The sequence below is a fragment of the Lactuca saligna genome, chromosome 4, assembly GCF_052625555.1.
Source record: "Lactuca saligna cultivar CGN05327 chromosome 4, ASM5262555v1, whole genome shotgun sequence".
In the NCBI taxonomy this organism is placed as follows: Eukaryota; Viridiplantae; Streptophyta; class Magnoliopsida; order Asterales; family Asteraceae; genus Lactuca; species Lactuca saligna.
The window spans coordinates 116906162-116978250 of record NC_136420.1 but is presented as its reverse complement, the minus strand read 5'-3'; the positions used below and the strand labels follow the sequence as shown (position 1 = coordinate 116978250).

The 72089-nt window shown below is 36.0% G+C and overlaps 1 protein-coding gene across 2 annotated transcripts; it reads left to right on the top strand.

Moving 5' to 3' along the window:
- Nucleotides 1-55326: 55326 nt before the first annotated feature.
- Nucleotides 55327-57091, top strand: WRKY40 (WRKY DNA-binding protein 40). Of its 2 annotated transcripts, none has more exons than XM_078991132.1 (5): nucleotides 55327-55506; nucleotides 55670-55735; nucleotides 55839-56177; nucleotides 56274-56390; nucleotides 56508-57091. In XM_078991132.1, exons 1-5 carry the CDS (start codon nucleotides 55432-55434, stop codon nucleotides 56886-56888), a joined length of 978 nt encoding a protein of 325 aa, XP_078847258.1. In that variant the 5' UTR covers nucleotides 55327-55431; the 3' UTR covers nucleotides 56889-57091. The 2 variants fall into 2 exon arrangements, with proteins under 2 accessions (XP_078847258.1, XP_078847257.1); XM_078991131.1 differs by having other exon boundaries at nucleotides 55836-56177.
- Nucleotides 57092-72089: the final 14998 nt, after the last annotated feature.

Below are 72089 nucleotides of genomic sequence, written 5' to 3'. Positions count from 1 at the left end.
GGACCCAACACAATTATTCACAACTTAGAAAAGGGATGTCGTAATCTAGAATGCAAATAATATGAAGGTAAGTGAATGACGGTTCACTAATTTCCACCATGAAAAATGAAAAGATTTTTAAGCTTTAAATGAATTTAAATTCCTAGATTCTTTTGAGATTTATTTAACTTTTCAATGGCATGTTTAAATATTGATATTCCCTTCAAGTTTGTGACTGGGATACCGAGGATCACAAACAAGGTGTGAATAACCATGCCAATGTACATGGTACTCTCGATGTTACAAATCACCTAATCAATGAGTCAGTTAACCACACATGCTCTATTGATATATGATAAACATCAAGCTTCCACATTTGAAAGTCTCAAATTAGTGTGTCGATTATCCACGCATGCTCCACTAACGACTTGGCAAGGGTGCAAAGTGTAATTTCATGGAATAGCATCATTTTCACATTTTTCCTAAAGTAACTGAGATTGAGAATTTTATAAAAACATTTAGTTACTTTATACAATCATTATACTTTTAATGAGGAATTAGTTTCCCTATCCTACCCGTTTGGCTAACGACCCTCCACCAATCAAGGAAGTGGTGGGTGAGAGTGGACACCCATTAAACTGCTATTTTATAGGCAGCAACCTTATACCCCCCTCCCCCCTTATCGATCGGCTTCGTGAGTGAGGCCTACTAACAGTAAGACTAGCTTAATCTTATACATATATAATTATTAATCTTATAATACTATAATAGTATAAGGTTGAATTTTAAACTTGTAACATGCTAGTGCTTTGAATTTAAATATTTGAAAATTAAACTTTTAATCAAAATTTTAAATTCCAAAACTTGAGGGCATGTTTTGAAAGTTTTCAAAACTTTCTAGAGAAAATTACAAATAATTTAATTAAACAATTAATTAGTGATTATCTAAATTTGACCTAATTCAATTTCATGGCAGGCTAATTCAGTCAAATAATTTAAATAATTAAAATTATCATATAAGGAAATAATTATCTAATCAATTGACAATTATCTTCTATTTTGATAAGGATAGTCATATGAATTTAATAAAAATCGGATTTTATTAATCCAAAAACGTTTTTGGTAATTATACCAATCAAAAATAGGCCAAAATCCCTAAAGACTTGCTCTCTGACTCTCCGACTCGCCGAGTCACTGACTGGACTCGCTGAGTTCATCTGACACGTTAAGTTCATCTTGCCACTCGACGAGTTTAGCTGTCAGAGGGCACAAACCTCAATTTTGCAAGCAGTGAATGATCAAGCAATGCATCAAATAGAATAGAAAAATAGCTTAGGCTCGATACTTGTGATGGGGTTCGAGCATTACATCAATCTGATGGTGCATATGCAAGCTCTAAAGCTTTGGATCTAGGTTTCTCTAATTGTACATGCAAATCATCTAAAGCTTATAAACCCTAATACTAGCATACAAAAACCAAAATTAATAACTAAAACAAGTTTAGATGATTACCTTTCAATTGTAGCAAGAATCTTCAACGTTTGAGAGCTTTAGTATCACAAATGTAATACCTCTAATTGATCACAAACACCAATGCAAGTTGGATGATCTTTGGAGAGAAGGGAAGGGGCACAAAATCGGCTCTAGATCTCTAGGGTTCAAGGTCTAGCCGATTTATGAAGCCCTAGGGTCCTTTATATAGGTGAACTACTAGGGTTTCAGTTAAACCCTAATTGGATTACTTAGGCCTTAAGTAGTCCAAAGAACCTTCCAAAATGAGGCCTTAGACGAATTCAAGGTGGGCTTCCGCTCCTTAATTTCATCCATCCCATTCCTTAGGGATCCTCAGCCCAAATCCAGTTATCTTATAATTGCAATTCTAGTCCCCTAGTTTCAATTAATATCTTTTGACCACAAAAATAACTTCTTAATTCATTCTTGACCAATATTAATTAACAAATAAGATTTCGCTTTTACTATATTATTCATATAATATATTAATAACCCATAATAACCTCTTCTCCATTAATCATCTAGTCATGTTGCTCTGGTGAAGGTAACCCAAAAGGACCATGCTACAACTGGGTCAAGTACATACCAAATATAGTTATGGGCATTAGACACCTAATCCAACAAAACATGGGTCGGCATTGAAGCCTTAGACCCACTATACCCGGTGAGGAAACTCACCTCGAATTGTTCAAGTCCAGCGGATAAAATTCCAGTTGTTGGCTGATAGATCCCCCAACTTTCAACATCAAAACAACACCCAATTAATAATTAAGTTCCAATGCATAATCATAAATTCATACTTGGGGAAAATACTACTTTAACCCAACCTAGCTTGATCCAAGCCCAATGCCCAAACTCACACTCTGAAGGCCCAAAAGCCAAATAGTTAACAAAGGCCCAACATATGGCCTAATTTTCCAAATTAGGCCCAAACCTCTTAAATGGGCCTTACCCTAAAACCCATCCAGTTTTCCAAATCCCTATACTTGTTCTCAAATTCCCCAACAAGAACCCAAACACCTAATCCCAAAAGCAAGTCCCGACTCGAAGCTCAAACATGATTAGGGTTAAGTAAGAACACTTAACCCATTGAGCCCAAAATTACAATAAGTTAATTGTAGGGCATTAGTAAGTATTATTTAAAATTCAATTAATAGCTTTAATGTGGGACCAATCAACTCCAAAACTAGAGTTTCTCGACATTAGGGTTTTCTAAACCCTAATTAGGGTTTCCAACCCAAATACATGATATCTAGGTTTTGGGTTAGGATATTAGGATAATTAGCGTTTAATAAGCCAGTCACAACCCACTACCACCTCGGGCGGTGGTGGTCAACAGCGGTCCGTGGTGGTGCTTTCCGAGTCAAAATCCGACAACATGCGCCTAATATATTGTTATGTAGAAAGCATTTTGACACACATTAATTTATGGACACAGCCACCTAACTCGGCGGCTGGTGGCGGTAGAAGGTGGCAGCCACCACCTCATAGTGGTAGTAGTAGTGGGTTTCTTCAGTTTTCCGGCCAAAAAAACATACGATAACATACACTGCAACACTCACACGTACACACACGACACATCCACTCTTGTGGTGGTAGATGGTGGTCGGAGAAGATAGCCACTACCTCACGGTGGTGGTGGTGGCTTCTCTTCTGATTCACGATCAAGCAACACACCAGCACACCCACAAACGCGACACACACACACACCAAAACACACCCTATGGCCTCCCTTTGAGTGGTGATGTTGACCGGAGAAATGGAAGGAGAGTCGCCGAGTGGCGGCGGCGGCGGCTATTATGAGACAGAAAGAAGGCGAGGGGTCAACTGAGGTAGTAGTAACAGCTGCCGTGTTGCAGTTGCAGATGGCAAAGGAAAAGGAGAAGTAGCAGAGGAAGGGTGGCGACAGTCGTTCACAGTCATCATTGTCTTGAAACCTCCCCTAACAATGTTAGTCATTGTCGGCAGTAGGATAGTTGCGGAGGTTTCTGGCTTCAACAGGCAAGGAGGCGGCTGCCAAATGTAGGGGATATAAAGGTGGCAGTTGTTGCATGAGATTAGGGCGAGGGTTTATGTTGCCTTATAAATGGTGGCTAACAAGAGGGTGATGGGTTTATTCCCACTCCATAATCAAACTTAACCCATTATTACACTTCCAGCCCCTCCCTTTCAGTTTCTTTTCAACTTAAATCCATATTTTACCAAACTGCCCTCAGCTTTCATAATTCCTTAAAATCCAAGTCCAAGAGTTACAATTTAACCCTCAATATTCACAAATATAACTTTTAACACCCTAATGCATACACCGCGTTAAAAATACGACTTAGAATAAAAATAAAATATAAAAATTACATCCTGATGTTTTTAAGTATCATTATTTATTTATTTATTTATTTATTTATTTACTTACTTATTCTGCAGTTAAACGTACTCGGGAGAAAACAATCCAGGGATGGGTGAACCCATAGGAAGTTTTCGCATTAAGAGTTCAAATAGAATAATATTGTGATACGTGCTAGAGGGGGATGTTACAAATGGTATCAGAGTTGGGGCACGGGTCGATGTGTTCAACAAGGATGTTGAACCCTATAATGGGGGTGAAGGTGGGTTGCACCTGATCCCACATCATCTTGGAATGAGAAAGAAACATTTTCGTATAAGGGGTGTGGATACCTTGCCATAAAGGCAGCACATCACATAAGAACTTTGCAGTTACGCATGCTCGAGCGAGAACAATCCATGGATGGGTGACCCCTAGGGAAGTTTTCGTGTCGAGAGTCCAAAGCGGACAATATTATGATACATGTCAAAGAGGTATGTTACATATATGGGACTCGACTCATTATTACAAGGGTCTAATATATATATATATATATATATATATATATATATATATTTAACTTCTTCCTATAATATATTCCATATATTGAATCTCCAATGTTGAAACATTTCAACATGTTATTCACATATGTCTTTGACTAAGTTTTATATAATCAAAACCTTTAGATTCAAAATGAAGTATGAGTGCCCGCTCCCTCAAGTCCATTATAATGAAATACTTCTGGAACTTTGTAATTTGCAAAAACAGAGACATTGTTTCCTACAAAAAATACAGTCAACATGCAATACTAGCATAAAAACTATGCTCCCACTAGCTTTGACATGTACCCAGAAATCAACTAGACTTCTAGAAATCAATACTTTTAACTTTTTTACAAAACTGCATAGTTTTGTTATGTGATGCTTTGATAAGTATCTAACTAGACTTCTTATGCATATACACCATAGTTTGATAGTGTATATGTGTGTGTGTTTGGATCCTTAAACACTGGATAGATATAACTCTGGAAAATTTAAACAATTCCTTGCCATTTCTAAAAATTTGAAATATGAAGAGGAACGATCTAATAATATTATAAATTCGAGAATGCAATTACCACATCAAATATCCATATTGATCAGATCTTTAAAATCTACCAACAAAAGTATTTCCTCATAAACATTTTCATGTATTAGACCGAAACCTTTTGCTACCTTGATTCGATGGTGCATATGTTCCCATCCATATAATCAATCATTGCCAGCCTATAGTCATGAGATAAGGTTTAGGACAAACCAAATTCAAATTCATTTTTCCTTCATGGAATAAACTTTGCTAATCTAAATTACTTGTCTTATGGCGGCGCAAGGGCCCACCAGTGCTTCCATATTGTTAGTATCTCTCCCATATTGATCATTACACTTTCACATATAATACTGCTTTGCTTTTTTAGGTAAATGAATAACATAGAACTCATAAGTATTTACAAATCAACTAGAAGTACACATAAATAAAAATATGTCATTTAAAACACAACAGGTTGTCTACCACAGCTTGTATGTTAGTGATAACTAAAAAGATCGTTTTTGTTTGACTCTTGAAACACTTAAGATCAACACAACTCCTATGAATTTTTGACATATAAGTTTTATCTCAAGAAACATTCCTTGATGAGCTAAAAAACAAATATTCAAAAGTTCGTGCAGGATTCTAATAAGAGAACACTTCATAGAATATAACTCAGTTTATCTTTTGTTTCTCGATCAATGAAAACATCACAACTCCAAATATAAATGTGCTAGAGTAAGAAAACATTATTACTCCACATAATACGAGGTGTTATCATCATTCTTTGTTTTAAATGAGTTTCAAGATACAATTTATAGTTACTATAGCATGGCCCTAAAACCAGATTCCGAACAAAGTATGACTCATCTTTGAGTGAACTGTTTTCTACAATGTTCAATTCCTCTTCGTAGTCATATAGCTGCAATATGTTCTTTGAAGATAAAGTGTGATACAATTCAACAATTACTTAGATGATCATAAAACATGATACTAAAGAACTTTCCTTTCTTTCTAGATTGAAAAATCTTTTATCTTTCTACCTAATAGATTCTTCTATTCGTTCTACTACTCACAAACTTTTTAAGAGCATCATAACTATGCTTAATCTTATAAACATAATCATATATCCTAAAGCATTAGTAAATTATGATGAATAGAGTAATCGTTCCTTGTGGTGGATTTGAATACTCCATATCAGCATGTAGTAGATTCATTAGTCCATCGCTTGCGTCTCATAAACACGTGAACGATGATTTAAGTCATAAATTACAGTGAACAAGATTCTTATATATTATAGAATTTGAAATGTACGAAACCAAGTATGCGTTCAGTTAGCGATGAGATTTCTTTTCACTTACTCAATTATGAAAGTACCACAAGCGACATCATAAGAATCAAATCCAAAATTAATATTGCTAAACACAACCCGTACTTTCATTAATTCCTTTGCGTGGAAATAAGATAAGGCAACCACATAAACCAAAACTTCTCTTTTATAATATGAAAAATTGGAACTTGTCCTTACAATGCATGAAATGAAAAATCATATTTCTAAATATCTCTAAAGAGTAATAGGAGCCGATTAAATTATCCTAACTTCCTAATAGTAGATCCAAATTCTGACCATCGAAGTATGTGACCAAAGTCCATCTCTCATGGTTAGATTTAACTCACTTCGCTTAAGCTTCCTTCTTTATTTTAGATTTTGCAATACCATCAAAATGTGATCATATGTATCAAGATACTTAAGAATAGGAACTCATCGGGTTAGATAATGTTTATACCTGAAGTACAGTCACAGGTCTTGAATTTACCATCTCTAAGATCATTCAGGTATCTTGGACAGCTTCTTTTCCAATGCCTCTTCAATTGGTAGTAGAAACAAATAGACTCATTGGGGTCAACATGTGGAGTGATGTTAGAATAAGCCTCTCTTTTAGCATATGATCAAACGGTTTGATCTTGGTCGATCCCTTTCCATTGGGAGGAGAAATCTTTTCTAGATCATCAACATTTTCTCAATCAATGTCCATGGAATTCTTGCGATTCGACACTATAAGTATTTATACTTCAGTTGTGTTCTTAACAATTTCTACTTCAGAAACCATCAACATATGGGTCAGATCAACTAGGATCACATCAAGATTCCTCAAATGAAAGTTCTGAATGAATTGACCATATGACTATGGAAGCAAAAGAATAACCAAATCATTGGATTGCTCCTTTGGTAATTTGAAACCAATTCTTTCAAACTTGTCAATGTACGACTTCATTTTTAGAATGTATGCACACACAAGATATCCATATTCATGTTTACATGCCAACAGGGCTTGAGTAGTTTCATATCTTTCAACTTGAGGAAAACATGAAATTGGAAGAGTCATGGGAGGATGAGATGGAAGAGTTGAACATACACGATGTCCAGTTCCCCTAATTCCTAGGAAGGGAATACATTTTCACCTTAACTTGAAAGTGGAAGACCATCTCTAGAAGAACAAGGAAGACCATTTTTATCTTCATAAGACATCTAAAGTAGGAAAAAAGAGAATTCAATTTAGATGATATTAATCCTTAATTATTAACCCGTAAATTAAATAAAGGATAGGATCCATATTTTCATTTTGTAATATATAGAGGGATGTCATATTCATATCACGATGCTATTTTAGGTAGTTAAATCATTTAACCATTTTCATTTACATGAAATTCCTAGATCTTTTGAAATTCATAGAATCTTATCAATGACATGTTTAACCTCGATTATGCTCTTACCAGTGATGACTATGATGTTGAGGATCACAATTAAAATGTGAATAACCATGTAAACCCGCTCAAACACCTTGATCGAGTTATAATCTCCCATTAATGTGTTGGTTAACCATACACACTCTATTCGTAATTATAAAAACGAGATGTTCCATCATTTCATCTTTATAGTCCCAAATTAAGTTGACAATTAACCACACACACTCCATTAACGACTCATAAAGAAATGATGTGCGTTTTTAAAGAAATAGCATACATTTTCACATTTTTTTTCTAAAGTAACTAGAGTGGGATTTTAAAAGAATGTTGTAGTACTTTATATCATTATACATTTAAGGAGATTATGTCCTATCGAACTCATTCGGCTAACAACCCTCCACCATCTAAGGGAGTGGTGGGTGAAAACGAAACCCATTCAACGATCATTTTATACGCGATTTTCTTATACCCTCTTTATAGCATGTCTTCGTAAACAAGGCATACTATTGATTCAACTGACTTTCCTTTTATATATATATATATATATATATATATATATATATATATATATATATATATATATATATATATATATGGTATTATTCTTATAATACATATATAAATGTGTATTTTAAAAGTTTTAAATATTAATTATCTAAATTAATCTTATAATTAATTAATCAATCTAAACCTATCATGGATCTATAATTATCTTTTAATTAAATTTATTATTAAATTCATAAGGATAAAACATTTAATTAATCGTATAATTAAATATTATATTTCCACGACTATCTCCTAATATTTGTGGTTTTATTTTATTCATATAAGGTATTAAAATATGGGTTTCGACAAATATAAAAACAGATAACTACCAAAATTAACCATATAAGTCAGATTAGGCAGAAAATACCAAAAATCTACATTTGAGTTGTGTTCACATCATGATAGAACTTGTGTCACATCGTGATGACAATATAATCAGGACAAAAAATTGTTCGTTTTAGCAAATGTGCTTAGGAGTATTCGTTTTAGCAAATATGCTTTTAATGGTAGACACACCAACTTGGCTCTAATACCATTGATGGGTTTATTATGTTACAACAAAATGCTCAATACGAGAAATCACTTAACAATTAATAACAAAAACTCTAGTAATTTCAAAAACTAGAAAGTAAAGTTAAGAGTTTACATACCTCAAACTTGTTATTACAAATAGCTTTACTTGATTCCTTCCTTTTTTTAATTGAGAAGCAAACACCAAAAGTTTAGTGCCTCTAATGGTTTATACCCAAACCATAGAAACAAGAACACAAGAAGAAAGAGAGGGAGAGAGAGGGAGAGGGAGAGAGAGAGAGAGAGAGAGAGAGAGAGGAGCATGGAATTTCATTCTTAATCCTGATAAGAAGAGCATGAACGAAATTTGATGCACAAAGGTCCTACTTATGATTCAGGTAACATAGAAATGAAACAAGATTTGAATAATTACATAATGGATTTAATTCCAATTCAAATCATTTCCTTATTATCATCCCGGAGGCTTCTGAAAACCCAAGAAAGGCTCGCAAAACCGTCCACCCTTGGATGGTTCTAGAATTGCCTCTTTTTTTCAACTACTGAACAATTACAAATCATCCCTTTCACATTTAATTAATTCCAAATTTATTTTTGTTGCTAATTAACTAATTCTAATTAACGTCATATTAATTTATTAACCATATAAATTAAGAATCAGTTATTTAACAATTAATCTCATATTTATTTATTAATCACATCATAAATTAATAAACCAACTAACTATTTCCAGTTAATATATTAATCATATAGTATATTAAGAAATTATTATCTTATAATTTTCAATTAGTTTATTAATCATATAATAATCGAATAAATCATCCACTCTTTCCAAATGTTATTCTATTCAGTTACTTGTTTTGAGGGCATCAAAAAAGGATTTTGCTTCTAATTATAAGCCATATCAATTTAGTTATGGTCTTAGACACCTTAATCCAATAGAAATGATGAAAAGAGTCTTAAATTTTATAAACTATTATGTGACTATGAAGATGGAATCGTGATAAAGGGTGGATGTTTTTAACATCCAAAATATTTCAACCTTGTAATGGAGCGACACATTGTATGGTTATTGGAGGTTTAAAATATATATGTAGTAAAACATAATTATAATACTAACCTTGTGAAGAATATAATAAGAAATGTTAACTAGCGGATGGAATATAACAAGTGTAAGGCATGTTAACAACATAAAGGATCTTACCAAGTGTAATGAATATTAACAAAATATTAACATGTCTAAAGAATATTAACACGGAAATAAAATTAGTGTGGATAAGAATGTTAATAGATTGTAAATAATGCTAACAACATAAATTTTTTTACAAATGTATGTATTGTTAACAACATAAGATATATTAATAGGTGTGTAGAAAATAGGTATATTAATAGGTGTGTAGAAAATTAACATGGTAAACCATGTTAACAAATAAAAATAATGTTAATAACATAAAGAATGTTAACATTGAAGAAAACATTAACAAGTTTAAATAATGTTAACATTGTATAGAATATTAACTAATGTTGTGTGACCTACTTTTAAAATATGCAAACTAAGCTTAAAAGTGTCAAATTTTATAGTTTAAGACTAAATGTGTACTTAGGATTACAAACAAAACAATCCAAACATAATCAAATTATTTACATTTGTAATGAAGAAGTTATGATATTTTAAAAATGGAAAGTTATTTAAATGAAATGATAAAAGTGTGAAATGCCCTATTTATATTACCAAAAAAAATTATTAGCCAAATATGAGTTTATGTAAGGAAGTTATTGATGTTTGAAGATAGTGAAAAGTTTACACGAATTAAGAAAACGAGGAAGCCTACTTTGGAGCTCTAAAAGTTTGACTTCCAAACATTCAAATTTCACTTGTAATATATCAATGGAATGATATTAAAATAAAGAAAAAAATGTAAAATTAATTAGGCGAAGTGGAGTTTTTATGCGAAAGTTATGAGTATTTAAAATTAACTACATACACAGTTGTTTAAATGGTTTCTAAAGAATTCCTTTTATATAGTTTTAATGTAGTAATATTTTAGGAAAATATCCCTTTTGTGTTATTATCTTCGATGAAAAGTTTTTATACTAGAGTTTTAATTTTCCATTACATATAGGTTTGTGAATGATTGAACTTGCTTTAAACAAAGGGTGCTTGTTGTGTGCTCATGTATATACAGATTGTTAATTGTATTTGTTGGTTATCAACAATGTATAAACGAAACCTTTTAGTTGAATTTTGACACTACTCGAATGGTGCCTCTTGTCATGAAGCGTTGGCCGATAGAATCCTGGTAGTCTTATCTACCTTACCGAATTATTTATCAGAAATTAGTATCTGTGTAAGCTGATAGATGGAAAATGTTTACGCCTAAGTCTACTGAGGGGATATTCATGGTAATAACCATGAGCCACAAAAAGATAACAATTTTAGCTGAGAACTCAATTGATAGTTTGGAACCTAGTTATGAGTATAGCATGGATTTACTAAAGAGTTTAATGATTATCTTAGAGTAGTGTGCTTAGAATCATACATTGCATTATATTGTATAAATGCATGAAAGTACATTTATAGTTTAAGAAAGCTTTTATATGGAATAAATGTTACAAATTATTTGAATTACACAAATCTTTTGAAAGGACATTTCATTGAATCCAGATTCTTCTGAAAACAAAATTGTTTAATAGTGAAACCTTTTTTTTCAAACCCCTATGTACCTCACAAAATGAATGACTTACATATTTCTTCTTATGTGAAGTGTATTCCATGTCAAAAAAGGATACATCATATGCCTTAGTTTCCTATGCTAGATTTTAATGAAGATTATAAGACTTAAAATCTTGAGAATTATTATGAGAAAATAATAAGTCACCCATTATGTTTTGTATTACGACTAATGATACTTGCATAACTCCTCTATGGTTTGATATTGGTTTTCAACCTTGTATTGACAGAATTTCCATAATTTTTCATTGGGAAGAATTTTTTGTTTAAGCAAAAACCACATGATTGCTATGGATGTCTTATTTTATGATTTAAAAATGTATAAAAATTATTGTGTTACATTTCATGCACTAGTAAGATCTAATCCAATATTCATGGTTCCAATATGGACAATTTAACATGGTTCAGATAAGACATAAGCATGAAGCAAGGATGTAAATAAACATCAAAGCTATAAATCTAGTGTCATGAGTCCCATAAAATATGTTAGAATTGAACTTGTAATGAAAATGATATTTTTTACACACAAATTAAGCTTATTCATGTGTATAATTAACAAATCATGATAATAAGCTATAATGCAGATCTTAGACTTTATTGAATTACCTTCTTCACAAATACAAGGTTGATTAATATATAATGAAATAAATATCAAAATGCTTAACTGAAATTTATTTTTATCGATGTCAACCAAATTCTTAAAGAAATCGTCACTCCATATTTGCTGGCAAACAAGAGAAGGGTGTTAAATTTACTGAATGGTATCATATATTAAGGGACATATTCAAGCATGAAAACAAGTTTCACATACTTGAAAAACCATTTCTTTTACTACCACTGACAGAGTATAATATTCTATTTATAAAACTTATATTCAAATATATGAAGAGCAACAAGAAGTTCTAATCATTTTTCTTTCTAGCATGGCTCCTAACCACCAAAAGGATATGAAACCTTACAAACCGTTTGGAATTATCAAATAGATGTATTAAATGATTCAAGAGGAACATGAACAAGAGCATTAAAAATAGTAGGAAAATTCAGACTTAGCTTCACCTATTGTAGTTTGATGCAAATAATCCTTTCACCTAGACCTATTTTAGTATCTAGACATACGATTAAGATATTAGTAAAACAATATGTTTAAAGGGAAAAAAATTTGTTTCTCTTCAACTTAGAAAGAAGAATTAAATCTTTGACAATGATGTTGGCTATTAACAATATAGCTAAAATGGCTATTGGATGAAGAAATGTTTGTTTCACCTTGTTGAGTTGAAAGAAAGAAATGTTGGGGTGTCTAATATGTTATATGTATATTAATTGCTCCATGTGAATGAACTATTGCCTTTTTATATACTTTATGTGTATTCAATAGGGGTTTTAGAAAACATTTTTATAACAATGTTGAAGGATTCAGAAGATGTAGTAAACAAATAGACTTATTCTTTAGCAAGGAAACACATATAATTAATAATACATATTAATTATATGGAAAATTGTGAGTTGATGTTCATCAATATTGTAGATATGGAAAATCATATAATTAATGATACATATTACTATTTGGTTTCACCATAATGCACAATCCAAAATAGGCACAAAAAAAAAAAAAAAAAAAAAAAAAAAAAAAAAAAAAAACTAAAGATGTGGATTAGCTTGTTATATATCAACAGTTTCTTGGTTTAATTAGAAACCAATATATATATATATATATATATATATATATATTTGAAATTAGGCATATTTGAATCATATCTAGATAATTTTTGTAAATAGTTAATAGATAATCATGTCATTATTTAAAGTTAATTGTTCGGCGATTATATAAGATTAGTGATAATCTTTTTAAGACTTCCTTTAGGAAACCCTCTCTATTCTTCCCACATATAAACTCTATATTATCCCTCCCTCTCACCTTTATTTGAAATCTATCAACCCTAGCTAGGGTTTTATATTTGTTGGTGATCAAGAAATTAACACATTGATCTCCTTTCTTATTAGTCGATATTATCAAGGAAATTGAAAGCAGATTGTCAAGCTATTGATATAGACGGCTAAAATAGGGTGTAAAATGAAAGAGTTATTCTATTTTGTATTGTCGAGAATATCTAAGAAAAGTTTAAAAATTTTAATATCATATTGTACTTTTCGTTGCAATTAATTAGTTAAGATATGTCCTTGTTTCCATAATGACGTTTTGATTATACTATGCTTATGTTTATATAATTATTAGGTATGAGATCCATGTACTACACGGGTTTATTAAAAATAAAAATTTAATATCAATATTTAAACTTTAAATTTAAAATCAATATTTAATATCAATATCAATTTTAGAGCTCTCATTAATTATGGCATTTATTACATTATAAATATATTAATTCTTTTTCAAGGAAGCATTTATTTCTCTTAATATTGTAACCGAAATAAGTTGTTATACGTGAACAAATCAGAAAATTACATGTGGAAATAAGTAAATTTTAAAAATCTATTAAAATGTCATATATCCAAATCAATGAAGAAATGACATGTGGTAGAAAATGAGTTTTATTTATTAGTATAGATGTATTGAAATCCATCATGAATTACAATCAAAATCAATCAATGCTTATTGACCATCACTTTTATTTCATTAACATAGTCACAAACAATTTCATGCTCTAAAATAAAATTCATTTGCGTAGAAACATACAAAGCATTTACAATTTAAAACATTAAACATAGTTTATATGACACATACTCTTTTCATAATAATCTAAAACTAATATGTTTTCTAGTATTATGGTAATTTATAAGAATATAGTTTTTCCCATCAATAATTAATCATTTTCTACTTTGACTAATAGCATTGTGGAATTTTCAGAGAAGTTGACAACAATCCATATTTGGAATGTAATATCCATTTTTTGTTGTTTGAGTTTTTTTGGCTTCAGTAAAACTTTTTTTTATTCCTTTTTTACTTACATGACGATATTGTCCTGGTGTGTAATAATTTCTAGCCATTTTTTGAAGTCCTCCTATTTAAATTTTCCATACTTCTCAATAATAGCCTTCATCCAGATAGACGCCAAAAGAGGTAACTGTCTAGCATGATGAAAGTGCTCATATTCTTGACAAATTTCGGGATGCAGGTTAGTCATCAAAGAAAAAGTAATAATATTTGTAATGTGTTGGGATATTAATCCTAATGATCGATTAGATTCAAACTAATTTAAATAAGAACACAACGATGATTCAAAATATGTTGAATGATTCAAAAGTCACACCTCAGAAAAAGTCGATGAAGAATTGTTGTTGTAGATGCGTGATTAGGGTTACAAGAAATAATATCAGAGTTACCAAAATACGATGCATGCATGCACCTTAAATACTCTAACCCTAGTAAATAAATACGGGAGGAAAGACCCAACCCATTTACAATATAACAAACAAAATGGCCCATTGACACCAGGGGTGGCAAATCGGGCCATCATGTCGTGTTTTTGTCTAATACGACACGACACGACACGATACGATCTCATGTTTTTTTAACTAACACGAAAACGAACCGATTAAAAAACGACAAACACGACACGACACGACGAAGATAACATGAAATAAAAATAATGTATTTAATTAATATTTATTCGTACATAACACGAAAAACACGACAAAAAATGTTAGATCGTGCCAAATTTGTGTCAAATTTTGAACACGACACGACACAACATCGTGTTTTTACACTTGATACGAACACGAATTCGAATTTCAATTTCGTTTCGTGTCGTGTATTTTTGTCGCGTCGTGTCATCAATTGTCACCCCTAATTGACGCAACATAATAATAGTAACAATCTCCCCCTTTGCATCAATAGAGCGAGTGTCCATCAGGGCAAGATTCTCTTTTTCACTTCAAATACTTTTGGAATAACCCTTAAGAGTGCCTTGTGAACCTAGACATACCGCCAAATAATGTTCGAGAAGCACTTTTTCACCTTTGTTGTTGGCATTGCATTTTTTGACCAGATCCATGATAAATTCAAGACAGGTAGTATACAAATGTTTTTCCAGGATAAAGAAACATGTTTTACAAAAATCAGCTTCATTTCGTTCCTTAGCTTGAAATACCGCATGCTAACTTTCTTTGCAAAATTTTCTGAGCTTTAACTTCTCAAACCCTTCTGGAGCTTCTTTAGGAACAGCAGAAGGCTTCCTTCGTAACATGGTAGCAATTTCCACGTCCATATTACCCATCTCTTGAATATACGAAATGATCATGAGTTTGAGGTAAAGGATAACAGGCTCATACTTCTACTCATATGTTAACAACAAGTTGTAGAGCATGATCCAATCATATGGGTTGATACACAGCAGGTCTGCGAGAGTGAATTCATGAACTTCGCTCGCAGAACCTCTAAAAACTTGGAATTTTGCATTTGGGAAACTTTCAGTCTCAATTGGTCCAGTGACCTTCACTGCCGTCATCTTGCTTACACTCCATGTCTCATACTGTGGCCTTATGTGTTTGAGATAAAATGAGAAGAGTAATTGATCAATGTCATTTTCGGTAGAGGGTACATTCGCAATTTTGACAAGAGAGCAAAACTTGAATGCCTTCGGAGTTATTGGAAGATCCAGTTATGAGTCTTGAGTATTCTTAATTTTGAACGACACAACCGATTCTAACCAATATTGATTTAGAGAGTCAATAACTTCACTCTGAATTCGTTGCAGTGTCCACACAGGAAACAAGAGTTTTCAGCTTTCAAGTGTGACCTGAGCTTCTCTTTCTGCCTTCTCCATGGCTTCATCCTTTGGAACGATTCTCTGATTTTCATCTAACTCAGCTTCACGAGCCTTTCGCCTTTTGAGTTCTTTTTCATCTAGCTCTTCTTCTTTACTATTATCAATGATTGGCTCTTCAGAGAAAAACTTTTCTTTGCCTTTAGGCTAAGATTCTCTTTTAATAGTTGGCTTGACTGAAGTAGTTGCCTTGGCTAATGACTTCTTTGGTAGATCTCCCCCTTGTTTCGGAATACTAGAGGATTCCTAAACACCCTCCAAGAGGTGAAGCATTGTGAACACAAGCCTTAGCTTTTCGGCAAGATGTTTTCTAAAAGAAATGGTGATCATTGAGTCCCTAGTCTCATTGATATTTGAAAGTAGGCCAGTAATATCGGTGAGACAGCTTTTCATTATTGCCCTCTCAGTTACCAAATCCTAGACTTATTTCTCAGCCTGTTCTAGCCTGACAGTTAAAACTTTAACTCTTTCAGTCTTGATAGCTAAAAAGTCTATTATTTTACTTTCCATTGCAAGGTCTTCTTGAAGCTTGGAATTTTGAGAAGAAATGGAGGCTTTGAACTCTTCATGATCAAAAGTGATGCCAGTCCGAACTTCTTGAAGTTTTGCCCTTTCCGCTTTAAGAGTGGAACCAAGAATAGCAATGGCTTCATTAGATTTCGTTTGTTGGGTTATGAGCATTCTAACACTCCTAAGTGTACATGCAACCCTAAATACCTTGGATCTATGTTTTCTCAATTATACATGCAAATATGAACATCCAAGGTATTATCCTAATCTAGCATACAAAACTATCAATATAACAAGATAGAATACATACCTCTTTGATGTAGAATGTCTTCATGAAGCTTGAGTGCCTAGTTCCCCAAGTGTGACACCTCAAATGGTTCACACAACACCAAATAAACTTGGAATAACTTGATAGAATTCTACACTTCATGAAAATCGGCTAGCCTTCTCTAGAATAATACTAGTGCCGATTTTGTCAAGAATAATATCTTTATATAGTGTTACAATTAGGGCAAACCCTAATTGTCATGACTTTCCATTTCCTTGGATCCATGGGTTCAAATACACCATGGAGCATCCATGGACCATCCTATGGGTTTTAGCCCAACTTGATTATCCATGGAGTATTAGCCCACTATACAAGTATGGATGATTTGTACAATCAACCCATATATTTAATTAGTCTTCTTTTGATCACTTAATTAATCCTAGATTAATTCTTGATCAATACTAATTAAATAATCTTATTATTCTTATTATTAATATACTAGAACTTATAATATATTAATAACCATAAGTGTCTTATTTCTCTCATTATAGTCTATCTAAGTGCATGATGCCATGCAACCCAAATGGACCATGCCGGGTCGGGTCAAGTCTTACCAATTATAGTTATGGACTTAGACATTAATCCAACAGTCTCCCACTTGGATAAGTCTAAAACTATTATTGCGTATAACTTCAGGAACCAACTGGCAATCGTAGCTCTCAAAAGCTTCTGTCGAACTCTGACCTTGTCAATAAATGCTGACCTTTGTCAATGACTTGTCCATTAGATAAGGGATCATATATTCCTCCATTCTAGATATCATATGGACTGAGACATGGATTATAATCATTCTATCTGTCCATTTGTTGTTTCCCGATTTCCGATTTATGACGACTGACTAATTGAACAAACCAAATCAGTCCTGGCCCGGCCGAGCACTTCCATTTGTCATCATCAAATCATTGAGGGGCCCACAGATATCACTTTTATCCCGAAGGTAAAAGGAATGGATAAACTTCGACTCATATGGCTTGTTCTACTACTTGTTGAATCATACACAAAGGCACGTTTTATAGCACCGAGTTACCAAATGCGGTTTCGTGCAATCAATGTACAACCAACTCATAGTAATAACTCATATCTCTAGGTTTGAAGAATATAAGATATTATCGTCTCATGATCACTCATGATAAAATCCATGAAGTGATTCCAATGAGCGCGGGTTGAATCCAATACTCAGAACTTATGAGCACTCATGAGTGTTGTAGCCATTTGTCCAACACCTTAGACCTCTACAAGCCATCCCATGACAGTCTTAATTCATATCTACTTCCAACATATGACTGACTGTGGATGGTTTGAATAACTTAGTTATTCCGGAAGAATAACCTAGTTTATCCGGGAAGTCAAAACATGCAAAGTGAAACACAATAATAATTGAATCAAATATGGTATCAAAACCTATGAACATAAATAAAACACCTTTTATTTATCACCATATGATTACACATTATTCATTGTATACTGTTTCAGCTATCAATTTTATTCTTGAATTTAAAACAATAGTTGTCCCATGCTCCAAGCATGTACACTATGTTTTCTAAACACTAGTCATGCCATACACCAAGTATGCATACTATGTTTGTCTATGATCTTTACTTTGTGAACTAGATCAATTGAACATAACTTCAATGATTCTCTTTTCAGACTCCCAAATCCTTACTGTAAATACAAGAATTCCAAATTCATGTTATTTACTAAAATCTGTTAGATTCTAAACTTATATGCATTGATCTTCTTGTAACGATTATGCACAAATTCACAAAGACTTGGCAACAATCATTACAAAGCATTCCAAAGGAGATCAACTCCTTGGAAACATCCTTCTTGCATTAAGTTTCCTTAATCTTACACAGATTGAAATTTCTGACTTTGAAACATTTCCAGATTCATTTTGACTATCACTTCTGAACAAGAGTTGCCTCCTTACAGATTATGTCAATATGGTCCTTCCAGAATTATCACTATACTTCCAACTGTCCTTGAGCAACCAATCTTTGGTAAAACTTAGATTGTCCTCGACAATTGTTTAATCCTTTTAGTCATATCCAGTTCTAAACCTTTTCCCTTCTTAATGCCCCAGGCATTTGGAAACTTTTAGAAAGGATGAATATAGCACATGTAATCGGTCCTATATCCGAAGCATATGGGACACGATTCATGATGTCTCACAGAAAGACTAAACCGGTCTTTTGCTATAACATTTCCATTTCTATTTGCCAAGTTCTCATAATTCAGATTATGAAAAGGGATGCCGTAATCATAATCGAATTTAAGAACGCAAATAATGGACCTATATACAGAATTTCCTTATGTTGAGCCATTCCAACATGAAATTCATATATATCCTTGACTAAATGATTAAAACCTCATGATCTAAGCTTATAGATTTGAGATGAAGTATAATTTCCTCTCCCTTAATTATAGCAAAACAACCTTTTTCCCAATTGAAACCTTTTGTTTTCTATAATTAACATTGCTAACTTGCAATCTTTATCATAATTATCATGCTCCCACTAACATGATGATTATTAGCATAACACTTATGCTCCCACTAGCTTTGACATGTACTCAGAAATCAGCTGGACTTCTAGAAATCAATACTTTATTGACTTTCTTACCAAAGTTCAGATTTCTGATACTAGATTTCCTTGATAAGACCTTATCAATATCATACACCTCTCTTAGATAGCTCACATGTGTGTCTAAACAATTATGAAGAGGGATGTCGTAATCATAATGGTTAGACCTTTTTGCCACTTCTCACAAGTCCAGGTTAGTGTGCCGGTAAACCACACACGCTCCACTAACGACTTTGAGAATGCAAACATCACCATTGCTATCTAGCTAAAATCTACTTAGTGAAAGTGTTTCCTCACCATCATTTTCATGAATCAGAGAGAAACCTTATGACACTTAGATTTAATGGTGTATGTGTTCTTATCCATGTGAATTGTCAAAACCATAGTCACAAGACAAGGGTAATGACAAATCCAAACTCATATGGACTGAACTCAATCTTAACTTCTTGCCACCTGGCAGCTCAAGGGCCTGCCATTGCTTCCAAGTTGTTGTGCAACACATTGAGAACTCTAAGAACTCATATGCAAAGCCAACTTTAACTGGAATGGGCACAGAATATGTCAACACGATAGGTTATAAACCTCGAGTCGTGTGCTAGTGAAGAACCTTAGGTTCTATTCTTGATTAGTTCTTGAGACTTTCAAGACCTTTAGGACTCCCACTGTCCTCTTGACCTATAAGACTTCCTTGTCAAACATCCAAGAGATAGTGTGGATTCTAACCAAGACAAACACTTCACACAGTTGGCCTAAGTTGGTCTTTGTTTTATCCAAAACATCACAACTTACCAACTTCAAATGAACAAGAGTAGGACACTTTTACTCTTACATTTGACACGTGTTTTAAACCTTCTTAAAGACATGTCACTCAGATTACAATCTTGGAGTATGACTCTAAGACTTGTATTGGATCGAAGTATGACTCATCTTCTTGATTTAACCATTTCAACAATTCAAGATCCCTTCTTCTTAGTCATAAGAATGCACTAAGATTTTCCTTAGAGAACTAATTTTGATATGGTTTCTTAATCATTAAGATGATCACAAAGCTGATACTAAAGTACTCTCCCATCTTTTCAGATTTGAGAAACTTTTATCCTTCTGCCTAATTGGATTCTTCTTATTCGCTCTGCCATGCATTGAAACCTTTTCCAATGTCTCAGAGTTACACTTAAGCTTGTAAGTATAATCATATTTACTGAGCTTTAGTAAACTATGACGAATAGCCTTATATCTTTTGTGGTGGACTTAATCAGTGCACATGACTATGTACTCGATCCCTTAGTCCATTACTTGACTCACACATCCATGTGAACAAGTAATTAGTCTTAATTTTTCCAATACTTGAAAGTTCTCATTCATCATGCTATACAACTTGCATGATTCCAAGTCCCGGTCCAATTGAGACTTTGGATGATGAGAATCTTTCCTTATTTGGTAAATTTAGACATTACCACAAATGAAAGAATCAATTTCATATTTCCACTCTTGCTATTAATGGAATCATATAAGCAACAATTTTTCCTCAAATTCCATTGTAAGGATATTTTAAAATAAATAAAATCAAAAATTTTCTGTTATTTTAAAAACTATGCGGAAAAACTTATCCTTACAATCCATATGAAAACTTGTTGTTATCTATTCCTAAGCAATACCTCATAACTCCTAAGAAGTAGCTCAAGAATCCGATCTTCAGACTACGCGATAGAAATCCATCTATGCGATCAGATTCAGCATATTCTTTCTTTAAGTTCCTTCACTTTTTCTTTGATTCTTAAAACATCAACATGTGACCCAGTCACATCATGTAATAAGAATCTCAGAATAGAAACTTAGTAGAGTTAGATAGTGGACTTTACGTGAAGTAGAGTCAAACTTATTGACTTTAACATCCTTAGGTAAATTTGATAGTCTTCGCAACTAATAACCCTTCCTTTGGCAATATAAACATATGGACCCTTTGATAATGGTACACAGGACTATTACAGACTTAGCCTTTTCTCTTTACCATTTGGTCAACCTGGTTGACTATGGCCGATCCCTTTCCATTGGGAAGAGAATGCTTTTCTGGATTTCCTGTGTCACTATTGTCAATGTCCATCAAGTTTTAGGAAGTTGATCTTAGCAGGTAGATAAGATCATTAAGGGTCTTGTCATAGTCTGTTTCATAGGTGTTCCAAAAAGAACTCACTATGTGACTTAGAAAGTAGTTGAACCACCAACTTTCTCAAGACTTTGACACCCAACTCTCCCGGTGTGTCAATATGTGACTACATCTCCAAGATGTGATCACACCTAGACCTTGCCTTGCCAATAGGGCTTGAGTGACCTTAAAATTTTCAGGAACTTGTGGGTTAGGGAGAATAATTGGAGGAGGTGAAAGAAGTATGATTTCCATGGGACATCATCTTCATTTAGGAAAGCTTGTTTCCAGAGATTTGGGAAGATCATAAATGTCTAAACCAGACATCTTTTGAAGATATTCAAGATAGTTGATCTTAAAGTCCTTAATATGACACCCAATATGAAATATTAAGGCTAGGACCCAACAAACTATTTTATAACTTAGAAGAGGTATGTCGTAATCCAAGCTATAAAACAATTTTAAGGTAGGTGAATGACGATTCACCAATTTCCACCAAGATAAATGAAATGTATTATTATGTTTTAATTGGTTTTGAAACTCCTAGATCTTTTGAGATTCATTGAACTGTTCAATGGCATGTTTCAATCTCGAGTGTGCCCTTCAGGTTTTGTGACTGGGATGCCGAGGATCACAAAACAAGGTGTGAAGTAACCATGCAAATTACTTGGTACCCTTAATAAATTACCCCTCAATCGATGTGCCGGTTAACCACACACGCTCCATCGATACTATGATAAACATTAAGTTACCCTTTGCCTACCTTGTTAAATACGAGTTAGTGTGCCGGTTAACCACACACGCTCCACTAACCGACTTAAACAAAGTGCAAAGTGTAATTTCATGGATTAGCACCTTATTCACATTTTCCTAAGTAACTAATATTGGGAATTATTAAGAGTTTAGTTACTTAGTATTTATCATTAATACTTTTAATGAAGGGAGAATTATAGTCCTGTCAAACCCGTTTGGCTAACGACCCTCTACCAGTCAAGCAAGCGGTGGGTGAGAGTGGACACCCATTAAGTTGCCATTTTATAAGCAACAACCTTATACCCACCTTATAGACCGGCTTCGTGAATGAGGCGTACTAGCGGTAAGACCGACTTTACTCTTATACATATATATATTATTAACTTATAATATTATAAAGTATAAGGGTTGAATTTTAACTTTTAAAATTCTAAGGGCTAACTTGGAATTAAAGTATTCATATGAGAAAACTTTACAAATTCCAAAACTTGAGGGCAAGTTTTGAAACTATTCAAAACTAATTAATTCCATAACTTATGTGTTTAAAGTAGTTTTAATCCAAAAACTCTTCAAGTTCCATAACTTATGGAAGACTTTAAACTAATAAAAGAATTAACTTTTCTTTATTTTTATAACTTATGGAATTAATTAAGGTTACATTATTTTTTTTAATTTATTTAATGAAGAGACTCTTGGTCCTCCATAACTTGAGGACAAATTATGGAGTCATAACTCTAATTAATTAGAACTAGACTCTTCATTTTTTGGTAACCTTTGCTAATTTTATGAGTTTTATGAGTCTTTAATGTGACTCTTCATGTAACTTGAGGACAAGTTACACAAACACATTTTATACTCAACTCTTAGATTAAAATGGATTGAAAACAACTATTTCAATTAACTTTTCTATTAATCTAAACAACTCATAAGAACAAGATAATTCAAATCAAACTTTTTCATGTAATTAGTCTAACCTTTAAGCTAATACAAACCATGAATCTATTGACAATTATCTTTGAAAATGGATTAGCATGAACATTACCACATTAAAAAACAAGTTTATAAGTTCAAAAACAACTTAGGGTAATGTTCCTAGTCTATTTCTAGCCAAAAACCTCGAAAATATGTTGTCTGGGGTCCAACTCGTCGAGTGCATGAACAAAACTCGGCGAGTTGGATGCATTTTGCCTTCGACTCGTCGAGTCCCTTCATGGACTCGGCGAGTCTTTTGGGCTGACAGCATCAAAACTCAATTTTTCAGCTTCTATTGCAGGTATAACAAGAAAACAAGCCTAGGCTCTGATACCACTGTTGGATTATGAGCATTCTAACACTCCTAAGTGTACATGCAACCCTAAATACCTTGGATCTATGTTTTTTCAATTATACATGCAAATATGAACATCCAACGTATTATCCTAATCTAGCATACAAAACTATCAATATAACAAGATAGAATACATACCTCTTTGATGTAGAATGTCTTCATGAAGCTTGAGTGCCTAGTGCCCCAAGTGTGATACCTCAAATGGTTCACACAACACCAAATACACTTGGAATAACTTGAGAGAATTCTACACTTCATGAAAATCGGCTAGCCCTCTCTAGAATAATACTAGTGCCGATTTTGTCAAGAATAATATCTTTATATAGTGTTACAATTAGGGCAAACCCTAATTGTCATGACTTTCCATTTCCTTGGATCCATGGGTTCAAATACACCATGGAGCATCCATGGACCATCCTATGGGTTTTAGCCCAACTTGATTATCCATGGAGCATTAGCCCACTATACAAGTATGGATGATTTGTACAATCAACCCATATATTTAATTAGTCTTCTTTTGATCACTTAATTAATCCTAGATTAATTCTTGATCAATACTAATTAAATAATCTTATTATTCTTATTATTAATATACTAGAACTTATAATATATTAATAACCATAAGTGTCTTATTTCTCTCATTATAGTCTATCCAAGTGCATGATGCCATGCAACCCAAATGGACCATGCCGGGTCGGGTCAAGTCTTACCAGTTTTAGTTATGGACTTAGACATTAATCCAACAGTATTAGACTCAAAGGATGTCTAGAAGTTGTTCATGAAAGTTGTAGCATCATAAATTAGTTTATTTACTTTTTCGGTTTTTTCATTGCAGACATTAGCAACGGCATTCACTGCCTTATTCATCCTTTCAAGATTTAAGGAGTGCTCTTTGGTGAGAGTCTCAAGGATAGACTTAACTTAAGCTTGGGAGTATTCATCAGTTGAGGAAGGCTTTGAAGCCTTAAGCAACGAGTCAAGCTTTTCATGGATGGCTTTAAGTTGCACCTTCATTACTAGAGCTTCATCATCACTCCCAGTCCTAATGGTGAATGGACAAAAAGTGAATCCTGCCATGTCGTTTTCACCATCCCCATAGATCATATTCGGATCGTCTTGGCGAAGAGGGGAAATAGGAGGTGAAATATTAGACGTTGTAAAACCTGAAGTGTCAGCCCCTGCATCATATGCATTGACCGAAACAGGAGGTTCTACAGACGTTGTCGGTGGAGTAATAGAATCAGAGAAGAGTGGAGTAGAATTATCCTTGGAGGATAATCAGCAAATTGGGAAATTGCTAATTCAAGATAATATTATTATATTAGTATTAAGGTTATCCAGGGTTTCCAAGTTGCACTATATAAGGACCCTAAAGCCTTGCATTTTTGGGTCACTCATTCTTCTAAGGAGATAGCCGAAATTCTACCATTTCCTCTCCTCTCTTTATAGTCTTCCTTCTTGCTAGCTTGGGTGTGAACCATTAGAGGCACGACAATTGTGGTGCTTGCTTCTAATAGATTTAAAAGTAAAGGATTATTATTATTTACTATAATAACAACAAGGTATGTAAACCTAAACCCTTTTATAATTTTCGAAATATATCTAGGGTGTCTAGGGTTTCTTATTTGATGTTCTTAGTTATAGGTTTAATAGCGAAATCATAGATCATTTAGGTTGCATGTGAACTTAAGGGCTTTAAGTTTTTTTTTTTTTACCTAAATCCTATCAGCTGGTTCATGAAAGAATTGTTCTGATACTTGTCATGGAGTTTCTCCCAAAGCCAAGCAGCAGACGTTTTATCCACAACATTCCTCGGTACTTCTTCTATTAAGCTTAATAGAATTACACTATGCACTTTTGCAAGAATTTCCTTCTTTAGCGTTTTAGCCATGTATTATGGTAACTTTGCTTCTCCTTCTAATATTGTGGTGCAACCTTGTTTAATGAGAATACCCCCCATCTTCACCTTCCACAAAGTTAAATCGTTCGGGTTATTCAACTTCTCTAATCGAACTTATTGGAAGACGTCTCTTTAATCAGTAGAACAAAATACAAGTCTAATACCATGTCCAAAATCAGATATCACTTATTAAGAATTTAAAGGCTATGATACCATTTGTCAATCTCGCATACCACTTGTTATGAAATAAACAAGAAAACATGTGGAATCATATAATCACATAGACATGATATTAAGCATAGTTCGGTCAATAGTGAGTGCTTACCCGTCGACAATTTATGTGAATCTTACAATTGAAGAAAGTTCATTTGAATGCAACCAAGTTTTTTTTTTTTTTTTTTTTTTTTTTTTTTTTTTTTTTTTTTTTTTTTTAACGACAGATCTAAGTTACTCCTAAACTACACCTTAAATCCACCTATATTCACAACGGGGCTTGAACCATCAACCTCAGGGAAAGAGGACAATACCAGATACCGCTAAGTTATACGGGCTTTGGTGAATGCAACCAAGCTAATTCATAAGGCCAATCACTATCTGTTCTAAATAAAACGTATAAAATGCTTAAATATATTTATTTCCTTTTTTTTCATTTATGAACAATACTTGAATTGATTCGGAAACGTTTTTTTTCAAGTTGTACATTATCAAATATGATATGACGAGACTTTTTTATTAGAGTTTTAATGGATGGATATGATTTAGACACATGGGGTGTCAAAATGTGATGCACAAATCTTGAAAATTAATAAAAATAAAATAAAATAGAAGCATTACGCGCATGAGGCACGTACAGTACACAACAAAAGTTATTAAAGTTTCATCCCCACCCCACTTTCATATATTAAAAAACAAACAAATAATAACGTGTAAAATGTTGTCAAAATACATGACACCAAATCCATCTTATCCCTTTCTTTTGTTTATTAAAAATATTATAAAAAGTTAGACTCTTTTGATTCCTTTTAAATCATATGTTCTTGAGTATGTACATAACCAAACATGTAATTATGTTGATATTGACTTTTTAATTTAATTCTTAAAAAGAAGGATGAAATGAAAAGAATTTATTAGAAGAATTGTATAATAAGTCAAAATAGATTATTTTTTATTTAATTTTTGTTTTAAAGTTTTTCTAAATAAATAATATAATGGACATTATCACAAAAGTATAGTATAAACACAAGTAATTCTAGTATATTAATAATTAATAATAATATAAAATTATAAAATTATAATATATTAGTAATCTTTTTATTCATAAAACAATTTAATAATTTTGTTTAATTACTATCAACATTCAATTTCCCCAATCTATTTATTTAACTATTTTTTTAACAGGTAAATATAAGTATATAATTTACTCATAAACTAACATCTAATTTTACCTCTGTTCAACACGGGACTTGAACCTTCGACCTCAAAAAGAAAAACCCCCACCTGATACTGTTGGGATAGAAGCCCTTTGATTTTTTATTTTGAAAAATAACTCTTGAAGGTAACTAACTGTTGCGTTTTTTATTCTTTCATTTGGTCATTTTTTGTACTCAATATATCATCAAACTTGTTGTTTGTCTTCAGCATAACTCTTTTGACCTGCTTTTGACCTGTGATAGTCGGTCAAAAGGTTAAGGTAAACACAAACAACAAGTTCGATGGTATATTGAGTAGAAAAAAGAAAATGGACCAAATGAGAACAAACTCAACAGTTGGTTACCCTCCTGAGTCATTTTTCCCGAAAAGTAAAATGAAATTAAAGTTGCAAAATTATCAAAATTTGCAACCTTCTTTGGCCATAATGTATATGAAGAGCATTTCGGACGGGTAGATTCGTTAAAATATGGTCTATGTTATTTTTATTGTGGTTAGTTGTCACCTCTCTGTAAAAGGATATGATTGTATATGAGAGGTATATTTATCAGCATAAAAGTTTGCCTCAATGTATATTATCATAATGTGTCTGCAAAAGCTTAATGATATTGTGCATATTGATATTGTATCATCCCATGATTTCGATCTTAAAGTTAAGTAAACTCAAAAATCACAGCAAATGTGATTCCACTCGTTTGTAGACTTATCTAGAATTCATGATACGATAAATAATTTGATTGGAAATGTAAATGTAGTCATGAAATGCATCTGCTTAGTCAAGATTCCCCTGATAAATATTCAAGTGCATTACAAAGTTGTACATATATAAATAATGTTCTTTCGTGGGTTATGTTTTGAAAAAAAACAAGAATGAATCTCATAAAGTCATTAATATCAGCAGGAGATGACGTGGGATTTATTGTAATGAGTAAAAGAAAAATGAATCAAAAGGGTAACCAACTGTTGCATTTGTTCTCATTTGGTCCCTTTCCTTTTTTTTGTATTCAATATATAATCAAACTTCTTTTGTGTTCGCCATAACTCTTTGATCGGCTATCACATATCAAAAGTCGGTCAAAATGGTTATGGTGAACATAAACGACAAGTTCGATTGTATATTGAGTAAAAAGTTGAACCAAATGAAAACAAACGCAACAGTTAGTTACCTTCGATAGTCATTTTCCATTTTTATTTTTCTAGTTGAGGCATTCAAGATATAACATTTAATACACTCACCTTTTAAGTAAATAAACATAAACCCTCTCACTCTTCCATTTAAAAAATAGTAGTTTTAACACAATGTGCTTAAATCTCTTGTTATCATTCTTATTTTGGTCAAGATAAAGAAAGAGAGAAACTTGAAAGTACAAAAATACCCTTGTATTATATTGTATAAAGAAAAAGTGCGAAATTGAATGTCGGCCCATGAGAACGGTGGATAAAGAAATAGTTAAAAAGAAAAGGAGATACAGGAAACAGGAAAGGGTTAGTAGGTCAATGTATAAGACCAATAGACCTATTTTGGCTCCTTCCATTTCCATTTCTATTTTCCATGTGTACACAATAGAATCTAGAGTAAATTACAGTTTTGGTCCCTGTGGTTTGGTCAAATTCAAAAATTCAGTCCAATCTTTAAAAATTTAACAAGCATCCCTATGGTTTAAAGAAAATTACACTAAACATCCTTGATACACTTAAAAAAACCATTTTACCCTTACCTTTTATATATATATATATATATATATATATAATTGTTTAATTTTTTAAAATTTTGCCGCATACACTTTTTTATTTATATTTCTTTAAAATTTTATTCAAATATATTTTTAATGTTTTTTTTATATTTTTTTTGACATATCATTTGAATAGTTTTTCTAGATTTTTTTTGTTTTTGATGTTTTGCTCGAATATATCTTTTAATGTTTTTTTATCGTTTGTTTTTTATATATTTGTAAAACATTTTATAAATTTTTTTGTATAAAAAATATAAAAAGGTTAGTTAACTGAGAATATGATTAACACATATTAGGTATATAATTATTTATTTTAATAGGGATATTGTATAGGCTAACTGAAATTCAAAACAAATATCAATGGCTATGAATTCAATCTTTTTTGTTTTATAATTTTTTTTTTTTACATTTTGTTTCTAGTCGAAAATGCTAATTAGAATTTATATAACTCAAAAACATATGCTAATGTTTTCGAGTTCAATTTTTTTAGAAATTTTTGTTCGTTTTCGAGTTATATGGTTTTTCAATAAGCTTTTTTATAAACTGAAATCTTTTTTCGTAATTCAATGAGCTATCTATTAATTTTATTAAATATATAATTTTATACCTAAACTAAGTTAATATATTCACATTTAATGAACTTTTTTTACATTTTTTACAAAAACTATAAACAAAAAAACGTCAAAAAAATTTAAAATGTATTCAAACAACACACCAAAAAACTAAAAAAAATTATTCAAAAAAAACATTATAAAAACATAAACGAAAAAATATAAAATAACATTAAACAGTATATTCAAACAACACACCAAAAAAAATGTTTTTTACATTTTTATTGTTTATATTTTTATGATAATTTTTTTGAAATTTTTTTTAGTTCATTGGCATGTTGTTTAAATACATTTTAATTTTTTAACGTTTTATTTGTTTATACTTTTTGTAGGAAATGTAATAAAAAGTTTGTTAAATGTGAATATTATTAAATTAGATTAGGTATAAAATTATATTTTTAATAAAATTAATAGATATACTCACTGAAATACAAAAAAGTGTTTTAGATTATATAAAAGGTAATTTGAAAACCATATAACTCGAAAACGAATAAAATTAAAAAAAATGAACTCAAAAACATTGGCATATGTGTTTAAGTTATATGAATTCTGATTAGCATTTTCCATTTGTAACGAAATGTAAAAAAATTATAAAATAAAAAAATTGAATTCGAAGCCATTTACACTTGTTTTGAATTTCGATTAGGCTATACAATAACCTTATTAAAATAAATAATTATATATCTAATATGTGTTAATCATATTCTTATTTAAGTAACCTTTTTAGAAAGGATCGGAAATCCTTCTCAAGCTTTGAACTGTAAGGGATTACCAAGACCAAAGTGGGGGAGAACCCTTCAAGTATCCAGGGTCGGTAGCATGCTAAACTTAGAAAGGGTTAGTAATCTTCAAGTAGGAACGGAAAGCAGCCCGAATGGTTGTATGGGTGAAGAAGTACAGGAATTAGGAATTTGGGAAAACTTCCCAACATCGGGTTCCTGTATGTGGGGTTAATAGACGATGGTTTAGGGAAACCAAGTTAAGGATTTCCCGACAGGACACGAGTATAGCAGGGATGTAAGACTACAAGGTGGTTGTAGTATTTGATGACTAAGGGCGGGTTTTGGAAATCGGGTTGGAGGATCGCTAGCAGGACTCGGGTGAGTCAGGATGCCCTCGGAATAGTAGTTAGTTGTAGAGACAGCATGGAGAGTGTAGTAGGACTGCGAGATAGCCGCAGCTTTCCCCAGCAGCGAGTTAGTAAGGGAAGCGATGTAAGACTGCGGGTAAGTTGTAGCATTCATTAGCAGTTTGGTGAGCGGAGTGTGGGCGGGGGGTCGTATCTCCTAGATAACGGAGTTTGGGTGAGGCCCGTATCTCCTAGTTGGCAAGGTAGAAATCATGAAAGGGTAGTTCGTCGAGATTAGAATGGAATTAGCCAATGTAGCCCTAGAGAGGTGAGACCTTAGGAGAGGCCGCTCCAGGAATTCTGTTGGTGAGACTCGTGGGCGAGGCACGTGCGACGGTAGCTAGACAAGTGACACTAGAGGGATAGACCGCTCTAGGTTATATTCGAGAGAGACCCGTGGGCGAGGCTGGTGAGATTATAGCAGTACAGGTGGGACCTAGTAGGGACCTTAGGGTCAGGATGAGGATTGATGATCCTAAGACTTACGGCGCCAAAGTGGTAGAGTTGATAGAGCAGCTTAGATAGCCGAAGTTTCTTCAGGAGTCGATGGGAGCGACAAAGAGATTGTGCTGGGTGTAGTAACCGGTGGGAGTCTTGTAACCCAGATATTAACAGATTCGTACGGACCAGGGTGGTCTCAGTTCATCCGGAAGGCGGATAAGGGATAACAGAATTTTCAGTTAGTTGTGGTAATGATAAGAGAAGTATGGTATGAGGCAGCTGGTTGACCGAGGAGTGTTACGCCTCTCACAGCCGGGTCGAATAATCTCAGAAGGAAGGATTTGACTATGTTGCGCAGCTCTCATCTGATTCTAACCATTACAGGAATGAATCTTTTACTCAAAGGATTATTTGATCCATTCGATGGGATGGGTGCTCAGCACTACATTATAGTAGTAAGAAGTATTCAGTGAGTACCGGTAGTAGTGACCAGCACTGGGAGTGGCTGGAGTAATGGATACCATGAGGGGTATGTCCTTCACGGCAATAGATGAGGTGGTTAGTTATAGAAAGTTGCCTTGGGAAGGCCAGTAAGCACGCAAGGAAAAGGGGTGAACCCTTAGGATGTACAACATAAGTACTCGGGGAGTACCGAAAGGATTGTCAGTTGAGTAAGTAGTGTTCTCAAGATTAACGGGATCAGAGTGCACTTGAGGATTGTTATTTGCAAGGACTAGTGTTAATCTGAATGACCGTACAAAAGGTCAATGGAAGTGGTCAGCAGAAGTTAGATTCATCAGGCAAGAAGGTTGAAAGCAGATCGCAGGACAGTTGACCGTAGTGGACTTCGAGGACGAAGTCTAGTTTAAGTGGGGGAGAGTCGTAACATTCAGTATCAGAAAGGCTAAGAAAGGAAAGGAAAACTCTAAGTCACTGGGGGTCAACTCGTCGAGTCCAAGGAAGAACTTGATGAGTCAGAGTGGGATCCCTGTGCAAGATTAAGTGACCGACTCGACGAGTCGGAGAGTGGACTCGGTGAGTCATGTCTGGGTTAGGAAGCCCTAATTCAGATACTTAGTACCCTACTTAAGCATCTTATTCTCTTCCCTAAGGTTCATTTGCAGCCTCTCTCGTCCAGAACCCAAAACCCTAGCCACCCAACTCCATTGTTTGAGCTTTTGAGAAGATTAAGAGCCTTTAGAGTGCATCTTGGAAGCTTGGAGCGAAAGGAGCAAGAAAGAAAGAGTAGATCCAACCTCCATATCGACTTGGCAGTTGTTAGGAGGTAAAAAGCCTGAAACTTGAGCTTTCAACTGATAGATCCCCTTTCCATCTTGCCTTTTGTCACAATTGGATCATTTCCAAGTAGAATCCGAGTATTAAGCCTTTGAGGATGGATTAGACAACAAATCTGGACACTCTTGAGCTTTAGAAGCTCAAAGTTGTTGGCTTTATCCAGCTACGGTCTCATTTCATGACCTAGGTCTTCTTTGAATCTTGGATTAAGTGTTCTTAGCCTCAAGACACCTTGCATGCACGTAAAGTTAGCAACTTTACGTGCAATGCTAGCATTAGAAGTCCAGATCTATGGATTGAAGGTGTTGGAATGGACTATAATCGACAGAGTAGAGATGTCACAAGGTGGACTCGGCGAGTCGGGTCGCAAACCCAAACCCTTATGTTTATGATTCGGATCGGTGAGTGGAGTTAGTAAGGATTCAGCCAGACTGGGTCCGTAATAGACATGAAGATCATAGTACTCGATGAGTTCGAGGAGGAACTCGATGATTCCAAGACAATCTCCTTAGTTATGAAGATGAAGCTGACGAGTTGTTCATACAACTCGGCGAGTCAAGCTCTAGACATTCATGCGATGATGATGAACTCGATGAGTTCAAGGATGAACTTGGCGAGTCGGTGGAAGATGGTCCCGAAGTGTTAGTAAAGGAGAACCCATCGAGTTCTTGCTAGACTCGATGAGTAGAGTCAGGGTTGTTTGGGATTTAAGGAGCATGGACTCGAAGAGTTGGTAGAACAACTCGGCGAGTCGAGTCAACTAGAAGTTGACTCCGACTGTTGATTTTTACCTTGAGAAGGACCTTGACCAGAGTTGACCTAGTTGACTTCTGGAGGATAGTTAGGCTAAATGTTGCTTTGGTATTGGAAGCTCAGGGAGCTGGAGGAGCAGCAGTTTGGGGAGTTGTTGGATAGCAGCCAGAGGGTTATCAGCAGAATTCAGCAGTGTAGGTGAGTTTCCCTTTGTGTGAATGGGTCTACGACCACAATGCTGGCCCATGTAGTTATGAGTAGGAAGACCCGGGGGTTAGCCCTAGGCACTGTTTGCTAGTATGATATTCAGAACCAAGGTCCAACGTTGGGCGGGTGCCCAAGGAATGGTTTGCATGATAGAGTATACTTGTTGTCAGTGTGATGCGTGTATATGCTTGGTAGGGGGAAGATTGAGTGTGGGCGAGCTCTGGTATCTCACCATTAGCATAATATGGATGGGGTTCCATATCTCATCAATAGTCGAGCAGGGGCGAAGCCCAGGTTAGGAAAGGAGTGAGTGTGGGCTGGGCCCGTATCTCACTATCAGCATGAGTGTGGACGGGGTTCCATGACTCATCAGTAGCAGGATAGGGATGGGGCCCAAGACAGGCGAGGACTTAGTGCAGGAATGCAGTAGAGTAGTCATGGTTTATGAATTATGCGATATGTTATATGTTTGTATATGTTTAGCGGGTGGGGCCTAGAGACAGGCGGGGCCTAAGAGAAACAGATATGTACACCATCCAGGGCTCGAAGCCAGGCGGGGCCTGTTGTAGCGGGTGAGGCCCAATATTTGCATTATGCAATTATGTGTATGGTATGTGGTAGGTTTAGGAACTCACTAAGCTTCGTGCTTACAGTTTGCAGTTTTGGTTTCAGGTACTTCCAATGGCGGAGGGAAGAGCTCGGGGTGATCGCATGACACACACCATAGTTAGTTAGCATGGGATGTTCTCTCTGATAACGAGAACATGTTTTGAATTGATACTCCAAATTTATGATATGACTTATGTTATGGTTTTATAAATATGGTTTTAGTAATGTTTAAAGGAAATTTTTAGTTGTGATTTTTGGGGCGTTGTTGGTACCCCAGTATGCGGGGGATGAGGAGATGCGGAAGACCCGCTACCATGATATGTTGAGGGCTGATATCCGGGAGCATGTCAGCTATTTAGCCTGCCCGACCCTCGAGTCCATGATTACTAGGGAGCAGGAGAGGGAGCTCGATTTGGAGCACGTCAGGAAGAGGAAAGAAGAGACCGAGTAGGTGATAGGGGTTTTGGGGAGGAAACCCAAGGGATCCGATGTTAGGTCGATGGGCCAGCCGGGCCAGAGCCGCTGTAGGAAATGCGGCAGGCCACATGAAGGAGCTTGTAGAGCGAGATCATCGGGTTGCTACAAGTACGACAGGACAGGGCATTTTGGCAGGGATTGTACTGTCCCCGCCCCCACAGTACATATGTCAGATCTAATTTGCTACCATTGTAATCAGAGGGGCTATAAGAAGGCCAAGTGCCCTAGATTAACAGCAATGACAGCAGCAACACCAGCAACGACACCGACCCCAGCATCAGCACGAGTTATGGATGGTCAGAAGGCCAAGGTAGGGGCTCCAGTGGTGCGGAGCTGATCATTTTAGTTGACATCCGAGGAGGCACGCGCTGCACCCGATGTGGTGACGGGTATGATTTCTTTCTTATGCTTTTATGTTATGTTATGTCGTTGTGATTTTCATATGATATCTATGTGCTCTGTTTAGGATCGTTCCATGTGAACGGAATCCCATTTCAGTTATTGTTTGATTCGGGTGCTACCTAATTGTTTGTCTCTCTTGCACTTAGCAAGAAGTTTCCTAAGTCTTCGGGCATGTTGGATTTCCCTCTAGAGGTCGAGATTGCGGACGACCGGTCAGCGCAACCAGCAGAGGTCTACCGAAATTGTGTTTTAAGGTTGTTCGAGGAGTGTTACTTGGTAGATCTGGTTCCCATACCTTTGCGGGGGAACAATGTTATTATTGGTATGGATTGTCTAAGCCCCAATGTGGCAGTGATCGACTACACACAGTAGTTGGTACGGATCAGGACCCCAACTGGGGGAGAGCTGGTGATTAAGGGCGAGAGGCCACAGTGAGGACCAGCTTTATGTTCGGTAGCGAGAGCTAGGTGCTATCTTCAGCAGGGTTGCGCAGGATTTGTCGCCTATGTTATGGATACCCAGGAGGCGGGTAAGGCGATGGTGGGTGATGTGCCCGTGGTACCGGAATTTGTGGATGTATTCCTCGAGGAGTTGCTTGGGATACCTCCGGAGAGGCAGGTAGAGTTCAGGATCGACTTAGTCCTTGGTGCGGCTCCAATAGCCAATGCAACATATCGGTTGGCTCTTCTTGAGATGCAGGAGTTGTCTACACAGCTACAGGAGTTGTTAGACAAGGGATTCATTAAACCGAGCAGTTCACCCTGGGGAGCCACGATTTTGTTTGTGAGGAAGAAGGACGTGTCGCATCGGATGTGTATAGATTACCGGGAGATGAATAAGGTAACGGTGAAGAACCGTTAACCAGTTTCGAGGATTGATGACCTCTATGACCAGCTACATGGAGCATCTTGGTTCTCCAAGATTGATCTACGTTCAGGATATCATCAGATAAGGGTCAGACAGGAGGATGTGCAGAAGACTGAGTTTCAAATGTGCTATGGTCACTATGAGTTCGTGTGATGCCTTTCGGGCTCACCAATGCTCCTGCCGCGTTCATGGATCTCATAAACCGCATGTGCAGATCGATGTTGGATTGGCCTGTGATAGTTTTCATCGATGACATCTTGGTTTATTCCAAGACACGAGAACATCATGGGGAGCACTTGCGAGAGGTTTTGGATACTTTGAGGAGGGAGAGCTTAAGTTCTCCAAGTGTGAGTTCTGGTTGCGCGAGTGCAGTTTCTTGGGCACCTTGTAAACCAGGACGGGATTTCGGTTGATCCGGCCAAGGTGGAGGCCATGATGAGGTGAGAGGTTCCGAGGTCTGCATCTGAGATTCGGAGCTTCCTAGGACTGACAGGCTACTATCGGAGGTTCATTTAGGACTTCTCCAAGATAGTTGTGCCCCTGACCCGATTGACGAGGAAAGTCATGGTCTTTCACTGGGGGCCTGAGTAGCAGGCCACATTTGAGACGTTGAGATAGAGATTGTGCGAGGTGCCAATCTTAGCCCTACCAGAGGGCATGGAGGACTTTGTGGTATACTATGCTGCATCCATCTCGGGTTTGAGCACGGTATTGATGCAGAGAGGGCATGTTATAGCTTACGTATTGAGGCAGATGAAGCCTCATGAGGCGAATTATCCGACACATGATTTGGAGCTGGGGGCTGGTGTTTTCGCCCTCAAGATTTGGCACCATTACCTCTATGGGGTTTGTTATACCATTTACACGGACCACAAGAGCCCGAGGCATCTCATGGACCAGCCAAATCTGAATATGAGGAAGCATCGGTGGCTTGATGTGGTGAATGATTATGATTACAAGATCCTCTACCACCCGGGGAAGGCTAACGTCGTGGCTAATGCGCTTAGCCGTAAGACAGCACCGATCAGGGACATATATATGAGGATGACAGTTGTGACTCCGTTGTTGGAGTAGATTCGGGAGGCCCAATAGGAGGCTATGAAGGAGGAATATCGGAAGAGTAAGCGGATTGTGGGTCAGTTTTCCTTATTCGACTATGACAGCCGGAGATTCTTGACTCTTCACCGTAGGGTGTAGGCCCCTTATCATGCGGGTGTGCGCCAGGTATTGATGGTAGAGGCGCACAAATCGAGGTTCTCTATCCATCCCGGGGTGACGAAGATGTACAGGGATCTTCGTGTCGATTATTGGTGGCCCTGTATGAAGAGGGACATAACTTCATTTGTGGAAAGGTGCCTGACCTGCAGGAAGGTCAAGGCTAAGCACCAGAGAGCTCACGACAAGGTCTAGTCTTTGGATATCCCGTTGTGGAAGTTGGAGGATATTACCATGGACTTCATTACGAAGCTTCCCAGGACCACACGAGGGGTGGATTCGATTTGGGTCAATGTAGATTGATTAACCAAGAGCACTGATTTTATTCCAATTCAAGAGAGCATTTCGGCTGAAAAGTTAGCCGACATCTACATCCGGGAGGTAGTGGTGTGGCACGGGGTTTCATTTTCACTGATTTCAGACAGGGACGTGTGGTTCACTTCCAGGTTTTGGAAGAAGTTTCATGATGAGCTGGGTACTTGACTGCATTTTAGTACCGCCTTTCACCTGCAGACGGATGGTCATAGCGAATGGACCATCTAGACTCTGTAAAATATATTGCGGGCATGTGTTTTAGACTTCGGAGGTAGTTGGGATACTTACCTTCCGTTGGCGTACTTAGTTTCCGTTGGCAGACTTCTCCTATAACAATAGTTATCATGCGAGTATCGACTGTCCTCCCATCGAGGTGTTGTATGGGAGGAAATGCAGGACCCCGATATGCAGGGGAGAGGTTGGGCAGAGAGTCATGGGGAGTACCGAAGTGGTACTCAAGACCACGGAGAGGAAACAGCAGGTTCGGAGCAGGCTTTAGACTGCTCGGAGTCAGTAGAAGAGCAATGCCAACAAGCGATGGTCGGGCCTGGAGTTCCAAGTCAGGGATATGGTACTCCTGAAGGTGTCGCGATGGAAGGGCGTCATTCGATTCAGGAAGCGGGGCAAACTGGGCCCTAGGTATATTGGACCCATTAGGATTATGGCTCGGGTGGGCAAGGTGGCATATAAGCTGGATCTGCCAGTCGAACTCAGTCTGATTCATAGCACTCTTGACGTCTCCCAATTGCGGAAATGTCTGGTGGACGATTCGGCAGTAGTGCCTCTAGAGGATATTCAGGTTGATGACAGCCTGAACTACATCGAGCGACCAGTGGCAATCCTTGACAGGAAGTCAAGAGATTTGAGGAACAAGAGGGTGGAGTTGGTAAAGGTGAAGTGGCAGCACCGAAAGGGCTTGGAATGGACCTGGGAGCCGGAGGTCGACATGAGGGAGCATTACCCCAAGCTTTTTCAAGATCGAGCAGCAGACTTTGAGGACGAAGTCTAAGATAAGTGGGGGAGATTTGTAACACCTGATTCATGGTATGCTTATTATTCAAGTATCTTTGTGTTTTTCTATGGGACTCGATGAGTTGGAGGCTCAACTCGTCGAGTAGAGTCGTGACCCGCGGACCATTTAAGTAGCCTACTCGACGAGTCGGGGGACTGATTCGGCGAGTAGGTGCTAGTTGAGTGAAACCCTAAATCTGAGGGTTTGAACGATATTTTAACACCTTATCTGAGCCTTCATTGCCCTTATCACTCCCAGAAAGTTGTGTATCGTAACCCTAGACATTTTTGAGTGTTATAAGGCCATTTTGGTGCACTTGGTGGTTTATGAAGCTTGAAGAAGAAGAAGGAAGCTTGAGAGTTCTAGTTGGGGCTTAAAGATTCAGAGATCTAGTTCCATTTTCAGCACAATCAAGGTAAAATGCCCCAGTTTTGGTCTTCTATGTGTCTTATCATCTTTAGACTTGGGTTTTGGTCACATTTAGGGCTTTCCAAGCCATATTCGGATTTGTGGAGTGTTATTTGGGGTCTAGACTTCAGATATGAGTCATTGGAAGGGTCTCATTGCATAAAGGTGCCAACTTTATAGCCATGAGAGCCCCATGCATCTTGTAGAGAACTTTTTATGGCTTGTTGAGCCAAAACTCCCATGCATGTACACCAAGTTTGGAGCTTTACGTATGAAATGGACATTAGGGGGCCAGATCTATGGTTTTGAGGTGTTAAGGCTCATCAAAATCAACTGTATAGTGTTGTTCAAGGATGCACTCGCCGAGTTGTTCTTGGGACTCGGTGAGTCGCTATGTAATGATCACCAAATCCTTTATGTGGATGGACCAATTGTTAGGAAGGAAAGTCACGTAGATGTTTAGACGCGAAAAGGGACCAGGGAATCATGGGACTCGACGAGTGTATGAGCAGACTCGGCGAGTCCAAGGCAATCTCCCAACCTTTGAAGATGGACTCAATGATTTGTTCATACAACTCGGCGAGTCGTAGACTGGACATGTTCTTATGAAGGAGATGAACTCGCCGATTTCAAGGAAGAACTTGGCGAGTCGTATGTGTTGGATTAATGGCTATGTCCATAACTATAATTGGTAAGACTTGACCCGACCCGACATGGTCCATTTGGGTTGCATAAAATCATGCATTTGGATAGACTAAAATGAGATAAAGAAAACTTAAGGTTGGTTAATATATTATAAGTTCTAATATATTAATAAGATTATTTAACTAGTATTGATCAAGAATTAAATTAGCATTAATTAAGTGATCAAAAGAAGACTAATTAAATATATGGGTTGATTGTGTAAATCATCCATACTTTTATAGTAAGTTAAGACTTCATGGATTATCAAGTTGGACCAAAACCTATAGGATGCTCCATGGTTGTATTTGAACCCATGGATCTAAGGAAATGGAAAGCCTTGACAATTAGGGTTTACTCTAATTGTGACACTATATAAAGATCATATTCTTGGGAAAAATCGGCCACTATGTGTGATAGAAAGGGCTAGCCAATTTTCATGAAGTGTATTATTTCTCTCTAAGTTATTCCATGTGTATTGGTGTTGTGTGAACCATTTGAGGTGTCACACTTGGGGCACTAGGCACTCAAGCTTCGTTAAGACATTCTACATCAAAGAGGTATGCAATTCTAACTTGAGATATTCATATGAATCAATGTTATTATGCTAGTTATGATGAATACCTTGGAAAGTTCATATTTTCATGTATAATAGTGAAAACATAGATCCAAGGTATTTAGGGTTGCATGTACACTTAGGAGTATTAGAATTCTCAAAACCAAACAGTGGTATTAGATCCTAGACTTGTTTTCTTATTATACTTGCTTAAACTGCTTAAAAATCGAATTTTGGTGCTGTCTGCACAGCAGAATCACCGAGTCCACTGATGGACTCGCCGAGTCCCAGGCAAAAAGCATCCAACTCGTCAATTTTGTTCATGCACTTGACAAGTTGGACCACCAGACAGCATATATTCGACTGTTTTGGTTGGAATTGGACTAGCAACATTACCCTAAGCTGTTTTGGACTTATAAACTTATTTTTGACATGGTAATGTTCATACTAATCCAATTTCAAAGATAATTGTCAATAGATTTATGTTTTGTATTAGTTTAAGTGTTGTGCTAATTACATGAAAAAGTTTGATTCCAATTATCTTGTTCATATGAGTTGCTTAGATTAATAGAAAATGTTGATTGATTATGTGTCATTGATCCATTTTAATCTAAGAATTGATTCTAAAATGTGTTTGTGTAACTTGTCCTCAAGTTACATGAAAATTCACATTAAAGTTTCTTAAAACTCATAAAAGTTGGTAATGGTTACAAAATGAAGAGTCTTGTCATCATTAAATGGTTTTATGACTCCATAACTTGTCCTCAAGTTATGGAGGTTCAAGAGTCACTTCATTAAATTATTAAAATGTGTAACCTTAATTAGTTCCATAAGTTACAAAGAAGAAGAGTTACATTCTTTAATAGTTTAAAGTCTTCCATAACTTGTCCTCAAGTTATGGAACTTGAAGAGTTTTTTTAATTAAAACTACTTTAAACATATAAGTTATGGAATTAATTAGTTATGAATATTTTCAAAACTTGCCTCAAGTTTTGGTATTTGAAAAGTTTTTCTTATGAATACTTTAATTCCAAGTTAAGCCCTTTGAATTTTAAAAGTTAAAATTCAACATTTATACTTTATAATACTATAAGTTAATATATATATATATATATATATATATATATATATATGTATAAGAGAAATTAAGTCTTACCATTAGTAGGCCTCATTCACGAAGTAGGTCTATAAGGGGGGTATAAGGTTACTACCTATAAAATGGCAGTTTAATGGGTGTCCACTCTCACCCACCGCTTCCTTGACTGGTGGAGGGTCATTAGCCGAACAGGTAGGACAAGGACTATAATTCTCCTTTCATTAAAAGTATTAATGATAAATACTAAGTAACTAAACCTTTATAAATACCCTATCTTAGTTACTTAGGAAAATGTGAATTTGGTGCTAATCCATAACATTACACTTTGCACTTTGTTTAAGTCGGTTAGTGGAGCGTGTGTGGTTAACCGGCACACTAACTCGTATTTAACAAGGTAGGAAAAGGGTAACTTAATGTTTATCATAGTATCGGTGGAGTGTGTGTGGTTAACCAACACATCGATTGAGGGGTAAATATTAAGGGTACCAAGTATATTTGTATGGTTATTCACACCTTGTTTTGTGATCCTCGGCATCCCGGTCAAAAAACCTGAAGGGCACACTCGAGATTGAAACACGGCATTGAGAAGTTCAATGAATCTCAGAAGAATCTAAGAGTTTCAAAACCAATTAAAACCTAATAATACATTTCGTTTATCTTGGTGGAAATTGGTGAATCGTCATTCACCTACCTTCAAATATTTTTATAGCTAGGATTACGGCATCCCTCTTCCAAGTTATAAAAGTATTGTGTTGGGTCCTAGCCTTAATATTTCATATTGGGTGTTATATTAAGGACTTTAAATCAACTATCTTGAATATCTCCTAAAAGATGCCTGGTTTACACATTTATTATCTTCCTAAATCTCTTGAAACAAACTTTCCTAAATGGATATGATGTCCCATGGAAATCATACTTCTTTCACCTCCTCCGTTTATTCCCCCTAACCCACAAGTTCTTGAAAAATTTTAGGCCACTCAAACCCTATTGGCAAGCAAAGGTCTATGTGTGATCACATCTTGGAGATGAATTCGCATATTGACAAGCCGGGAGAGTTGGGTGTCAAAGTATTGAGAAAGTTGGTGGTTCAATCACTTTCTACGTCACATAGTGAGTTCCTTTGGGACTCCTATGAAACAGACTATGACAAGACCCTTAATGATCCTATCTATTTTCTTGGTACTGTTGAATCAACAATGATTGGGAAGTCTAGTAAAGCAAATTTGATTAGAAGATCAACTTCACAAAACTTTATGGACATTGATAATGATGACATTGTAAATCCAGGAAAAAAAAACATTCTCTTCCCAATGGAAAGGGATCGGCCATAGTCAACTTGGTTGACCAAATGGTAAAGAGAAAGGCAAGTCTGTGATAGTCCAGTACACCATTCCTAAAGAGTCAACATGTTTCTCTTTCCAAAGGAAAGGGCACTGGTTGTGAAGCTGCCTATTTACCTGAAAGATCAAAAGCTTGATCAAGTCAAGAAGTTTGACTCTTCTTCAGGTAAAAATCCACTACCTAACTCTATGAAGTTTCTATTATGAGAATCTTATTTCATGATATGACTGGGTCACATGTTGATGTTTTAAGAATCAAAGAAAAGTGAATAAACTTAAAGGAAGTATATGTTGATTCTGATCGTGAAGATGGATTTCGATCGCATGGTTCAGTGATCAGAAGTTTGAGCTATTGCATAGGAGTTATGATATATTGCTTAGGAATAGATAACAACAAAGTTTTTCCATATGCTTTTGCACTGTAAGGATAAGTTTTTTCGCGAAGTTTTAAAATTAAAGAATTTTTGATTTTATTTATTCTAAATATCCTTACAATGGCATTTGTGGAAAATTGTTCCTTATATGATTCCATTGATAGCAATATTGGAAAAAATGAATTTATTTCTTTTATTTGTGGTAATGTCTAATTTACCAAATAAGGAAAGATTCTCATCACCTAAGGTTTCAGTTTGATAGAAGCTTGGAATCATGCAAGTTGTATAGTATGATGAATGAGAACTTTCAAGCATTGGAAAATTAAGACTAATTAATTGTTCACATGGATGTGTGAGTCAAGTAAAGGACTAAGGAATCGAGTACACATTTTTGTGCACTGATTAAGTCCACCACAAAAGATCGATAAGACTATTCATCATGATTTACTAAAGTTTAGTAAATATGGTTATACTTACAGGCTTAAGTATAATTCTGAAGCATTGGAAAATTTCAGTGTATAACAGAATGAATAAAAAAATCAAATTAGGCAGAAGGATAAAAGTTTCTCAAATATGAAAAGATAGGAGAGTACTTTAGTCTCATGTTTTAAGATCATCTGAATGATTTTGAGACCTTATCACAATTCATCCTCTAAGTGCATTCTGATAGTTAAGAAGAGGAACTATGAATTGTTGAAGTGGTCAAATTAAGAAGATGAGTCATATTTTGTTCCAAAACAAGTCTTAGAGTCATACTCCAAGACTGTAAGTTGAGTGACATATCTTAAAGAAAGGTTTAAAACACTTGGTAAATGTAAGAGTAATAGTGTCCTATTCTTGTACATTTGAAATTGATAAGTTGTGATGTTTTGGATAAAACAAAGACCAACTTAGGCCAATTGTGTGAAATGTTTGTCTTGATAAAGAATCCAAACTATCTCTTGAATATTTGGCAAGATAGTCTTATATGTCAAGAGGACAATAGGAGTCTTAAATATTCTAAAAGAATTTCAAGATCTAATCAAGAATAAAAAAACTTGTAGTTTAACACTAGCACACGACATGAGGTTTATAACCTATCGTGTTGACATATTTCTATTTCTATGCCCATTCCAATTAAAGTTGGCTTTGCATATGAGTTCTTAGAGTTCTCATTTGATTGCATATCAACTTGGAAGCAATGGCAGGCCCATGAGCTGCCAGGTGGCAAGAATTTAAGACTGCACAAGTTCAGTCCATATGAATTTGGAATTGTCACTAATCTCGTCTTGTGATTATGGTTTTGACAAAAATTCAAATGGAAAGGAACACATATACCATAAAATCTAAGGGTCATAAGGTTTCTATCCGATTCATGAAAATGATGGTGAGGAAACACTTCCACCAAGTAGATTTGAAGCAGATAGCAAAGGTCTAAACAATTGAGACTATGATTACTACATCCCTTTTCATAGTTCTAAAATTGTATAGATACACCTGTGAGTTATCTAAGATAAGGTGTATGATTTTGATAAAGTCTTATCAAAGCAATCTAGTATCAGAAATCTAAACTTTGGTAAGAAAGTCAGTAAAGTATTGACTTCTAGAAGTCCAGATAATTTCTGAGCACATGTCAAAGCTAGTGGGAGCATAAGTGTTATGCTAAAAATCATCATGTTAGTGGGAGAATGATAATTATGATAAGTATTGCAAGTTAGCAATGTTAATTATAGAAAACAAAAGTTTCAATTCGTGAGGTTGCAGCGGTTGAAAAAGTTGTTCTGATATAATTAAGGGAGAGGAAATTATACTTCATTTCAAGGCTTAGATTGAGATTTTAATCATCTTAGTCAAGTATATATATATATATATATATATATATATATATATATATATATATATATATATATATATGAATTTTATGTTGGTTTGGTTCAACTTAAGAAAATTCTATATCTTGCGTTCTCAAAATTCGATTATGATTACGACGTCCCTCTTTATAGTTAAATCTTGAGAACATGGCAAATAAAAAAATAAAAAAATATATTGTAGCAAAAGACTGGTCTAGAATCATGTCATAATGTGAGACATCATGAATCGTGTCCCATTTGTTTTGGGTACTAGATCGATTACATGTACTATAATATTTGTCCTTTCGAAAATTTTCCAAATGTTTGTGGAATTAAGAAGGGAAAAGGTCTAGAACTGGATATAACTAAAAGGAATAAGCAATTATCAAGGACAATCTAAGGTTTACCAAAGATTGGTTGCTCAGGGACATTTGGAAGTATGGTGTTTATTTTGGAAGGACCATATTGACATATTCTGAAAAGAGGCAACTCTTGATCAGAAGTGATAGTCAAAATGGGAATATGGGAAGGTGGAAGTTATCTGTGTAAGATTAGGAAATTTAATGCAAGAAGAATGTTCAAAGGCAATGAACTTTGAATATGAGACTTCGGTTCCATGGAGTCGATCTCCATTGGAATACTCTGTAATGTTTGTTGACAAGTCTTTGTGACTTTGTGCATAATCGTTACAAAAGGATCAATGCATATAAGTTTAGAATCTAACAGGTTTCAGTAAATGGCATGAATTCGGAATTCTTACATTTGTAGTAAGGAATTGGGAGTGTGAAATTAGAATCATTGAAATTATGTTCAAATTGGTTTATTTCACAAAGTAGGGATCATAGACAATCATAGAGTGCATACTTAGTGTATGGAAAAGCTATTATTTAGAAAACCATAGTGTACATGCTTGGAGCATGGGACAACTAGTGTTTTAATTCATGTATTAAGTTGATAAAACCGAAACAATGAAAAATGAGTAATCAGTATGGTGATAAATAAAAGGTGTTTTTATTTATATTCATAGGTTTTGATACCATATCAGATTCACTTATTCTTGTGTTTCATTTTGCATGTTTTGACTTCCAGAACAAGCTAGATCATTCTTCTTGAAAGACTAAGTTATTCAAACCATCTACATCCGGTCATATGTTGGAAGTAGATATGAATCAAGACTGTCATGGGTTGGCTTGTAGAGGTCTAAGTTGTTGGACAAAGTGGTGCTACAACACTCATGAGTGCTCATAAGTTCTAAGTATTGGATTCAACCCACGCTCATTGGAATCACTTCATGGGTTTTATCACGAGTGATCATGAGACGATAACATCTTATATTCTATAAAACTAGAGATATGATTTGTTACTATGAGTTGGTTATACATTGATTGCACGAAAACCCATTGGTAACTCGATGTTATAAAACGTATCTTTATGTATGATTCAACAAGTAGTAGAACAAGCCATATGAGTCGAAGTTTATCCATTCCTTTTACCTTCAGCACAAAAGCGATATATATGGGCCCCTCGATGATTTGGTGATGACAAATGTAAGTGCTCGGTCGGGCCTAGACTAATTTGATTTGTTCAATTAGTCAGTCGTCATAAATCGGAAATCGAGAAACCACAAATGGACAGAGAGAATGATTATAATCCATGTCTCAGTCCATATAATATCTAGAATGGAGGACTATATGATCCCTTATCTAATGGACAACTCATTGACAAAGGTCAGAGATCATCAGCAAGGTCAGAGTTCCACAGAAGCTTTTCAGAGTTACGATTGCCAGTCGGTTCTTGATGTCATACTTGCAATAATAGTTTTAGACTTATCCAAGTGGGAGACTGTTGGATTAATGTCTAAGTCCATAACTATAATTGGTAAGACTTGACCCGAACCGGCATGGTCTATTTGGGTTGCATGGTATCATGCATTTGGATAGACTAAAATGAGATAAATAACACTTAAGGTTAGTTAATATATTATAAGTTCTAATATATTAATAAGATTATTTAATTAGTATTGATGAAGAATTAATATAGGATTAATTAATTGATCAAAAGAAGACTAATTAAATATATGAGTTGATTGTGTAAATCATCCATACTTTTATAGTGGGCTAAGACTTCATGGATTATCAAGTTGGGCTAAAACCCATATGATGCTCCATGGATGCTCCATGGTGTATTTGAACCCATGGATCCAAGGAAATGGAAAGCCATGAAAATTAGGGTTTACCCTAATTGTGACACTATATAAAGATCATATTCTTGGAATAAATCGGCCACTATGTGTGATAGAAAGGGCTAGCCGAGTTTCATGAAGTGTATAATTTCTCTATAAGTTATTCCATATGTATTTGGTGTTGTGCGAACCATTTGAGGTGTCACACTTGGGGCACTAGGCACTCAAGCTTCATGAAGACATTCTACATCAAAGAGGTATGCATTTCTAACTTGAGATATTCATATGAATCAATGTTATTATGCTAGTTAGGATGAATACCTTGGAAAGTTCATATTTGCATGTATAATAAAGAAAACATAGATCCAAGGTATCTAGGGTTGCATGTACACTTAGTAGTGTTAGAATGCTCATAACCCAACAGGATGAAGATCGTCCCGATGGTTTGAATGAAGGAAAACCCGTTTATTTCTTGATAGACTCTACGAGTGGAGTCGGGGTTGTATCGAGTTAGCGGAATATGGAGTCGGCGAGTTGGTGGACCAACTCAACGAGTCAGGTCAACTGGATGTTGACTTTGACTAGTTATGGTATTGACCCTGATTAGGGTTGTATGTTCTGTTGATGACTTGAGGATTGTCGTGTAGGGATTGAGGAGTCAAGGAGAGCCGACCTTCATGCCGAGGATAGTTCAGAAACTATCTGACATCGAGGTGAGTTACCTTCCAATAGGAGTGGGTCTAAGGCACCAAGGCCGGCCCACTAGTAATTGTCAGTTTGGATGGTTATCTTTGTGTTAATTTTTTGGTCTGATTGTTGGATATGTGTGTATGCTAGTTTGCTAATTTCCATGTTATATGAGATAGTATCAGTAGAAGGGGACTAGTCCCTGATTCGGTCGTTAGGACCAATGGCTAGGTCGAACACCCCAGATATGTCTGACAACATGATTATGATATGATGTTATGTTTTAGTAGTAGGGGTGAAATATTCCCCATGATTGGTTGAGATAGACCGAAGGGTAGGTCCGCACCCCAGAATAGCTTGACATGGGTAGGTTAGCACCCCAAAATGGCTTGACATAGGTAGGTCGGCACCCCAGAATGGCTTGATGTGGGTAGGACGGGCGCCCCATAATTGCTCAATAGTATGTATGCTATGTGATTGTATGGTATGTGGTATGATGGGGGAACTCACTAAGCTTTGTGCTTACAGTTTCAGTTTTGGTTTCAAATACCTCTTCATCGAAGGGGAAGGAGCCGACGGTGTAGTAGTGCATCACACATGCACACATGATTTCCGCTTAGAGTTTTCTGGGATTGTACTATGATATTTTCATTACTTTAGATGATACGGTTTTGAGACATGATACTATGGTTTTATGTATTGACATGATTTTGGCAATATCTTGATAAGTTATTTTATAAACCGCTTAATTAAAAATGAAATTTTTGGCCTTGATTTTTAGGATGTTACATCTAGACGTCTAATCAGACTTTTCCAAAACACATAGTTAGATAAAATCATGAAGAAATTCAAGAGGGAAAATTATAAGAAGGGATTTGTCCCTATGCAACATGGCACAGTTTTCAGTAAAACCCAGTGTCCTAGTACTAGCGAAGAACTAGACAGAATGAGTCAAGTACCATATGCTTCTACTATAACATCGATCATGTACACCATAATATTTACAACTTTAGACATCCCATACAACATTAATACGATGAGTAATTATCAGGCCAATCCTAGTGAAAGTCATTAGATTGTAGTCAAGAACATTCTATCATATCTTAGGAGGACTAAATATATGTTCTTGGTTTTGTGTTTACATTAAATGGAGGTGCAGTGACTTGGAGAAGTTCCAAGAAAGAGACTATTTTTTATTCAACTACAAATTCAAAGTACATTGCAGCCAATGAAGCGGCTAAAGAAGCAGGCGGGTAAAGAAATTCATCAACTATTTAGATGTTGTTCCAACCATAGTTTAACCGGTTGTGATCTCCTATGATAATGATGGTGTAGTTGCCTTAACTAAAGAACCTCGATATCACAAGCACACAAGGAATATTAAGAGAAAATTCCACCTTATTAGGAAGCTAGTTAAAGATGGAGACATTATTGTGAGTCAGGTTCCATCTAAAGACAATCCAACAGATCTGCTCAATAAACCATTGTCCCAGATTAAGCATGATGCTCATACTAGGTTTAATGACATTATATTTGAAAGTGAATTGGTTTGATAACACAATTTGTAGTTTGATCACTTTTGGGAACTTTTGGATATTTTTTTGGTATTTATTAATAATAAGTTACTATGTTTATTCATAATATATGTGTTCCTATTTTTTGCATGTTTAGAACCCCTTCCGGGATAATGTATTATTCGAACTTCCACAATCAATCCTACACTTGGAAGATAGTAGTGAATTAAGATTGTCGTCGTATTGGTAGATTGTTCATGGGGATGAACATAGCCAAACCTTGCAACCAATACTGATGAGTACTTGAAAACAGAGATTTTAAGTATTGGAGTAACCACACTTAAATATTACTCCATGGATCATGTCATGAGTAAATGAAGACAATAATTTTCATATTCTTCAAATAGAGATACATGAGGTTTTGTTCTACAATCTATTGTATCTTGTTTTTCCCCTACTTTGTATGTAATTGGAATCTACATAGGGTTTGACTAGGTATTGCATGAGAAATAGTACTAACCTATGTAGTCAAAGTTTATTTGATCCATCTGCCAAAAATAGAGAAGTAGATATCTTTAGTCCCCTCGTTGATTTGGTTTTGACAACAAATGTTTGGCCAAGCTGAGACTGAGTTGAATATATTCAATTGTCAGTTTGAAATGTCACCACAATTCAGTATCAGAAAACATAATCTTGAACCATGATATTGACCATTAACCCATGTGTATAGTTCATAACAAGATATCATGAAGATCAAAGTAATTTGAAGTTATTAGTCTTAGGGCTGTTTATAGCAAAGATGCTATAATTAAAGTAGTTGCACTGGACTGCCACTCACTGTTAATACTAGTAAGTATTAGACCGGTCAACTGTTGATGTCTATGTGCAAGTAGGAGTTTATAGAGATTAGTGTCCATAGCCATAACAAAGCCCGATAATATTATTATAAATAATAGTGTCATTTTGGTTACATAAAAGAAAAAAATAAAGCGGATCTGAAAAAGATATTTATTTGAGGCACTTGCTTTGTTAATTAATCAATTGTTTGATTAATTAATAGTAAATAAATGAAATATGGAATATTCCAGAAATGATTTGAATACCATAGACAATTACTATTATATTTGGTACTTATCTATAAGGTTTCAAATCACCTCCCCATAAATAGAGGGCTTTAAATTCGGTTTTCAAACATAAGAAACACACCTCTAAGCTACCAAAATTCGGAATTCTAAAAAACCTAAAAGAAACCCGAATCTTCGTTCCCACGTTGTGGCCATTTAATCCCCACGTTGTGATTGAAGAACATAATCGAGATTTCGATTATGTTTGAGCTCAAAGGTTGATGATTGCTTGGATTTGTTTCTTTTTTGTGTATTGGGTGCGATCACAGAAGAGGAACTCTCATTTGGGTTCTCTAGTCCAATCCACTGGCTCGGAAAAAGAAGAAACTAACTATGAAATCAAAGGGATGTTTTCTATCTATTGATTTCTAATAAGCTGCATAGATTAGTGAGTTTAGATCCTACAAATTTTGATTTTAGATCATATTTTTTTCATTGCTTCTATTGCCCTATGTTTGATCTAATGGAACATTTAACCATATTTGGGACCTTAAAGGTCCACTAAAATACAACCATTATGGACATGCATGACCGATGCATGTCCTCCATCCAAACTATGTCAAAAATGAATAAAATGACATAAGTCTCATGTATGACATTAAAACACCCACTACTCTTAGATCCATAACATATAACACTCAAGGGACATTAAACTAAAAAGTTGATAACTTTATTGCATCTAATAATCCAAACTTCAACAATGGGCCAAAATAAGCTACATAGCTTAGATCTACAAGGAAGGAATCAAAAAGATAGAAACTTAAGGACTTATAAAGAGTCGAGAAGATGCACGATGAATGGAGATAAGTTTCTTGTTGGATTCTTTCACTAGAAACACCTTTGCCTTCCTTCCAAGATCACAAAGATGCTAAAAAATGAGCTCAAAAGCTTGCAAGGAGGCTACGAATTATCAAAAGAACTATGGAGTTGATGGAGGCTGAGGGTAGAGGAAACCCTAGTAATTACTTCCTTTAAATATGACTCAAGGACCGTAAATCTAAGGTTTTGCATTCAACTGTGACTACGTCATGGTCATTTCATGTCTACATTGTGGCGACTTAAAAGATGCATGATCACAGAATTGATGCTACACCATGGTGATCATCATCACCACCTCATGGCCATCCAGAACTCACAAAATTATAGTTTAAAATTTATACCTAAGAAACTAAGTGTTACAAATCTCTTTCACTTGAATCATATTTCATCCTCGAAATACGTTGCTGCAAATAACTCTGGGTAGTGTTCTCTCATCTCCTCCTTGGTTTCCTAGTTCCATTTGGAACCCTTCCGATGTTACTATTGCACCTTAACCAAACCAATCACCTTGTTGCACAAGGCCTTGATCTTCTTGTCTATAATAGCAACCACTATCTCCAATAATTCAGGCGTTTATCAACCTTAATATCAACTAGTGGAACCAATGTGGAATCTCAGCGACATAATTCTGTAACTAAGAGACATGAAAGGTATTGTGGATCTAACTAAGTTACATAAGAAGATCCGAATGATAAGCAACCTTTCCCACTCGGACAATAACCTTGAAAGGACTAATGTATCATGAGCCCAACTTGCCCTGCTTCCAAAACTGGATAACATCCTTCCATGGTGACACCTTTAGAAACACGAAATCATCAACCTAAAACTCGAGATTGGAATGACATCAAGTCAGTAAAACTCTTTTGCCTACTATACATGGTCTGCAGTCTACCACACATGTGACGTATCAACCCTATGGTCTTGAGAACTACCTTAGTGCTCCTCATCACTTACCAACCAACCTCCCACAATATTTCCTCCCATACAATAGCTCAATGAGAGGCATGCTAATCCTGGCGTGATAGTTATTGTTGTACGAGAACTCAACTAAAAGAAGATAAGTATCCCAACTCCCACTAAAATCCACAACAGATGCACAAAGCATATTCTCGAGAGTCTGAATGGTTTGCTCACTCTAACTATTAGTTTAAGGGTGGTAAGTAGTATTGAAAAGCAATCGAGTACTAAGCTCCTTGTGGAACTTCCTTTAGAACCTGGAAGTAAAATGGACGTCACGATTTGAAACAACAAAAACCAAAACCCCTGTTCCGTGCAACTACCTCCTTTATGTAGATCTCGACTAGCTTCTCAATGGATGAACTCTCCTGAATTGGGATTTTGTGGGTACTCTTGGTCAACCTTTCAACAATAACTCGTATATAATCAACCCATGTGTCGTCTTAGACAACTTCGTGATGAAATCCATGGTAATATTTCCACATGGAAATGTCTAATCTTTTCATCTTGTCGTGGGTTCTCTTATGGTCGGCCTTGAATTTCCAGCAAGTCAAGCACCGCTCCACATACTAAGTTATTTCCCTCTTCATAAAGGGTCACCAATAGCTAAGTATCAAGTCTTTATACATCTCCGTAACCCATGGATGGATCGAAAGTTTTGACTTGTATGCTTCTTCCAACAACATCTACCTAAGTCCCACAGAAATAGGAACCCACACTCTGCGACACTAAGTCAACAAGCCCCAACTATCTCTAACACATGAAGGAATCTGACATCTGGTCCTTTTTTTCTTCCAATTATCTTCTTTTAATCCCTCAATTTACGCCTCTTTGATCAAATCCAATAGTGGTGAAGTGATAGTCATCCCTAACTGTAGATCTCTTATAGGAACACTAGTCACCATACGACTCAAGGCATCGACCACTATGTTGGCATTGCCAGGATGATACAAAATCTTGCAATAATAATCTTTCACCACGTCTAACCATCTGTACTGCCTCATATTTAGGTTCAGATGATTCATCAAATATCTCAAACTCTTGTGATCTATGTAGAAGGTACATCGGACCACATACAAATAGTATCACATATCCAGAGAAGATAAAAAATATATTTCTTTACCAATAAAATAAAAGGTGAAGATTTGTTTTTTTCCTACAATTTGGTTCAATGCTCTTTATTATTATTTTTCAGGACAATAAAAAAAAGTTATTAGCTATGATATTTTATTTTTGTTATAATAAGTTTGGGATTTATTTTTTAATTTTATATATATATATATATATATATGTATATATATATATATATATATTTGTTGTTTAAAAAAATGTGGGTTTTATTTCATTACTTTTCATAAATAATTAGAAGAAAATTTGAATTATTTTTGCATTAAATATAACATATTAAAATTATAATTGATTTTTATTAAATAATCTTAAAGTTTTCATTGATAAAATTCAAACTAGTATCACGAGGTAACAAATAACCATAAAACTTTTTTGGTGTTATTGCATAAGGCTTTCATCGTATGTTTATTGGTGAAAATCACTCCACATTATTATCAATCATTTTTCACAATACATTCAATATTGGTTGGAGATGATGTTCATTAGTGAACAAAAGAGAAAAACCAATCAGAATACATTTAATTTGGAGATAGCCAAGACAATTCACGTAAGCATCCGTGAAGCTAGCTACTCCACAACACCACTACACCCATTGGAGGTGGTGTTCACGCGTTAACACCCACTCAACGTAGATCCCTACGCGCCTAAACCCCCCATACCGGATGACCTAAACATTTTACTTGTTATTATTACATAAACATTTTACTTGTTAATCATAGTATTTAAGATCATTTGATTAACAAATAACCATTATACCTCTTAAAATTGAATAAACGAATGAATATAACATATAAATGGATGATGAAAATGAACAAAACATAAAAAAATAATAATAGCAAATACTCATATTGGATGATTGATTTGATAGTTATCTATATTTTCACTTTAATCTATTTATTCGATCAAAACGTCAAAAAAGACATTATATGTTATATAATATCAACGAACAAAAAAAAAAAAAAAAAACCCAATAATCTTATATAAATAAAACGTAAAAAAAAGATGTTATTTAATGAGTAGATGGTTGATAGGAAAAAAAAAAAAACGATGGGTGGTTTTACTCTGTTGAAGTAACCATTGTTTAAGACTTTTGTAAAAGGACTTACGCAGGCTTCAACATTTTCGAAAGAATTATATAAGGAAAATGATAAAATGTGGGATATGAGGATATTATCTAATTTGGACCAATACTTTTTGAAAGATTTGTTTAGTAGTTGTACAAATTGCAAGTAACCTTGGCAAAGGTGGGCTTGACTTTGACTAAATGCAAAGACTTCTTACTCTCACAGCCGACAACACTTTCTCCCACACACACTCTCCGTTTCCTTTTTTTCTTCCTTCCTTCTTTGTCTTCCTACCATTCATTAATTAAAAGAAAAATAAAATACAATTCTGATCCAATAAAATTTCATATGTATTGTATTATTCACATATTATTTTTCAATTAATAATCAAATAATCCGAATACGAAATTTATTACATTTTGTGTAAATTTACACAAATATTGAAAGGGACGTCACATTTCTGTTTATGTTTTTAATTTATCCGCTAAAAAATGTTATAAGCTTTTATCACGGTTCTTTTTATTCAACTAAAATGAAAGGTATAAAAATCAATTTTTTTAAATAGATGGATAAAAATATAAATGAAAATGTATTGAACATGACTATTGTGGTTTAAAATTAAATAGTTATTTTTTTATCTTTTGTTTTACAGAATATATAAAATCATCAATCTTAACTCATGAATTTGAGATCGGAGAATTAAAATTACGGTGGTAAAATAAATAATGTGAAAATATACTAACATCCGGTTACTAGCAACGATGTTGAAACTTGAAAGATTTTAGTGAGATTTGAACTTATAGTGTAGTATGTATTAAGATCTAAAGAATGAAAACTTTTATGTATATTTTAATAAATGCTATTTTAAAATTAAAGATTTATAAACATGGACCTTTATTTAATTATATAGTCATAATAATAAAATGTTTATAAATGTTTATTTATTAAAGCTCATTTTTTTTTTGTATAATTTATTTATTTAGAATCTTATCGGCATTCGAGTCTTCTATTTAATTCAAATTAATGGTATAAATTTATAAACGCTAGTTTTGAAAATATATTTTTATAAAATATACGTATCAAGATAAAATATGGTGTGATCACGATGAAGCATTTGGAACTATATAAATCTATAATAAAACTAAAAAGAATAATACAAATGAGAAGCTAATTTAAAGTTTTCAACTAGATATATAACAATTAACAAATAACCTATCTCCATCTTGACCATAATAATATCTGTAGCAACCCACCTTCCTCTTGTCTTCCCTGTCAATTTGCACCTCCTTATCTATATATTCTACTCTTTCTTTTCATTCAGTTCTTCAGTTCAACTCTCTCCTTCTCTTTCTCTCCCTCTTTCTCTACAACTACTGCAAGATCAATCTATACTGCAACAGGAGTTTTCTTTCAAGAATCTTTCCATGGAATATACAAGCTTAGTTGACACTTCGTTGGATCTTAATTCAAACCCTTCCCATTTCCTCTCTCTAGTTCCTGTAAGTACTTTGTTCCGGATATATATATATATATATATATATATATATATATATATATATATATATATATATATATATATATATATACATACATACATGTGTAATCAACACATACAGATGGGTTTCTCTTTAGCTTACATAGTTTCTTGATTTTGAATCGCAGAAACAAGAAGTTCAAAGCAGCTTCAATATTGAGCTGGGATTGAAGATGTCGTCTGTTAAGGATCAGGTATACACCATTTTTCACTTCTCTCTCTCTCTCTCTCTCTCTCTCTCTCTCTTTCTCTCTCTCTCTCTATGGCTATATCATTAAAGGAGATGTTTATTAGCAGGATGCAAGCGAGTTGGTGGAGGAATTGAATAGGGTGAGTGCAGAGAACAAGAAGCTCACGGAGATGTTGACTGTCATGTGTGAGAACTACAATGCTTTGCAAAACCATTTGGCTGATTATATAAGCAAGAATCCGGCACCATCAGATAGCGCCACCACCAACAACCCCAAGAAACGGAAGCCGGAAAACCCAGTGAACCAAATCATCAACAATGAGAGAGGGAACTCCGAAAGCAGTTCAAGCGATGAAGATTCTTGTAAGAAACCTCGACAAGAACAAAACCTTAAGGCCAAGATTTCTAGGGTCTGTGTTCGCACCGAAGCTTCGGATACGGGCCTTGTAAGTCGTCTTGATCCATTCTAGATATATTAAAGAATGTTATTTCTAGTATTTGCCAAGATTTGTAAATCTGAATGTTATATTTCTTGTAAACAGTTGGTGAAGGATGGATATCAATGGAGGAAATATGGACAAAAGGTTACAAGAGACAACCCTTCTCCTAGAGCGTATTTCAAGTGCTCTCATGCTCCAACATGCCCAGTCAAAAAGAAGGTAAGAAGCCATTGCCAACTTCTATATATATATCTTCGTTTCAAAACACAAATCTGATACGAACTTCACGTTTCTAAAGTCTAATATGTTCTTCTTGCTTAATCTTGTTCGGATTAGGTTCAAAGAAGTGTTGAGGATCAATCGATCTTGGTAGCAACTTATGAAGGAGAGCACAACCATCCAAACCAAGTTAAAAACGAGCAAGCCGGTTCATGTTTAAGCCGAACAGTGGCCACCACCACTCTCGGTTCAGTCCCATGCTCAGCCTCCCTGAGCTCATCCGGACCCACCATCACCCTGGACTTGACAAAACAAGTCACTAACGCGTCGGATGAACAGAAAGTTGGTGGCAACCGAAGGGTTGACACACCCGAATTTCAACAGTTTTTGGTAGATCAAATGGCATCTTCGTTGACAAAAGATCCGAGCTTCAAAGCAGCATTAGCAGCCGCAATTTCTGGAAGAATGGTTCAACAAAACCAGTCACAAAAGTGGTAGAATTGGTGGCTACTAGCCAATGGTGAGATCATGGATGATGTAGATACCACATAGTTGAAGAAGAAAAACAAGTAAAGTGCTAGTGGTAGGAAGCTTCGATCTGAAAAGAGATTAGGAGGGAAAAGTTTGTACCCAAGTTGTGGTGGTTGATTGGTTGGTTTGATTTGATTTGGTTCCAATTTTAAAGGGACTTTGCTCGATTATAGGAGATACCCATACGAACCAAATGGCTAAAGCCATAAGATACTTGAATTGTTCATATTGAAGATTATATCGGCTTTTTGATTCCTCTATTTCGATCTTATTTTTGGTTCTTTTTGTGTTTTTGAATATCATATACGTACGGTTAAGTTTAATGGTGTTAGACGTTATATCTTTCACGTGGAAAAGAATGGGCTTTATGTGGTCCAATGGCGATTCCAATCTATCGATAGATTCAAAGTGGTCCTCAAATTCAAGATGGACAATTTAATATGCAACACTTTCACATGCCTTTTTATTCAAAATGAAGGGACATTTTTTTTTTTCTTTTGGGTGCTTGAAAAGACATGATAATTGCATATTGCATCTAGAGAGTCCAATAAACTCATTTAAGTAGGAGAAATTAAATATTTTTTTATTTTTTCAATTAAAGAGTGATATATGTAACATTTAATAATATTTTAATATATTAATATAATATATATTATTATTTAATTGGATAGGATGTTTACAAACACAAAAATAAAAAGATATTTAATTTCTCTTTTAAGTAACTCTACATAAACTCAATGGAAATATTTTTTAAATTAGTTATTCATATAATAATTTAATATTAAAAAAGTTTTGTTTTTTTTTTTTTTTTTCAGACGCATTATTTACCCGGAAAATAAATTTGTATAAAAATAAAAGCCCGCATTTACCATGAAGCTAAGACAAAGGCAACTGATACAATTACCAGTAGCAGAGGCATACTGTTTTAGCGCTAGCATGTTGTTCTATCAAAGCTCGAAAACAAATATCATGTATGGTATTTTGGGGTTACTTACTGGCTCCGACTGATCGTACCTCCGCGTCCTCCTTTTACTTAATTTGAAAACCATTTTAAATTCTCTTTTAAAAACTCTCCTTGATTTGAGACTGGATTCACACGAATGTTCCTCCAATTCACTCAAACCAAGGCTCTGATACCAACTTGTAACGCCCAAAATTTTCAACAAAATTTAAACTTTTCAAAAACATCCCAATTCATTAAGTTATTACAAAAAGGTTTTCAATACATTTATTATCAGAGTATTCCCAGGTCCATATCATAAAACATAAACACGAGGAGCGGTACGATCACGCCTTTGCCTTGCCACAGTCTCCTGAAGAACTTGAAAAACATTAAACCACAACTGTAAGCCCGAAAACTTAGTGAGATACCTCCAAAATACCAACCACATATACCATACACATATCATAACAAATCACAGAACAGCCAAGCATATCGGGTCTACGGTGTGACTGGTCTGCTGTATCGGACCTTTAGTTCACCTGGTCCACCCTCCGAGTCCAGTCATGTCCCTCGAGTCTGCAGTGTGGTTGGTCCGCCCGCACCGGGCCTTCAACCCACCTGGTCCACTCTCTGAGTCTATAGTATGACTGGTCACCCGCATCGGGCCTTCAGTCGCCCTGGTCCACTCTCCGAGCCTCGGCATGTCTGGTCCGCCCTCGTAGGGCCTACAGCCTATCCGGATCGCTCGCTGGGCCTTCGGAACAACCCGTCTGCCCTGGGTATCTTGGCCTACAGCACAAAGCAAGACCCGCCTCAACCCAACTCCAGTCCAAACAACCATGTGCACATAAACATACGATCATATAAGAGTTCACAATCAACAAGCCGATCAAACAGATCACATAACATATCATCATCCTAACCAGGATACCGACCTAACCGGTCACTAGCATAGCATCACCCTACATATCAGGAAACCGACCTTAACCAGGTCTCTAATCATATATCACCCTAGCTATCAGGATGCAGACATTGTTGGATTAATGTCTAAGTCCATAACTATAATTGGTAAGACTTGACCCGACCCGGCATGGTCCATTTGGGTTGCATGGCATCATGCACTTGGATAGACTATAATGAGAGAAATAAGACACTTATGGTTATTAATATATTATAAGTTCTAGTATATTAATAATAAGAATAATAAGATTATTTAATTAGTATTGATCAGGAATTAATCTAGGATTAATTAAGTGATCAAAAGAAGACTAATTAAATATATGGGTTGATTGTGTAAATCATCCATACTTATATAGTGGGCTAATGCTCCATGGATTATCTAGTTGGGCCAAAACCCATATGATGCTCCATGGATGCTCCATGGTGTATTTGAACCCATGGATCCAAGGAAATGGAAAGTCATGACAATTAGGGTTTACCCTAATTGTAACACTATATAAAGATATTATTCTTCCCAAAATTGGTCACTAGATTATTCTAGAGAGGGCTAACCGATTTCATGAAGTGTTCTAGTTTCTCTCAAGTTATTCCCAGTGTATTTGGTGTTGTGTGAACCATTTGAGGTGTCACACTTGAGGCACTAAGCACTCAAGCTTCATGAAGACAAGCACTATCAAAGAGGTATGTATTCTATCTTGTTATATCCATTATTTTGTATGCTAGATTAGGATAATACCTTGGATGTTCATATTTGCATGTATAATAGAGAAAACATAGATCCAAGGTATTTAGGGTTGCATGTACACTTAGGAGTGTTAGAATGCTCATAACCCAACAATGGTATCAGAGCCTAGGCTTGTTTTCTTGTTATACCTGCAATAGAAGCTGAAAAATCGAGTTTTGATGCTGTCAGCCCAGCTGACTCGCCGAGTCCATGAATGGACTCGACGAGTCCAAGGCAAAATGCATCCAACTCGCCGAGTTGTGTTCATGCACTCGACGATTTGGACCCCAGACAACATATCTTCGAGGTTTTTGGCTAGAAATGGACTAGGAACATTACCCTAAGTTGTTTTGAACTTATAAACTTGTTTTTAAATGTGGTAATGTTCATGCTAATCCATTTTCAAGATAATTGTCAATAGATTCATGTTTTGTATTAGTTTAAAGGTTAGACTAATTACATGAAAAAGTTTGATTTGAATTATCTTGTTCTTATGAGTTGCTTAGATTAATAGAAAAGTTGAGTGAAAAAGTTGTTTTCAATCCAAATTAATCTAAGAGTTGAGTATAAAATGTGTTTGTGTAACTTATCCTTAAGTTACATGAAGAGTCACATTAAAGACTCATAAAATTCATAAAGTTGGCAAAGGTTACAAAAAAGATGAAGAGTCTTGTCCTTAAGTTATGGAGGTTCAAGAGTCACTTCATTAATAAATAAATAAATAAAATATGTAACCTTAATTAATTCCATAAGTTATAAAAATAAAGAAAAGATTAATTCTTTATTAATTTAAAGTCTTCCATAATTTGTCCACAAGTTATGGAACTTGAAGAGTTTTTGGATTAAAACTACTTTAAATACATAAGTTATGGAATTAATTAGTTTTGAATAGTTTCAAAACTTGCCCTCAAGTTTTGGAATTTGTAAAGTTTTCTCTTATGAATACTTTAATTCCAAGTTAGCCCTTAGAATTTTAAAAGTTAAAATTCAACCCTTATACTTAATAATATTATAAGTTAATAATATTTATATGTATAAGAGTAAAGTCGGTCTTACTGCTAGTACGCCTCATTCACGAAGCCGGTCTATAAGGTGGGTATAAGGTTGTTGCCTATAAAATGGCAACTTAATGGGTGTCCACTCTCACCCACCGCTCGCTTGACTGGTGGAGGGTCGTTAGCCGAACGGGTTTGACATGACTATAATTCTCCCTTCATTAAAAGTATTAATGATAAATACTAAGTAACTAAACTTTTAATAATACCCAATCTTAGTTACTTAGAAAAATGTGAATAAGGTGCTAATCCACGAAATTACACTTTGCACTTTGTTTGAGTCGGTTAGTGGAGCGCGTGTGGTTAACCGGCACACTAACTCGTATTTAACAAGGTAGGCAAAGGGTAACTTAATGTTTATCATAGTATCGATGGAGCGTGTGTGGTTAACCGGCACATCGATTGAGGGGTAAACACTTAAGGGTACCCAGTAATTTGCATGGTTACTTCACACCTTGTTTTGTGATCCTCGGCATCCCAGTCACAAAACCTGAAGGGCACACTCGAGATTGAAACATGCCATTGAACAGTTCAATGAATCTCAAAAGATCTAGGAGTTTCAAAACCAATTAAAACCTAATAATACATTTCGTTTATCTTGGTGGAAATTGGTGAATCGTCATTCACCTACCTTCAAATTGTTTTATAGCTTGGATTACGGCATACCTCTTCTAAGTTATAAAATAGTTTGTTGGGTCCTAGCCTTAATATTTTCATATTGGGTGTCATATTAAGGACTCAAAGATCAACTATCTTGAATATCTCCCATAACATGTCTGGATTAGACATTTATGATCTTCCCAAATCTCTTGAAATAAGCTTTCCTAAATGAAGATGATGTCCCATGGATATCATACTTCTTTCTCCTCCTCCAATTATTCTCCCTAACCCACAAGTTCTTGAAAAGTTTAAGATCACTCAAGCCCTAATGGCAAGGCAAGGTCTAGGTGTGATCACATCTTGGAGATGTAGTCACATATTGACAAGCCGGGAGAGTTGGGTGTCAAAGTCTTGAGAAAGTTGGTGGTTCAATCACTTTCTAAGTCACATAGTGAGTTCCTTTGGGACACCTATGAAATAGACTATGACAAGACCCTTAATGATCTTATCTATTGATTAAGATCAACTTCCTGAAACTTTATGGACATTGACAATGGTGACACTGGAAATACAGAAAAAGCATTCTCTTCCCAATGGAAAGGGATCGGCCATAGTCAACTCGGTTGAACAAATGGTAAAGAGAAAAGCTAAGTCTATGATAGTCCCGTGTACCATTATCAAAGGGTCCATATGTTTATATTGCCAAAGGAAGGGTCATTAGTTGCGAAGCTGCCTAGTTTACCTAAGGATGTTAAAGTCAATAAGATTGACTCTACTTCAGGTAAAAGTCCACTACTCTAACTCTGTTAAGTTTCTGTTCTGAGATTCCTGATACATAATGTGACTGGGTCACATGGTAATGTTTTAAGAATCAAAGAAAAGCAAAGGAACTTAAAGAAAGAATATGCTGAATCTGATCGCATAGATGGATTTCTATCGCGTAGTTTGAAAAATCGGATTCTTGAGCTAATTCTTAGGAGTTATGAGATATTGCTAAGGAATAGATAACAACAAGTTTTCATATGGATTGTAAGGATAAGTTTTTCCGCATGTTTTTAAAATAAAAGGAAAATTTTGATTTTATTTTAAAAAATATCCTTACAATGGCATTTGAGGAAAAATTGTTGCTTATATAATTCCATTAATAGCAAGAGTGGAAATATGAAATTGATTCTTTCATTTGTGGTAATGTCTAAATTTACCAAACAAGGAAAGATTTTCATCATCCAAAGTCTCAATTGGACCGGGACTTGGAATCATGCAAGTTGTATAGCATGATGAATGAGAACTTTCAAGTATTGGAAAAATTAAGACTAATTACTTGTTCACATGGATGTGTGAGTCAAGTAATGGACTAAGGGATCGAGTACATAGTCATGTGCACTGATTAAGTCCACCACAAAAGATATAAAGCTATTCGTCATAGTTTACTAAAGCTCAGTAAATATGATTATACTTACAAGCTTAAGTGTAACTCTGAGACATTGGAAAAGGTTCCAATGTAAGGCAGAGCGAATATGTAGAATCAAATTAGGCAAAAGGATAAAAGTTTCTCAAATCTGAAAAGATGGAGAGTACTTTAGTATCAGCTTTGTGATCATCTTAATGATTAAGAAACCATATCAAAATTAGTTCTCTAAGGAAGTCTTAGTGCATTCTTATGACTAAGAAGAAGGGATCTTGAATTGTTGAAATGGTTAAATCAAGAAGATGAGTCATACTTCGATCCAATACAAGTCTTAGAGTCATACTCCAAGATTGTAATATGAGTGACATGTCTTAAAGAAGGTTTAAAACACTTGACAAATGTAAGAGTAAAAGTTTTTTACTCTTGTACATTTGAAATTGGTAAGTTGTGATGTTTTGGATAAAACAAAGACCAACTTAGGCCAATTGTGTGAAGTGTTTGTCTTGATTAGAATCCACACTATCTCTTGGATGTTTGACAAGGAAGTCTTATAGGTCAAGAGGACAGTGGGAGTCTTAAAGGTCTTGAAATTCTCAAGAACTAATCAAGAATGAAACCTAAAGTTCTTCACTAGCACACGACTTGAGGTTTATAACCTATCGTGTTGACATATTCTGTGCCCATTCCAGTTAAAGTTGACTTTGCATATGAGTTCTTAGAGTTCTCAATGTGTTGCACAACAACTTGGAAGCAATGGTAGGCCCTTGAGCTACCAGGTGGCAAGAAATTAAGATTAAGTTCAATCCATATGGTTTTGGATTTGTCATTATCCTTGCCTTGTGATTATGGCTTTGACAAATTCATATGGGTAGGAACTCATACACCAATAAATCTAAGTGTCATAAGGTTTCTCTCCGATTCATGAAAATGATGGTGAGGAAACACTTTCACTAAATAGATTTTAGCTAGATAGCAATTGTGATATTTGCATTCTCAAAGTCGTTAGTGGAGCGCGTGTGGTTAACCGGCACACTAACATGGACTTGTGAGAAATGACAAAGGTCAAAACAATCAAGACTATGATTACGGCATCCCTTTTCATAGTTCTTAAAATTGTTTTGACACACCCATGAGCTATCTAAGGGAAGGTGTATGTTTTTGATAAAGTTTTATCAAAACAATCTAGTATCAGAAATCTGAACTTTGGTAAGAAAGTCAATAAAGTATTGATTTCTTGAAGTCGAGCTTTCTGAGTATATGTCAAAGCTAGTGGGAGCATAAGTGTTATGCTAATAATCATCATGTTAGTGGGAGCATGATAATTACGATAAGTATTGCAAGCTAGCAATGTTAATTATAGAAAACACAAGTTTCAACTGGGAAAGAGTTGTTTTGCTATAATTAAGGGAGAGGAAATTATACTTCATCTCAAATCTATAAGCTTAGATCATGAGGTTTTAATCATTTAGTCAAGGATATATATGAATTTCATGTTGGAATGGCTCAACATAAGGAAATTCTGTATATGGGTCCATTATTTGCGTTCTTAAATTCGATTATGATTACGGCATACCTTTTCTTAATCTGAATTATGAGAACTTGGCAAATAGAAATGGAAATGTTATAGCAAAAGACTGGTTTAGTCTTTATGTGAGACATCATGAATCGTGTCCCATATGCTTCGGATATAGGATCGATTACATGTGCTATATTCATCCTTTCTAAAATTTTCCAAATGTCTAGGGCATTAAGAATGGAAAAGGTTTAGAACTGGATATGACTAAAAAGGATTAAACAATTGTCGAGGACAATCTAAGGTTTACCAAAGACTGGTTTCTCAAGGACAATTGGAAGTATAGTGATAATTCTGGAAGGACCATATTGACATAATCTGTAAGGAGGCAACTCTTGTTCAGAAGTGATAGTCAAAATGGAATCTGGAAATGTTTCAAAGTTAGAATTTTCAATCTGTGTAAGATTAAGGAAACTTAATGCAAGAAGGATGGTTCCAAGGACTTGATCTCCTTTGGAATGCTCTGTAATGATTGTTGTTAAGTCTTTCTGACTTTGTGCATAATCATTACAAGAGGATCGATGCATATAAGTTTAGAATCTAACAGATTTCAGTAAATGACATGAATTTGGAATTCTTGCATTTGCAGTAAGGATTTGGGAGTGTGAAAAGAGAATCATTGAAGTTATGTTCATTTGATCTAGTTCACAAAATAAAGATCATAGTCAAACATAGTATGCATACTTGGTGTATGGCATGACTAGTGTTTAGAAAACATAGTGTGCATGCTTGGAGCATGGGACAACTATTGTTTTAAATTCAAGAATAATGTTGATAGCTGAAACAATATACAATAAATAATGTGTAATCATATGGTGATAAATAAAAAGTGTTTTATTTATATTCATAAGTTCTGAGACCATATTGGATTCAATTATTATTGTGTTTCACTTTGCATGTTTTGACTTCCCGAATAAACTAGGTTATTCTTCCGGAATGACTAAGTTATTCAAACCATCCACAGTCGGTCATATGTTGGAAGTAGATATGAATTAAGACTGTCATGGGTTGGCTTGTAGAGGTCTAAGTTGTTGGACAAAGGGCTACAACACTCATGAGTGCTCATAAGTTCTGAGTATTGGATTCAACCCGCGCTCATTGGAATCACTTCATGGATTTTATCACGAGTGATCATGAGACGATAATATCTTATATTCTTCAAACCTAGAGATATGAGTTGTTACTATGAGTTGGTTGTAGATTGATTGCACGAAACCGCATTTGGTAACTCGGTGCTATAAAACGTGTCTTTGTGTATGATTCAACAAGTAGTAGAACAAGCCATATGAATCGAAGTTTATCCATTCCTTTTACCTTCGGGATGAAAGCGATATCTGTGGGCCCCTCGATGATTTGATGATGACAAATGGAAGTGCTCGGCCGGGCCAGGACTGATTTGATTTGTTCAATTAGTCAATCGTCATAAATCGGAAATCGGGAAACAACTAATGGACAGAGAGAATGATTATAATCCATGTCTCAGTCCATATGATATCTAGAATGGAGGAATATATGATCCCTTATCTAATGGACAAGTCGTTGACAAAAATCAGAGTTCATCTACAAGGTCAGAGTTCGACAGAAGCTTTTGAGAGCTACGATTGCTAGTTGGTTCCTGAAGTCATACGCAATAATAGTTTTAGACTTATCCAAGTGGGAGACTGTTGGATTAATGTCTAAGTCCATAACTATAATTGGTAAGACTTGACCCGACCCGGCATGGTCCATTTGGGTTGCATGGCATCATGCACTTGGATAGACTATAATGAGAGAAATAAGACACTTATGGTTATTAATATATTATAAGTTCTAGTATATTAATAATAAGAATAATAAGATTATTTAATTAGTATTGATCAAGAATTAATCTAGGATTAATTAAGTGATCAAAAGAAGACTAATTAAATATATGGGTTGATTGTGTAAATCATCCATACTTATATAGTGGGCTAATGCTCCATGGATTATCTAGTTGGGCCAAAACCCATATGATGCTCCATGGATTCTCCATGGTGTATTTGAACCCATGGATCCAAGGAAATGGAAAGTCATGACAATTAGGGTTTACCCTAATTGTAACACTATATAAAGATATTATTCTTCCCAAAATCGGTCACTAGATTATTCTAGAGAGGGCTAACTGATTTCATGAAGTGTTCTAGTTTCTCTCAAGTTATTCCAAGTGTATTTGGTGTTGTGTGAACCATTTGAGGTGTAACACTTGAGGCACTAAGCACTCAAGCTTCATGAAGACAAGCACTATCAAAGAGGTATGTATTCTATCTTGTTATATCCATTATTTTGTATGCTAGATTAGGATAATACGTTGGATGTTCATATTTGCATGTATAATAGAGAAAACATAGATCCAAGGTATTTAGGGTTGCATGTACACTTAGGAGTGTTAGAATGCTCATAACCCAACAGACATATCAAAGCAATAACATAATAACAAATACCCGGATCTCAATCCGATAAAGGGCCGGCCTTGGTGCCTTAGACCTTGTCGATATAGTGAGGATAACTCACCTTGCAACTACTAACTTAAAAGATAAGATCACGCTGCTCCAAACTCCTACACGACTTCACCCCTGATAAAGCTGAAAGACTAAACCCAATAAATACCACAAAATACCAAAATTCCCTTAGAAGTCAACTGGTCAACTCTTGGTCAAAGTCAAAGTCAAAGTCAAAGTCAACCTCCTGACTGGCTCTACTCGCCGAGTCAACCCGACGACTCACCGAGTCACTCAACTCTGAAAATCCCATCTCAACTCAATGAGTCACCCCTTGACTCACCGATTCTTAGCTTAACCAGAAAAGGCTAGGACCTCAAGATCAGACTCGCCAAGTCCAAGAACAGACTCGCCAAGTCCAAGGCTATCTTCAACCAACTCGCCGAGTTTCTTCCCATCTTCAAGCAACTCGCCTAGTACACCCATGTGACTCGCCGAGTACCACTTGCTCTTAACCCATAAAGAGGCTTTCCAAGCCCTGCAGGGGTTCCAATCCACAGATCTACTCTTCTACAAGCTATTCCTCCTGTCAAGTTGCAAACTTTACGTGAATCTAAAGAGATCTAAGCATAATATGCTCTAGGGCTAGGGTTTGGGACACAAGAACTTCACCAACAACTCTTAAGCATAGACTTTCTGGCTTTCTGGATCATTAACCACCTAGATCTGAGGTAGCAACCTCAGATCTTACACCAAACTTGAGATGGACCTCATACATACCACAAAAACCCCACAATTGATTAATTTAGATGCATAAAAGCTCAAACAGCATATTATTACCTCAAATGAAAGCTCCAACTGAAGAATAAGCTAAATCTCTGCAAAGCCCCTTGCTCCAACCTTCTTGTTCTTCACTTCACTTCTAAGATTTCCTCCTCCAAGGCTCTAAATGCTCTCCAACTTTCTCACAACCGAAAGCTAGGGTTTCTGGACTTCAAGGGAGAGTAAAGAGGCTGGGGAGAGGGTTTTATGTTCATTATATAGGGCTAAATCCCCGGGATTAGGGTTTTTTCCATACAACACCAACTCGCTGAGTCCACCCTTGAGACTCGCCGAGTTGGTCACTTATCACTCGACCAACATTGCGACCCTACTCGCCGAGTCCACCCATGGACTCGCCGAGTTGCCCTTTCACATTTTCACTTTGAACCCTGAACTTGCACTCCTGAACTCGGGATGTTACAATTCTCCCCCACTTAAATTATGCTTCGTCCTCGAAGCCTGCGGCAACACACTCTAGAAACTATTCTCGCAATGCACCACCTGGCATTAACCCAACCAGGTTCCTCAAACACTACCATCAAAACCCGAAACCCAACTCTTCCCTCGCGGTGTCCTGACCACCGCCTCAAGCCGGCCACCGGCTTCATCCTCTAATAACCACACTTTTCAACCAGGTACCACTCCATGGTACTTCACTCGTTCCAGATCACAACACTCACTTGACTCTTACGAGCTAGATATAATCCCTGAACCACCGGAATCCCATCCCGGTACCACACTGCTATCCTTTTCCTTGCTAGACATATCCTTCACCGAATTTATGACTGACTTAACCTGCTCCTTTTTCGATTCCAACTCTATCCCTTCCATGCTGACAGAATGACACATCCTTCAGCCTCAGAGAAACTTCCATGAGTTCTCCTCCACATTCACATACCCTTGCCGGACTGGTTTAAACATCCTCGGGTTGGGAAACCCGATACATTAACAATTCCCCCAACATCCCCCCAGGATGAATTACCACTACATGCACAAATCCTTGATCTAAATCAAGCTGGAAATCCAAGACTCCATCCCTGCATCCCTTCCGAGCCTCTTGACTTTACTCTCTCGGAATTTCTTCCGTAACCTCGGTAGACATCCAAACCGGATGTGATTCCATACCACCGCCGCACACACTGCGCAATAGCCATAATTGGAACACCCCAATCCTAACTTCGCACCACTAATTCACTTCCGTGACTTACATTCCCTCTCGGAGCTACATTCCTTTCCCTTTTTCCTTACCAAGGAGATCCACTTGGCAGTATTGACACTACCACGAGTGTCACGGTGTTCACCCAACACTACACCATTTCCTTAAGGCATAACCGCTGTCCCATGCACCCTACATACTCTGAATCCACTTGCGAAGGCTCTCAAGTCCATGCACTACCTCCACTAATCACGATCAATATCTGGGGCCAGACCTTCTAACGCTAACATATTGCGACATACTCATTCCATTTCCTCGTGCCGATCTAATGACACATGCAAAGTCTTCAGCATGACTGGACCGCCTTACCAGGCCTTCAGCCAAACTGGACCACTCTCATAACCTTCAGCAGACCTGGACCGCCCTCCAGGGCCTTTAGTCTAGCTGGACCGTTCTTAACTAGCAATCAACATTCCGAGTTATTCCTTTGGGAAACTCCTCCCATGCACATTGTTCTAGCCCTCTAGCGGTTCCGAACTTAACCTCCATCCCATATACTCAGTCCCGGCCCGATCCTAAGCCTTCCACAATCAATCGCTCTAGGTTTGTATCCCGCCCTGCACGCCTTCCACTTACTCATACCAGCCTACGCTTTCGACTGACCGAAACACTGCCGAATCCCATGCAGCTGAACGACCTCCCAAACTCGTTGATCCTCTGGAGAATTCTCCAATTCTCCCCCACTTAGAGCACTGACTATCAGCCACCGGTCGCCATCACCGACCTCCCTCAACAAACCTTCACGACACATACTCTTTCACGCGAACCGATTCCCACTAACACGAGCAACCTTCACAAATCGCACATCCACACTGATCATCCCGGACTCGAAAGAAACTCGATCTTCAGCTAACCATTCCTCAGACTGCAAATGTTTCCCAATATCCAGACCAACACCCAATTCCCACGGACAACCCTCATGAATGATAATCAACAAAATTTCTAACACTAAGCCCATAACCATGCCATAAACCTCAAAACCAAAGAATACAATACCGAAAACCATGCAACGAGACTAGCAGATAAACTATACTCCACAATAATCTTGAAATAATAAGACATCAAGAGGAAACATACCCGCAGCTGCATCTGGCACTGCCCTGACCTCCTCCGCTGTAAGCTGAAAAGCACGACACTGAGCCCTTGGGGGCTCAGCTCCACCCTAACATCCACCTGTGATCCTCAATGTGGACGGTGCTGGAGCCTGCACCGGTCCTGCAGCAAGCTGTGGACAGTTGACCCTCAAGTGCGCAACCTGATGACAATGATAACAAATCCTCAAATCCCAAACCGGCGCTGACTGCCGACAGTCCCTCGCATAGTGCCCCTCCTTTCTGCACTTGCGGCATTCCCCACCGGACCTACAAACTCCGGTGTGACCCCTCCCATACTTCCCACAAGCGTGGCTTCTCTGATCTCCCACCCTAGAATCAACGGTCTTGGACCGTTTCGGCGCCGGCTGCGACTGCACCGGAGCCTGCCTCAGCTCACACAACTGCAACTCAATCTCTAACTCGTGCCGCCTGGCAGCCTCCTGCAACTCCAACAAAGTTTCGCACCTCTGCGTAGACACAAATTGTCTGATATCCCTCTTGAGCATACTCAGATATCGGGACATCTGAGCCTACTTCGAAGCGAACTCAGGGCAGAACATCGCCCTCTCAGTGAACATTCGGGTGATCTCAGTCGCCGACTCCGAACCCTGCTTCAGCTCCAAGAACTCCTGAGTCAATCTCTCTCTCTCTCAACCCGCGGAACATAACGAGTGCTGAACATCTCTCTGAACTGATCCCATGAAACCGCAGCCCTCTGCGAATCCGAATACAACCCCGTGGTCAATCTCCACCAATCCTTCGCCCTGAGCCTCAACAGGGTCAGAGCACATCTCACCCTCTGATCAGCAGGGCATGAACACGTGAAGAAAGTTACCGTAATTATGACTTAGATGAAACTAAATATTTTCTAAACGAATATGGAAAATATTTTAATGTTTAAAATGTATCCCAATACTTATGAAACCTAAATAGAAGTCGCAATAAATTAATTTAAAACGAAGCTAACGGAAAAATTGGAACATAACGGCTTTATTAACGGAAATGGGTTACAGTGTGGAAAATATTTTAATGTTTAAAATGTATCCCAATACTTATGAAACCTAAATAGAAGTCGCAATAAATTAATTTAAAACGAAGCTAACGGAAAAATTGGAACATAACGGCTTTATTAACGGAAATGGGTTACAGTGATGAAATAAATTACGGGTTGTCACAAAGGGATATCCAGGTTTTGTTGCACATCAGTAGCGATTTTTGGTGGATATAGATCAGGAACAAGTTGAGGGTTGTGGTAGAGCCTCTATGACTGTTCGTTTATGATGAAGGCTTTGGGGTTCGAAACATAAACCAAACACCTGTTTGGGGTATGTAGTTAGATAAGGGTTCGAATCAGGATGATTATGGTTGGATTGGTAAATGAACGGTAAGACCATGGGTGGTGACCGTGGCAAGTAGTGGTGGAAGTGTTGTAAGACTGCGGGGTGGCCGTAGCATTCACTAGATTGGTAAATAGTATTGGAGTGTTGTAAGACTGCAGGGGTGAACCGTAGCATTCACTTGGTTCTTGAAAAGCTGTGAGGGCTTGGTATGTCTATGTTTGGCTCGTAGCTCCTCTAGGTGGGATTAGACCATGGAACGACAGGTTGTGAGACTGTTTCAAGGATACAACATTCATGGAATTAAGGAAGGTTGTGGGTCATATGAGGTTGGTTGTGATATAAGACTACAACTAGGCATGTAGCAATCGCATATAGCAAAATGGATATTGTTGCGACAATTTTGATGGTTGGTTATGTTCGGTTGGATCAGGAGGGCTGTTAGTGCCATAATTGCATGGTGCAACTGTGTAAGCCTATTAGTCTCAATAACCGATTGGAAATCTAGTATATTGGTTAATTGGTAGGTATGTATGAGACCAGGGAGGTCTCGGTTGCATATGGATTGTAATTATAGGGTAGCAAGATAAGCCTGAGGTGGTACTAATGTTTGGACTCGTATTAAGAGTCGCTTGTTATTAAGTAAATATGTTAAGTCACTTGGTGCATGGGTTAAATAATCTCAAAGTAATTGATTTGACCCTACTACACAACTCTCATTTGAATTTAAACGTAGTAGTGACGAGTCTTTTACTCGAAGGATTATCTAAGCCTTATGTCAAGTGAAAAGTTTTCGACAACAAGAAATGGTCCATGATCCTGTTTTCAGTGGAAACTAGAAGATAATCAAAGGTTGGAAGTGTTATGATCAGTTGGAATTCAAAGTAGAGTTGAAGTGGAAGTAATTCAGAGTGGGTTGACTTTCGGAGAGTTAGACAAGGTTTTAGCATTTTGGACTTCGGGAAAAGAAGTAATAGTTA

What these genes read in the sequence shown, in the direction of transcription:
- WRKY40 (XM_078991131.1), top strand. Translation starts at nt 55,432, where the DNA reads ATGGAATATACAAGCTTAGTTGACACTTCGTTGGATCTTAATTCAAAC. An exon ending in ATTTCCTCTCTCTAGTTCCT is followed by an intron (nt 55,507 to 55,669) that starts GTAAGTACTTTG and finishes TTTGAATCGCAG; the next exon opens with AAACAAGAAGTTCAAAGCAG. An exon ending in CATGCCCAGTCAAAAAGAAG is followed by an intron (nt 56,391 to 56,507) that starts GTAAGAAGCCAT and finishes TGTTCGGATTAG; the next exon opens with GTTCAAAGAAGTGTTGAGGA.